Below are 72,089 nucleotides of genomic sequence, written 5' to 3'. Positions count from 1 at the left end.
TTTACAGTTCTCCTAATTTATTGATGGCTAACCTCCGGCACTCCAGCTGTGGTAAAACTACGAGTCCCAGCATGCTCCATTCATTTCTATGGAGTTCTGAGAACAGACATGCAAGTGTATTGGGAGTCGTAGTTTTACCACAGCTGGCGTGCTGGAGGTTAGCCATCATAGTCCTAATCTGTCTGCCTGTCTCTGCTGCAGTCTTGGCTACTGTCTGCCTTATTCCTGCAACCATCTCTGCGCTGCTTGCAAGCTCTCCTAGTGTCTCCAGTTCTGTATTGCCATTATCTGCAGTTCCAGTATTACAGACTGTCCAGACTGCTTCTACAATTGTGCTGCGGTTTCCCTGCATCTCAGACATACAGTCAAGTTTCATATAGTTAAACTCACATAATCAGTATGTTACTGCTCAGACAGGGCCAGCCAGAGGACGAGCGTGTTCGCTGGCCCTGTCAATCAACATGAGGAGGGGGCGTCATTATGAAAGGAGGATGCGGCTGCTACCAGCAAGAAGCCGCCCTACTTGCTGGTAGAGAGGTAATTTACATATTATAAAAGTCCGTTTTTTTAAGAAACTACAGAACGAAAATTAGTAAGAGCATTATATATTGATATATCGCAGTATAAGGAATTTAAGTAGCCCAAAAAAAATAATGACTTTAGTGGGGTGACAGAAGCCCTTTAAAGGCTTAATACCAGGGGAGTACCCGAATAACAACCTTAGGGTTTAGCCCAAAGCCAAACTAGTCAGTTGGCACAGTAGGTCCACACTCATTGATCTGTGACAGTAGTGTAGTGTATATCACCGGCCTACAGTTATTTCCATCCAGGAGGCTCTGCTTCTACTGCAAAAAAAATCACAATCACAACAGAAATATTCTACAATATTAGTCCTGGTACTTATAGTGTACTTGATGGTATTTTCTGCTTCAAAGTTGCACTCTTTGTAGTCCATACTTGGAGGTATGATTACTTCCAAGTCTGAATATATTCCTATTATCCCACCTATTCCACAGGCTGCTTTTAATTAAGTGATACATATAGTTGAGTTTGCTCTTCTTCTCATTGGATGCTTAAATCCACACAAAGGTAACAATTAGCAACACAGTATATGTGCAGGTCCTGTTCTCCTGAATGTAGATGCCCACTGGCATAGAGATAGGTATTAAATAGAGTGTGTTTCTGCGTGGACTGAGGTCACCTTGTCAGGGTAGGTGGGTTCAGATAGTTTTTTTTTTTTTTTTTGCACTGGACTCTGCCCAAGTGACATTTTTTTAAACATATTGCAAAGATTCTTTAAAAAGTCTCTGTTGATCACAGACTAATGTACCTGACCTGATGTGCTTTCTTGTGTCACAGTCACTATATATTGTAGTGAACTCTGTCCAATTACGCATTTAAAAAAATAATAAACTGTTGCAGTTTCTTAAAATAATTAGAGATTAGTTTACCACCTGACATATTTTCCTGAATCTGTCCTATTTTTCTTTTTTTTTTTCTAAAAGTGTCTAAAGTTTCTTAAAATAATTGTAGATTAGCATACATGACCTTATGTATTTTCCTGTGCCACAGTCACCGTGTATTGTATTGGACTCCAACTGTGCATTTTGTTTCTAAAAAACTGTTGAACATTTTATAACAAAGATCCCATTTATCTCAGACTAGTGTACTGATATATTGTAGTGGACTCTACCCAGCAATACAGTGTGACTTCTGACTGTTTAAAGGGCTTTGTCAGCAGATTTGTAGGCCACATCCGGTAGGCGAGAGATTATTATTGAGGAGGAAGTGGACGACATTGTTGACTGGATGGCATGCTCATTATCTAAGACACAGCAAGATGATGTTGATGTTAGCTTTCAGTCTGATATCATGCCTTTAAGCCAGGGTTCAGTGCATTCCTCATGCTCTTTTTTGCAGCCCAAGAAAAGCCTTTAATTTCAATAATTTCTGTCTTCACTGGCCACTCCTGTTGGGGTGCCTTCTTTTCTCCTAAGAAGAGACAACACCTCAGGTGATATGGAAGATATTTAAGTCTTCCTGTTGATGAGTTGTGTGAAAATAGTCAGTGTTCATGCTACCAAAATGAAGAGGTTCAGGCGGAGCAAGAAAAGAAAAGTGGCAGGGATGCTGAAAACTATAACGGTAATTGTGTGCTGAACATGACCTCGGAACCGGATCAGGGTGATGAGGAGGTAGAGAAGGTGGTGGAAGCAATAAAGAAAAAACAACGAAGGGAAAATCTGCTTCTATTATGGTAAGCTCAGGAGCAGGAGATGCCACTGATGCTCTTGGTGCAGGCTCAAAAGCTGTCAGACCTTGGGCAAGCTTACCTAGGGTAATGAAAGTGGTTTAGACAAAAATGTTGTGAGCATTGCTAGTGGTGGCTCTGTATGGGTATCTCCACAGTGTGCAAGCTCTGTTTTACTTTTTATTTAATAACTATTAACCCCCTTAGGGACTAGAACCTGGGATCTTTTTATCCCTTGTGCTATTCACCCTAATAGAGAACTATTAGGGTGAATAGGATTCTGATATTGTCCCTGCTGAGCTGTGTATTATGGTCAGCGCAGCAGGGAGCTTACCATGGCAGGCCTGGAAGGCTTTAGAAGCATCCAGGCTGCCATGGTAACCGATTGGAGCCCAGCGATTTCACTGTGGGGACTCCGATCAGAAGGCAGAGGGAGCTGCATCCCTCTGCCTCACCTCACAGATGCCGCAATCAGTGTTGAACACAGCATCCTAGGGGTTAAATGATGGGGTTCGGCACAATCGCCATTCACCGTCATTGCAGCCGGGTGCCTGTTGTATGATGGGACGGCAAAAGATGCGGACAGCATCCGTTGTCTGCATCCGTACTTCAGTTGCGTGGCCTCCACAATTGCGGACAAGAATAGGCATTTCTATCACAGGGCTGGCCGTTCCGTTCTGCAAAATGCGCAATGCACACGACCGTATATGTGTTTTGCAGATCCACAATTTCCAGACGGCCACAAAACAGATACAAAAACACGAGTGGACAGTACTCCTTAGTTACAATGCAGCGGGTGCTCGTCTCCAGGGGGGTGGTAAAATGCCCCCCAAAAACAACTTGTAAATGTCAAAAAATGAGAAAAAATAAAAAATGGAGACAGCACGTCCAAAGAAATGGAATTTATTCCAGATGCAACGTTTCAGCTTAGTGATAGCCTTTGTCAAGCATCTTGATGCTTGACAAAGGCTATCACTAAGCCGAAATGTTGCATCTGGAATAAATTCCATTTCTTTGGACGTGCTGTCTCCCTTTTTTATTTTTTTTTCTCATTTTTTGACAAAACAGATACAGTCATCTGAATGGCCAACAGAAGCTCGCAGGTCCTGCATTCTTAGCCTCACTCACATACACTCAGTTTTACACCAGGTTTCCATAACAACCAAGCCGTTATTCTGAACTGTTATAGAGGCACTGTGGATGTCATGATTTTGGGCACTGTAAATTTTACTGATATGGGGCACTGTGGATGTCACTGTTACCACTACTGTTATGGGTCACTGTGGATGTCACCGTTATGGGAGGACTGTGGAAGTCATTTATGGCACACTGTGGATGTCACTGTTATGGGTCACTATGGATGTCACTGTTATGGGTCACTGTGGATGTCATTGTTAAGGGGCACTGTGGATGCCACTGTAATGGAAGCACTGTGGATGTCACTATTATGGTATACTGTGGATAACACTATTGTGGAAGCACTGTGGATTTCACTGTTATGGGAGCCCTGTAGATGTCACTGTTATTGAGCACTGTGGATGTCACTATTATGGGAGCAGAAGTGCACCACCAATGAGGCGTGGTGAGGCGATTGCCTCAGGCAGCACCAGGTAGGGGCAAGAGGGGGGCAGCGGAAGGGGGATTATCTGTTTCTGCAGTATAGTATTGGGAATCACAGTGGGCACAGTATGTGGCGCTGTATTACCCTGTATGTTTTGTAGAGCTGTATGTAATGTTTTTCAAGTATATCTTTAACAGTAGGGCTGGAGGGAGGGGGTTAGGTTAAGAAACTGGCATTGGGGGGTTGGGGCGCTGTTTCAGTTATCGGCTCAGGTAGCAGAAAGGCTAGGTGCACCCCTCTATGGGAGCACTGTGGATGTCACTGTTATGGGGTCACTGTTATGGCTCACTGTGGATGTCCCTGTTATAGAGTTTTTGTGTATATCATTGTTAAGGGGCATTGTGTAGGTCACTGTTATGGGAGCACTGTGGATGTCACTATTCTGGAGCACTATGGATGTCACTATATTTGGTAACTGTGGATGTCACAGTGGCACTGTGGATGTCACTGTTATGGGGTTTATCTGTATGTCATTGTTAAGGGGCACTGTGGGTGTCACTGTTATGGAAGCACTGTGGATGTCAATATTATGGGGTTTCTGTGGATTTCACTACTATGAGAGCACTGTGGATGCCACTGTTATGGGGTCACTGTGGATTTCACTGTTATGGGAGCACTGTGGATGTCTCTGTTCTGGGGCACTGTGGATGTCTATGTTATGGGGTTTCTGTGTATGTCATTGTTAAGGGGTAGTGTTGAGTGCGAATATTCGAATCGCGAATTTTAATCGCGAATATCACCACTTTCGAGAATTCGCGAATATTTAGAATATAGTGCTATATATTCATATTCGCGAATAGTGTTGAATATTCTAATCGCGAATTTATCGCGAATATTTTACATCGCCGATTTTCGCAATCAAGTAAACAATGACTGGAGATCACAAATTATCGAATTGGGTTGCTGTGGATATCATTGTTAAGGGGGTGCTGTGGAAGTCACTGTAATTGTGTCGCTGTTGTCATTGGGTTGTTGTGGATGTCACTGTAATGAGAACACTGTGGAAGTCTTTTAACCACACACACAAACAACATATTAAATAGAATGGTGTGAAGCGGGTAATTCTGCTAATTATCTAGCTATCTGCTAAAAAAAAGTACCCAGCGCTGCCCGAGTATGAAGGGTTGGTCTGTTTATATGTTTATTGGATTTGTTCTAAGGGTGCCCAGGAGGCCAATCCATGCCCTGTTTTTTTTTATGGAAAAATTGCTTGTAGCCCTATATACCCAGCAGTTATACACTGTTTTTTTTTAACTGTCCCCTACACCAGTGACCTCTGCACTACCCCGCCCCCTTAACTATGACCTTCACAGTACCCCACCTCCTTAACAGTGACATTCACAGCGCTCCGCTCCCTTAACAGTGATTTCCACAGCATCCCGCCCCTTAGCAGTGAACTCCAGTGTCCCCCCTTAACAGTGACCTCCATAGTGCCCCACCCCCCTAAAAGTGACCTCCACAGCACCACACCTTCTTACTAAGTGACCTCCATATCACCACCCCTTCTTAAATGTGACCTCCAGAGTGCCCTGCCACCCTTAACAGTCACCTCTACAGCAATCCGCCCCCTTAACAGTGACCTCTAACAGTGAAGAAAAATGGGTAAGTTGTTATGAAAACCTGGTGTAAAACTGTGTCTATGTCAAGACTGAGGGACCTACAAGCTTCTATTGGCTAATAAGGGTCATGTGACCGTGTGTATGTCAGGATATGAGTGAAGGACCTGCAAGCTTCTGTCAGCTATTATAGGTCATGTGATGTTCCATATGTGAATTTTTGGGGGAATATCTCAAGACTAAAGATGAGCGAATTTCATGTTATGAAATTCGTTCACACTTCGTTTGGTGGTAAAAGCAGAATTGCCTCTAAAGGCATTCCGTTATGCATTCCGTCATAGAATTGCATCATGGTCTGTGGTAACGGAATCCATAACGCATTTCTGCTTTTACCACCAAAGGAAGCGTGAACGAATTTCAAAATATTAAATTCACTCATCTCTACTCAAGACCTTTATGAAAACCTGACAACGTACCTATGGGCCAAATTTGGTGTCCAATGGTTCAGGCGTTTGAATGCCTATAGAGGACAGAAAGACAGAAATTCATATTATATATATATATATATATATATATATATATATATATATACACACACCAAATCTATCACTACTTTTCAAAAATTCCATAATTTTGGACAGGTTGTTCAAAACAAGCCATTTCCGCTTCTGATACTACTGTATGTGTATCAATACCGGCAGGCATCTTTCCCAAGAAGGGATCATTTTTGGACTTTTAACTTTAAAAAACATAAAAAATCTGACCGTATAGTGTTTTTAAACTGGCAGTTTGTTACCACCGGCTACCATCTGTTTACCCATAGCCACATATGTTTCTGTCACTTTGACTTACTGATTTGGATGACTATTTATTTGAATTACTAATGCTGTTTTGGCATTAAAGGGCTTGAAATGATACAGCTCTAGGAGACCTCGTACATGACTTTTCAGTGCAATCTGAGCACTTTCAATTCAAATTTATTTAGACATGAATCACATCCACTGACTGTTTTGTTTGTATCAGACCTGAAATGAATTTGCTCATTTCTACTCAGGAGTCATCTTGGAAATTCTCCTGTTCTGAGAAGTAACACTACTTGCTGGACTAGCGTCTTAGAATACTGGATTGTTTCTAGTATCAAGTTTCTCCCCAGATCTGTTTCTACAAATACCTAATTGTGTATGGACCTTAATGTGCTATTTGCTGTCCTTCAATATTTCCATCCTGAGTCCATTGGCCTTCAGACCAGGTCAAGTATTGGTAGAGACATGTCAATTTTCATCTCTAATGGGGTTTGCAGATTCAGGAACATTTGCCACAAGCATACTAAGTGCATTTACATCTCAGTAAACATTTCTAGCCCTTAGTGAAATATATCTTTTTATAACCACGTCTTACAAGATATCTTGGGTTTGTAGAATTTAGTTACTAGGCAGGGGGAGCTCTTAGCAGATTTCAATTGGTTATCTCCACAGACACCTCTTGGTACAGAAGAAAGCTCACCCTCATCTGTGACTGACGTTTCCTTCTGCAAATCCCTGTCCTGTGTGCTTGCTTCATTCATGATTCTGATGATGGATGAGCTCTTTGAAAAAGATTTCCTTGTAACTGTTTATGCAGGATTAATACTGCAAATTCCTTTATTACGCTAATAATGAAAAAAGGATGCTACCAGTAACAGTAGGGTATAGCTACTGCAAACTGCTATCTGCCAAGCTTCAGGAGGACATGCAGATTTTTCATATGCAATAAGAGATTAGATGTTGGGGGTTAAAGGGCTACTGTGCTGCTATTTTAAGAAAGAGCTCCAAGGTGCTGATGCTCCACATGGGGGTGATCTACCAATTGTCAGCATACAGCAGGTTAATCTGCCCATGCACACGTCACAGTTGATCTGGGGGGAGGGTGTCTGCTTTTGTAATGTATTTTGCACAGTTAGCAGCTGCAGGACTCCTTGGTACAGAGACATACACATACACACACACAGCCACACTGTGCTGCTGCCTCTCCTATCCTCACACGCTCCTGCAGATGGCTGTGCGGTGAGTGCTGTGTGTGAACGTGTGCAAAGGGCACGAGGGGACATTGGTCATTTTTGTGTGTGTGGTGTGTGGATTTATGCATGCATTCATTCGTTTTATTAGGTAGATAGATAGATAGACAGACATTGTATCTGCAAGGTAGATATTATAATCTATTCTAAAACTTATATATTATGTATGTGATTTGGAGATTTGCATAGAAGGCAGTACATGTTCCATAAACATTATATATAACATGTCCTATAGTCTCCATTATATGTAGAGCATGCACATCTTCTGTACTACAGAGGCTTATCTGTCAATAAGGTCATTCATTCTGTTACATATCCTCATTACAAGCTTCTGTACAAAGACCTAGCCACATCTGTATGTGTAATATGAGAGATGTGCATTGAACATGGTTGCCCAGTAGGGCAGAGAAGATGGTTCAAAGTAGATTTGTAGACTGTGCAATCTACAATGCTGTACGTTTGTATGCCTTTTCTTAAAATGATGTATAGATAGAATACCAGATGAAAAATGTATTTCTATTTTTGATGTCATTATATTACATAGGAGTTAAGCCAAGGACCCAGAGCTTATGCAGTCCTCTCCATCTTTATCCCTCAGCCTTTTTTTTTTTCTTTCTTTTTTCTTTTCCTCTGCCTTTTCCCTCCATTTTTCTCTCCTTCACGTCTCCTGCCGCACTGTGCTTCAACCCCTCCTTACAGTCTTCGCTCCCTCTAGTGATGCTGGATAATGGATTAGCACTATGTAAGGCACAGCTGATTCAATGGGAGAGGCAGTAGAGAGGAAGGTTGGGAGTTGTCTGCAGCTCGGTACTGTGCTACATAGCATCCACAAAGTGGAATAACCCTCTAATGCTAGCTAAGCATGGACTGGCACTGCAGTGCTGGAATACATGAGATGATCAGTTCTTCTAAGTGTTCATGAAATTAAACAAAATGACGGCTGTGAAACAAGTTTTATAATAACTGAAGATAATACCTGGAAGTGTCAGTCATTACCTTACTGCTTAGGGTTTTAAGTGAAAATTTCATCACATGGAGGCGATCACCTTATTCTCCACCTTATTCTCCACTAATATTTAATATAGTTGACCATAAGATGTAATGCCACCTTTTTTAGGAATATCACATAGTTAAACATTGAAAAAGGACTGAGCAAATAGGGTGATGTTCTGATTTCAGATTTCACCAACACAATAGCGGTACATTCAGAGCAGTTGATTCCACCACTGTATGGCCTTCCTGCTAAAGCCACCAGTATAAAGCTACCCAAAAATACCAGTATCACACATATTGTGTAGTCACTAAGACATAGAACCCGTTATCTACACTGGTACCCCTGTTATCTATATTCTATCTATCTATCTATCTATCTATCTATCTATCTATCTATCTATCTATCATTCTATTGTAATATAATATAAGAAAATAGAAAATGATGCTGTAATTCCTACCCTGCACCAATCTTCAGCCCTTGTAGTAAAGAGTAGGTATTTGGAAAAAAATACCAGTTCACTCATATGCCTGGCCTCCTAATAAATGAATAGATGTCATGACCTAACTCCAGAGTGGTAACACTTTACCCTAACGAATTGCAGAGGTGAGTTTCAATGTGCAGACAGATTGTTAAAGCGTACCCATTCACAAAAAGTATTTACACATAGGAAGACTCAGCATCTACAGCATGCTGAAAAGCAGGTCCGCAGGTTGCACTTTTATGTTGTTTTTCCTTAAAGGGAGGTGACGTATAGATGAAAGCTTTATAGTTCTTCTGTCTTGGATCCAGTCCCAATTTTGGTAGAAAACATCTAGACCCCCCCCCCCCCTTCCCCCATGGTTCTGCTGACATCTCCATAGACCCCTATGGTGTAAAACCAGCGCTATGATAATTTATACTATAAAAGAAAGCCTATTAGCATGATGGCAAGGAAGTTTTTGTCATCTTATGCTCAATTAACTTAGTTAAGGGTGTGGGCAGTTTTTTTTCTTCATGAAAAATAAACCTTTGCAAATGTATGACTATACATCTTCCATACATCAGCCATTGAGATGTATTGTATATAACGTATACTGTAGCATACAGAGCATTTGGCTACTCTTTGTAATACTGTCAAGAAACAGTGTCCAGATGTCTACTTGTCAAACATGGACCTAAAGAACAATTTTATGGCATGTGTTTGGCCCACAGGGACCTGTTGATACGTCACAGAAGACTTTTGGATACACTGTTTTGCTATCCAAACATACACAGCTGACGTGGTCCATAAATGTGGTATGAAAGAGACCCTATATGGGCCTGTCGTAGGATTAAAGAGGACCTAAAAACTGGTCCTTTCTTATATCAACTGCTTTGTGAAAAAAAAATACCAGACATTCACCTAGGAGAGCTAAATATTAGTTGACCATTTTGATTGCTGTCTCTTGCACCTTGGATCTAGCATAATGTCAGGCCACATTCACATTAACGTTAGTTAATTATATTGTTCTGCTCCATTACAGAAGCAGAACAATGAAAATAATGGAAGTTCAGGGTTTTGCACATAATTGAAACCAACTGAGCCAAAAGGAAACCATTGACTATACTGGGGCCTGCTCAGTTTCTGTTCAGATGTCCGCTTTTTTTTGTGGAAAAAAGTTTTGTTTGCTCATTCTGGTGGAATCTGTAATGGAGGCCCTAAATGAAGCTTCCAAAACAGATGCGAACATGCCCTAATAGGTACTGAACTATCCAGTTTTTATTTCAAGTCCTTAAAGGGCACCTATCAGAAGATTCAACACTCCCCCATCAGGCTATGTGTTCAGAGAAAATATATTTTAAAAAGGAGCCAGAAATGGGGAGAAGAGTCACCTGGGTGGCTCCAACCTATCCCCCTCCCAACTAGATTAATAGGTATCTTCTTATACACCCTATGTTTTGTCCATAGTAGTGTCCTGTGCCAATGACTGTGGTTTTGTGGAGAGATGTTACTATGACATTTCAACATGCCAGGATCTAAACACTTGGGCAGTAGTACCAAAGCAGAAATTCAAATGGAAGCATACTACCGATCGTTGTAATTAGCAAGTGAGTTTTCCTATTGTCAGTAAATCCCTTGCCATATACAGTGCCTTGCATAATTATTTAGCCCTTTTGACTTTTTTTGTATTTTGGTACCTCACAACCTGGAATTAACATGGATAGTTTGAGGATTTGCATCATTTAGTTTACAGAACATGCCCACAACTTTGAACATGTTTTTTTTATTTATTGTGAAGCAAACAACAAATAAGTCAAAATAACAGAAAAAGTCATCTTAACATCTTAACACTGGGATTTTTGCCCATTCCTCCTTGCACAACTGCTCTAGCTCCTTCAAGTTGGATGGTCTGCGCTTGTGAACAGCAATCTTTAAGTCTGACCACAGATTCTCTATTGGATTTATATCTGGGCTTTGACTAGGCCATTCCAACACATTTAAATGTTTCCCCTTAAACCACTCAAGTGTTGCTTTAGCAGTGTGTTTGGGTTATTGTCCTGCTGGAAGGTGAACCTCTGTCCTAGCCTCAGATCGCGCACAGAGTGGTACAGGTTTTGCTCAAGAATATCCCTGTATTTAGCACCATCCATCTTTCCCTCAACTCTGACCAGTCTCCTAGTCCCATCCCCATAGCATGATGCTGCCACCAGCATGTCTCACTGTGCGGATGGTGTTCTTTGGGTGATGTGATGTGTTGGGTTTGTGCCAAACATAGCGTTTTCTTTAATGGCTGAAAAGTTCAATTTTAATCTCATAAGACCAGAGCATCTTCCTCCATACATTTTGGGAGTCTCCCACATGCCTTTTCACAAACTCATAAAGTGCCTTTTTGTTTTTAACTGAAAGTAATGGCTTTCTTCTGGCCACTCTGCCATAAAGCCCAATTCTATGGAGCGTATGGCTTATTGTCGTCCTATGTACAGATACTCCAGTCTCTGCTGTGGAACTCTGCAGCTCCTCCAGGGTTACCTTAGGTCTCTGTGCTGCCTCTCTGATTAATGCCCTCCTTGGCCGGTCCATGAGTTTTGGTGGGTGGCCGTCTCTTGGCAGGTTTGCTGTTGTGCCATGTTCTTTCCATTTGGTTATGATAGATTTGATGGTGCTTCTGGGGATCATCAAAGATTTGGATTTTTTTTTATAACCTAACCCTGACTTGTACTTTTGGACAACATTGTCCCTTACTTGTTTGGAGAGTTCCTTGGTCTTCATGGCAGTGTTTGGTTAGTGATGCCTCTTGCTTAGGTGTTGCAGCATCTGGGGCCTTTCAAAAAAGGTGTGTATATGTAATGATAGGTCATGTGACATTTAGATTGCACACAGGTGGACATCATTTCACTAATTATATAACTTCTGAAGGTAATTGGTTGCACCATAGCTTTTTATGGGCTTCCTAACAAAGGGGCTGAATACATACGCACATGCCAATTTTCAGTTTTCTATTTCTAAACAATAGTTTTATTTATATATTTTTCTTATTTCACTTCACCAACTTAGACTATTGTGTTCTGATCCATCACATAAAATTCAGATTAACAAAACATTGAATTTAACCCTTTTAACCCCTGGAGTTGTTTTTTTTGCGTTTTCGTTTTGCGCTCCCTGCCTTCCCAGAGCCATAACTTTTTTATTTGTCTGTTCACATAGCCATATGAGGGGTTGTTTTTTGCGGGACAAGTTGTTCTTTCCAACGCCACCATTTAATATTGCATATGATGTAGTAGGAAGCGGAAACAAACGTTCGATGTGCGATAAAACTGACCAGTTACTTTTATTCTACAGGTCAGTTTTGCTGTTTTCCATATGGGTATATATTTTTATATTTTTATACTATGGATGTTTTCGCACATTGCGACACCCATGATGTGTATTTTTTTATTTTTTATAGTTTTTTTATTTTTATTTTGGGAAAAGGGGGGCGATTTGAATTTGAAGTTTTTTTTATAAATTTTTTAAAATTTTTTTTTTTTTACACTTTTTTTATAGTTCCCATAGGGAACTACTGTATAACATGCAATCATCTGATTGCTATTAGTATAGACTCCAATGCACTAGCATTTGATGATTTTACTAGCTTCCTATGGAGCCCTATTACAGGCCAGGGCTCCATAGGAAATACTATGTAGCAGCCTCCTGTCATTCACAAAGACAGGGGCTGCTGCACACATGCTCCGGATCCTCCGATCGCCACATGGGGGAGCCAAAGCATAAAGCGCGCGCTTTCGGTTTTCAGCGCGCTCAGATGCCGAGGTCAGGATTGACCACGGCATCTGAGGGGTTAAATGTCCATGATCGGCATTACTGCCGGTTGCGGACGTGAGCCGCAGGTGTCTGCTATAAGAAGCAGACGGCCACCTGCGGCTATGGCACCCGCTCCGCTCAGGAGCTGGCGCCATCTTTAAAGACCCTGCCAGCGTCTTACTATTATGGTGCTGGGGGTGAAGGGGTTAAGGCTGTAATGTGCCAAAATACGAAAAAAGTCATGGGGAGTGAATACTTTTGCAAGGCACTGTACAGTCGGGGCCAAAAGTTTTGAGAATGACACAAATATTAGTTTTCACAAAGTTTGCTGCTAAACTGCTTTTAGATCTTTGTTTCAGTTGTTTCTGTGATGTAGTGAAATATAATTACACGCACTTCATACGTTTCAAAGGCTTTTATCGACAATTACATGACATTTATGCAAAGAGTCAGTATTTGCAGTGTTGGCCCTTCTTTTTCAGGACCTCTGCAATTCGACTGGGCATGCTCTCAATCAACTTCTGGGCCAATTCCTGACTGATAGCAACCCATTTTTTCATAATCACTTCTTGGAGTTTGTCAGAATTAGTGGGTTTTTGTTTGTCCACCCGCCTCTTGAGGATTGACCACAAGTTCTCAATGGGATTAAGATCTGGGGAGTTTCCAGGCCATGGACCCAAAATGTCAACGTTTTGGTTCCCGAGCCTCTTAGTTATCACTTTTACCTTATGGCACGGTGCTCCATCGTGCTGGAAAATGCATTGTTCTTCACCAAACTGTTGTTGGATTGTTGGAGGGTGTTTTTTATTACCATTCTTTATTCATGGCTGTGTTTTTGGGCAAAATTGTGAGTGAGCCCACTCCCTTGGATGAGAAGCAACCCCACACATGAATGGTCTCAGGATGCTTTACTGTTGGCATGACACAGGACTGATGGTAGCGCTCACCTTTTCTTCTCCGGACAAGCCTTTTTCCAGATGCCCCAAACAATCGGAAAGAGGCTTCATCGGAGAATATGACTTTGCCCCAGTCCTCAGCAGTCCATTCACCATACTTTCTGCAGAAGATCAATCTGTCCCTGATGTTTTTTTTGGAGAGAAGTGGCTTCTTTGCTGCCCTTGACACCAGGCCATCTTCCAAAAGTCTTCGCCTCACTGTGCGTGCAGATGCGCTCACACCTGCCTGCTGCCATTCCTGAGCAAGCTCTGCACCGGTGGCACTCCGATCCCGCAGCTGAATCCTCTTTAGGAGACGATCTTGGCGCTTGCTGGACTTTCTTGGACGCCCTGAAGCCTTCTTAAATAGAATTGAACCTCTTTCCTTGTAGTTCTTGATGATCCTATAAATTGTTGATTGAGGTGAAATCTTAGTAGCCACAATATCCTTGCCTGTGAAGCCATTTTTATGCAACGCAATGATGGCTGCACGCGTTTCTTTGCAGGTCACCATGGTTAACAATGGAAGAACAATGATTTCAAGCATCACCCTCCTTTTAACATGTCAAGTCTGCCATTTTAACCCAATCAGCCTGACATAATGATCTCCAGCCTTGTGCTCGTCAACATTCTCACCTGAGTTAACAAGACGATTACTGAAATGATCTCAGCAGGTCCTTTAATGACAGCAATGAAATGCAGTGGAAAGGTTTTTTTGGGATTAAGTTAATTTTCATGGCAAAGAAGGACTATGCAATTCATCTGATCACTCTTCATAACATTCTGGAGTATATGCAAATTGCTATTATAAAAACTTAAGCAGCAACTTTTCCAATTTCCATTATTTATGTAATTCTCAAAACTTTTGGCCACGACTGTACATGCTCTTATTTTTTATAAAGCCGTATTGCTAACGTAGCATGCTTCACTCATATTCCAGCAATGTTGTTCCATTGAGCCTGAAAATGGTGTATTTGATAAAAAAAAAAAATTCTAAACCTCATCTAATAAAGCCATAAAGTAACCATGTACCTATTTGGTAATTTTGGGGGTCTCATTTATTTCAGTGTTGACAATATCAAGAATCCTATTCTTCAAATATATATACACCCTTGAACACCATTTTTCAGTTTAAAATTAATTGACATCACAACTTGAGTAACCTTTTAAAATACATTACAAGATGCTAAGTTACAGTCTGTGGCTCACAATGGATAGTTGTAGCTGAAAACAGTCAACCAGCTTAATACCAGGCATATCTTTAAAAGTTTACTAGAGCACTGGCAGAATTATATTTCCTATATCAGGTGACTACACAATGCCCGGTGTAAAGACTACACTTCCCAGAATGCAAATTACCAGAATAAGGTCTCCATATGATGGCTAAGAATGTGGACTGAGTTCTGCTCTGAAGCCTGCAAATTATGAATGCAGCTTTGGTGTATAACACCGGCTCAGTACAAGATAAGTAATGATTGTACATAGTGACTAAACTACTTATGTAGTAATGTAAAATATGCATTAAAAAGTTTTATTACATGTAACACTATCTTTTGTGAAGTGTCTTTTACAGCATCTAAAGCCAAGAACATAGCTTATAGAAACCTAAAACAGGTCAACAATAGCAAACCTGGTATTGAAAAACTATAAACAACTGAAACAGTGTAAGGACAGGGCCGCCATAACAGCAACATGATGTACGATGTTAACATGCAGCAGGGCTCCTTAGCCCCATTACTAAACAGACCCCGTCATAAGACCTCAGTATGTTTAACAGGCAGGACGGTCAGTGTATATATGTTAACATAACTGTTTATGGCAAGTCTCTTCTAATTCTTCTGGTCTTATGTGATCTGAAGTGAAGACCAGTTTGGAAATCACATTCTCTACTGCCCAAGGAGAATAGATTGGTGGTGGGTATGTACATCCATCCATTCACTTCTACGAGTACAGTGCTTGCAGTAGTTAGGCCTCTTGCACACGACCGTATGGCTTTTTCAGTATTTTGCGGTCCGCAAAAAACGGATCCACAAAAAATATGAATGACGTCCGTGTGCATTCATTTTTTTGCAAAACGGAACAGCTGGCCCCTGATAGAACAGTACTATCCTTGTCTGTTATGCGGACAATAAGGCTCCATTCACACGTTCGCAATTCTGTTCCGCATTTTGCGGAACGTAATTGCGGACCTATTCATTTCTATGGGGCCGCACTATGTGTCTGCAATTCCGTTCCCGAAAAAAATAGAACGTTCCCGTTCCCGAAAAAAATAGAACATGTCCTATTCTTGTCCGCAATAGCGGACAAGATTAGGCATTTTCTATTAAGTGTCAGCGATGTGCGGTCCGCAAAATGCGGAACGCACATTGCGGATCCGCGGATCTGCAAAACACACATTTCGGATCCGCGGATCTGCAAAACACGCACAGACGTGTGAATGGAGCCTTATAGGACATGTTGTATCTTTGAACTGAACGGAAAAACTGAAATACGGAAACGGTAGGCATTTTTTTGCGGATCCATTGAAATTATTGGTTCCGTATATGGACCGTATACGGAACGCAAAAAAACGGAACGTAAGCGGGAAAAAAAAAACATTTGTGTGCAAGAGGCCTTACATAGAAGTGAATAGCGTGGTGGAGATACATGCACAGCGTTCGGACCACCAGTGATCAAACACTTATGCCCTATCCTGTGGTAAGTGTCTATCGTGGCACAACTAAGTTTGCATAGGGTGGGCAGGGGCGTTGCTAGGGTCTGAAGACATCCGGGGCACGAGCCCACGTGAAGCCATGCCCCCACCCCATGAAGCCACGCCCTCATTGCCACCAGAGGGGGGGGGCCTTAACAGTAGTTATTAACCCCTTTCAGCAGTCCCCCCTTCAGTGAATAGGGGACTGCTGAATGGGGTTAATAACTATAGTGAAGGGCCTAGCCGTCTGGGCAGCCCCACAGATTATCATAACAGTGCCATCCACAGATCTCCCTCCCCGCCGCTCACAGGAGTATACATTTATAAACTGTAATCCGTATCCTGCAGTAACTTTAACTTTAAATCAGCGCTCATCTCTTTACTACCTTACACTCAGCTCCAGACAGTAACAGGCAGTGCGGGCGGCAGCGCTCACTCACTGACGTCATGGGCCTGCACCGCCTAGTGGGAGGAGCAGGCGCGTGACGTCAGTGAGTGAGCGCCACCCACACTGCCTGTTACCGGAGCTGAGTGTAAGATAGTAAAGAGATGAGCGCTGATTTAAAGTTACTACAGGATACGAATTACAGTTTATAAATGTATACTTCTGTGCGCAGCGGGGCCGGTGTAGAGTAGCACAGCCAGAGCGGAGAGCGCTGTAACTTCTATTGCGGCCAGAGCGGCACCCCCGCCGGCCCTGCATTCGGGGCACTGGACAAAACATGTTTTGACCTAACGACGCCCCTGGGTAATGTGGGCATCATTTCTTAATATACTCGGTTCACCACAAGAGCGTATATTCTAGAAATGCAAATATTTAATGAGTCTATCTCATTAAATGGGTTGTTTTATCTCAATAGGGAAGACCCCATAAAGAACAAATGTTTAGCTTGGGGAAGCAGAGATGTTACAGGTAAAATGTAGTGTTACATAGTGCCCATCTCATAGACAGGGTCCCGAGCGTCCCTAATAGGGCATATGGATGAAGGTTGCCTTGAATAGACAACCCCTTTAAAGCAGAGCTTCACTTCCTGTTACCAAGAAGTGTACGTCTCGGCATATGTCTGTGTTATGGTAAGATTTTAGACGCAAGACAGTCTATTACACCGAAAGATAAAAATACAGCATTTATGGAATTGCAAAAGAACAACTTTCCGTGAAATGGTCTTATTTCCTCTTTAGTACGTGTCCTTTCATTTAGAAGAGTACATAATGAGTATAAATGAGAGAAATGCAATTCATGTCTTGAAATAAGAAAGGGAGAAGACACTGTGAGCTGCCTGTGTAAAAAAGGGAAGTGAAAGTCATGAATAAAGAAGGCATTGGTACTGCTTAGGCCACTTCCACTGTGCTCTTACAGTCCTGTGATGTGCAAAGCAGGAACGTCTGTCTACAGAGCAGAGCAAGGGACCCCTAGTGTCCTCTGCAGTCCACCATCCATGCATGGAGTGCAATAGCACTGAATAATGCAGTGATTTCACAGTCTAGCACGCCATCTTTTCACTTATACAGTATACAAGTCGGGAGTCTAAAATGCATTGTATACCAATATACCATAGCCTCAAATACGAGTTATGGACTGATGAAAAAATCCCCCAATGTTCCTTAAAGTAAGCCACTGAGGATTTCATAACAGTTGGTGCCAGCCTGAAATACCCCCCAAAGAGCTTGCCAAAGAGATGCCACAGATGTCCAACCAAGTGTCAGTTTTAGAAACCTTTCATGCACTGGCCAACAGTGCCTGCTATAGAGATAAGCCCATACAATGCCACAGATGCCTCCTGAGTGGCATGACAACGATAGTGTCTACTGCTTACAGTGCTGCATATGCCCCAACAGATTGAATGCTATAGAGATACCCCTATCCAATACAACAGGTGCCAACTAAGTGGCATGATAACTATGGTATCTACTGCGTACAGGGCTATGCATACCCCTACAAAATGTCTGTTATAGAGATAGCGATGCTCCCATACAATACCTCAGATGCCACCTGAGTGGCATGACAACAATAGTATCTACTGCCTACAGTGCTACACATGCCCCTACAGAGTGTCTGCTATAGCGATACCCCCTTACAATACCACAGATCCCACCTGAGTGGCATGACAACAATAGTATCTACTGCTTAAAATGCTGCACATTCCCCTACAGAGTGAATGCTATAGAGATACCCCTATCCAATACCACAGGTGCCAACTGAGTGGCATGATAACTATGGTATCTACTGCTTACAGTGCTATGCATACCCCTACAAAGTGTCTGCTATAGAGATACCCCCATGCGATATCTCAGATGCCACCTGAGCGCCATGACAACAATAGTATCTACTGCTTAAAGTGCTGCACATTCCCCTACAGAGTGAATGCTATAGAGATACCCCTATCCAATACCACAGGTGCCAACTGAGTGGCATGATAACTATGGTATCTACTGCTTACAGTGCTATGCATACCCCTACAAAGTGTCTGCTATAGAGATACCCCCATGCGATATCTCAGATGCCACCTGAGCGGCATGACAACGATAGTATCTACTGCTTACAGTGCTATGCATACCCCTACAAAGTGTCTGCTATAGAGATACCCCAATGCGATATCTCAGAGATACCCCCATATAATACCACCAGATGCTATCTGAATAGCATGACAATAGTATCTACTGCTTACAGTGCTGCACCCCCTACAAAGTACATGCTATAGAGTTGCTGTCATGAAAGATCCTACATATAGATGTTTCCATTCCAGCCCTCAGAGCCCACACTGTGCTTAACCAGGCTGAACCTCAGTCTTTACTAGCATACACTGGTAAAATTCTGTACTGTCATGCCAAGGTCATGGCATCCTAAGGGATGGGTACATACTGTACATTTCTTTACTTTTTATGGCATTTATCAAGAAAAAGGCTGGGAAATCACTAATACCTGGAGTGAAGTGGTACTTTAATTATAAGAATATTCCAATAAAATCAATAACCATAAACAGCAACTAAAAACACAATAAATGCATACAATAGATTATCTATTGTATGCATTTATTGTGTTTTTAGTTACTGTTCATGGTTATTGATTTTATTGGAATATTCTTATAATTAAAGTACCACTTCACTCCAGGCATTAGTGAGTGCCCAGCCTTTTCCTTGATATATAGCTCATTTTTGTAGATTGGTCGAATCTGTCGGCTGTGAGCACCCATCCGGGAGACCTGACGCAGTAGTGCTACCTGTATCTATTTTTTCAATCAATCTTTTTATGGCATTTGTCTACATTCTTGACTGTTAATATGATTATTTGAAGTGGTTCTGATTATCACACTCCAATATTATATTTCACGCAGCATCTATTGAACCAAGCACATAGTCATAATGCTTTTTATCCCCTACCATGTTTCCTGACCTTAAATGCTTTTAACTTTCAGATCTTTGTGCTAATGAAGTGACTCCGGGTATCTGCTCTCCAGCTGCTGGTCATAGAGCTGTAATAGGTGAGCAAATAACATTAGATAGAAATCGCAGCTTTTATTAGAAAGTAAGAACCATAGGACACCCAATGAACACTAGCACACATCTAAGGCCTCATGCACACGACCGTATGTATTTTGCGGTCCGCAAAAAATACGGATGACGTCTGTGTGCATTCCGTATTTTGCCGAACGGAACAGCTGGCCCTTAATAGAGCAGTACTATCCTTGTCCGTAATGCAGACAATAATAGGACATGTTCTATTTTTTTGGGGAACGGAAATACGGACATACAGAAACGGAAGGCACATGGAGTACCTTCCGTTTTTTGCGGACCCATTGAAATGAATGGTTCCACATAAGGTCCAGGAAAAAAAACGGAATGGACACAGAAAGAAAATACGTTCATGTGCATGAGGCCTAAGGCTGGGATTCCAGTTTAGTTTTTTTTTTATTAAGCAGATTTAAAAAAGAGGAGAAGAGTCAGTCTCTCCTTTATATTTGTCCTCCTGTATGACGTTGGCTTCAAAAACTGCATAAAAAAAGCTGAAGGTGGAACCCTATGATAGATATAGATGTCAGGTTAGGATCACCATACCATGACTCCATTGTGTCAATGTTACTTTAGAATATACTCATACTTGAACAAGTAGGTCCAAAGGTAAATGGTAACATCCTTTTCCTTATATGAAAGTATTTATGTCATAAATCAGAGTTGGTCCTTCCCTCTTTAATTCAGTTGAATGAGTCTTGTTAATTCTGTTGAACCAATGACTGAAATTAATAGCCATTGAAAGAGAAGACATCACGAGATACTTATCAGCATATAGCATTTAGTGCGCTGAGTATATCTCACACAGGAAGTGTGAAAAATACAAACTGACTCCCAGCTTCCTCCTGCTACTCAGAAAAAGACAAAAACAGAAGTGGTAACACAAAAAGCTGCATTTCCGTGAAGAAAGTATGAGAGAAACCTACACCTAAATCATCATGTAAGCTTGATGGATCTATCGTTACATTATATTTCTAGAAGCTAGGAGATGGACGGTGCAGGACCTGCATACACCTTAGAACTGACTGAGAAGAATGGAGTTCTATATGCGTGTGAATTCAACTATTTCTGATCTTTCCTAGGTCGACGGGTCATGGGAAATCTCATTAAGGTTCTGGGCAAAGACTTAGAAAATTGTCCACACTTCTTCTTGGATTTTGAAAGTAAGTTGAGTGAGAGATTGTGCTGAGAGAACTACCGTAGTGGGATATTTGTGAGTGATATGGTGTAAGATTGGGAGGAGGATGACTGATGATCAACATGTCTATCTTCTGTAACTTTCTGTCTCACATAGTATAATTACAGTTATGTAGGGGTATAGTGTACTTTTATATTTTGTCCCAAATTCCAATTACATCTGACACTTGGCTTGTTACCACAGTCAATAATGGAACTGTGCTTCAAGCTTTAGTCAAACCAGGGTATTACCATTTCCATTTTGTCTTTGATATTAAATAACTTTAAGAGATATTCTCTAAAAACCACAAAAACATAATTTTTATTTACGGTAGTTCCACAACTGAGATTACAATGCCTGCAGTTGGTTTTAATCCCATATTTTATGTCAATTTCTGTGTAACGGCGCCTTCACATGCGACAGATTTTTACAGAAATTTGCAGAAATATCTTCGACTGAAAATCAGTTCCATTCATCTGAATGGGGCCTGCCAAATACCATGTGCTTGCCACAAACATCCCCCATACAGATGAATAGAGCTGATCTTCAATCGCTGAAATTTCTGTAAAAAAAAATCTGCCATGTGTAGAGGCACCCTTCATATCCAAAACTGGTTACTCTTGGAAATTTGTAGTTAATATCCACTCCGCTGTCAAGAGGTGTGACTTGCTCCTGTCCCCTGAGCCACCACAGCGTGCGGTTCTCTGGTGACAGGAAACCAGCAGAATTTGAAATTTAGCTTTATACATAAATGGAAAAAAACATACCAAGAGCAACATAAAACAAGCCACAAATAGCATTTACAAACTTTCTCCACATATGATGTAGATTGTGGAGTGGTCACAAGCCTTTTCATAAAAGCAGTTAACCCTTTTAAGGCCAGGGGGGCAACTTCAAAGCAGACCGAATAATTAGCATAGTATTCCATTACAAAGAGAGTGGGTGAATGACAGTCATATCGAACAATGGTGCAGATGTATTTACACAGTAGGATATGGGAGAGTATTTACGGTAACTTACTTTTATGATAACCATCATATTGAAAGGTAATAGGTGCAGCTATAGGTGCAGGGCCAAGGACAATATTATTATGAATTGTAAAAAGGAAGTGTGAACAGTTACTGAAAAAGGGGAACCACAAATTGACAAGGAAATGGGAATTTAACAGCAAATGAGTTCACATTGTAGTAAGGGGCACTGCGATGAGCAACAAGAAGGACAGTCAAGGAGATATCAGCATGAGTTTTTTTGTGTTTTAAACAATTGATTTAATATTCGACAAAGCCCCCTTACTGCAACCGTTGCATAGGGACTGCATTGTAATCACTTTGTGCATAATTATTCTTGGATATTTTGTTATCAATTATATGTATATTTTATTTAAAGGGATTTGATGTTACTTTAACATTGATGGCCTTTCCTCACTTGAATGCGACTGGGCTGCAGGGAAATGCATTACCTATGTGTGCGGTGCTGTGTATAGGCAAACAGTGTGGGGCTCATTCATTTAGCTGACCAACTAGGGTGCTGGGAGTCAGAACCCCACACTGATTGCTTATCTTAAGGATGGGTAATCAACATTAAAAGCCTGGAATACTCCTTTAACTATTGCCCGAGTTAAAGTATTAATTTTATAGAAATGTAATATGTGATAATGAGCGGTATCAACAAGGTCATAAAACTTGCTCTGAGTTACCACAGTGACCATTTTGGGGTGTTATTCATGAATAAATAACTTTGAGAATCTGGGTACAAAATAAGGTATATGTGAGCAAACCTATAGGGGTATTCCAGGGGTATATTTTTTTAATTTAATGAGTTTAGAATGGAGTAAAATAATAAACAGTCATTTACTCACCTTACCTGCTATTCAGCCGATACAATAGTCACTGATCCTCTTGACTTCCAGGTCAGGCTCAGACTCGACATGCTGGAAATACCTTGGATTGCCTACTTAGCTAATCACTCGCTGATGTGGGTCACTGCTGCAGCCAATGATTTGCTAAATGGCAGTCCAAGTCATTTCCAACATGTCAAGCCTGAGAGCAGGAAGTGGAGAGCAGCAGATACCAAAGAGGCAGCCGAACAGCAGTGGGGGGAATTGGTATAGGTGAGTACTGACTATTATTGCACCCCACTCTGGTCCTATTTTTAGTTAAAATGATGTCGCCCAAATACAGTTTTAACAAATATGCATTGTGAAGGAGGGGGAGTTTCTCATAATTTATATTGATATGTTATTTTTTTATACATTGGACTACACAAATTATATCTTCTGTATGTTGTTTGTTGGTTGTACGTATAGCACAAAAGACTGCAGTAATTGAGGGTTGCACCTTTTCTTCCTTTGACCCTGAAAACTCTAGTGTGTTTGAATCTGTATGAAATGCCTTTTGGGCTCATTTTTGCTGTTACATTATCCAGACCACCAGTTGCAGATAAATGTAACTGTATGCTTATGCTTTAATGCTTATATGAATGCTTTTTTTAGTCTACACAAGTATGCCAACTGAGGTCATTGCTGTGTGTACAAGAAGCTTGTATTCCAAAGAAATGTAAGCTGTGTACACGGTTGTAAATATTAGGGAATATATATCAAGAATGGCATCTCGTACTTAAGTCATTATGGACCACTTTGAGAAATCATACGTATGAAAGATCACTCCCCTATTATTAAAACAAGGAAAAGATGTAAAACTGGTTCCAGAGCAATATAAATATGTTGTTTGGTACAGTAGGTATACAGTCAGGTCCATAAATATTGGGACATCGACACAATTGTAACATTTGTGGCTCTATACACCACCACAATGTATTTGAAATGAAACGAACAAGATGTGCTTTGACTGCAGACTGTCAGCTTTAATTTGAGGGTATTCACATCCAAATCAGGTGAACGGTGTAGGAGTTACAACAGTTTGCATATGTGCCTCCCACTCATTAAGGAACCAAAAGTAATGGGACAATTGGCTTCTCAGCTGTTTCATGGCCAGGTGTGTGTTATTCCCTCATTATCCCAATTACAATGAGCAGGTAAAAGGTCCAGAGTTCATTTCAAGTGTGCTATTTGCATTTGGAATCTGTTGCTGTCAACTCTCAAGATCAGATCCAAAGAGCTGTCACTATCAGTGAAGCAAGCCATCATTAGGCTGAAAAAACAAAACAAACCCATCAGAGAGATAGCAAAAACATTAGGCGTGGCCAAAACAACTGTTTGGAACATTCTTAAAAAGAAGAAACACACCGGTGAGCTCAGCAACACCAAAAGACCCGCAAGACCACGGAAAACAACTGTGGTGGACGACCAAAGAATTCTTTCCCTGGTGAAGAAAACACCCTTCACAACCGTTGGCCAGATCAAGAACACTCTCCAGGAGGTAGGTGTATGTGTGTCAAAGTCAACAATCAAGAGAAGACTTCACCAGAGTGAATACAGAGAGTTCACCACAAGATGTAAACCATTTGTAAGCCTCAAAAACAGGAAGGCCAGATTAGAGTTTGCCAAACGACATCTAAAAAAGCCTTCACAGTTCTGAAACAACATCCTATGGACAGATGAGATTAACTTGTACCAGAGTGATGGGAAGAGAAGAGTATGGAGAAGGAAAGGAACTGCTCATGATCCTAAGCATACCACCTCATCAGTGAAGCATGGTGGTGGTAGTGTCATGGCGTGGGCATGTATGGCTGCCAATGTTACTGGTTCTCTTGTATTTATTGATGATGTGACTGCTGACAAAAGCAGCAGGATGAATTCTGAAGTGTTTCAGGCAATATTATCTGCTCATATTCAGCCAAATGCTTCAGAACTCATTGGACGGCACATCACAGTGCAGATGGACAAAGACCCAAAGCATACTGCAAAAGCAACCAAAAAGTTTTTTAAGGGAAAGAAGTGGAATGTTATGCAATGGCCAAGTCAATCACCTGACCTGAATCCGATTGAGCATGCATTTCACTTGCTGAAGACAAAACTAAAGGGAAAATGCCCCAAGAACAAGCAGGAACTGAAGACAGTTGCGGTAGAGGCCTGGCAGAGCATTACCAGGGATCAAACCCAGCGTCTGGTGATGTCTATGCGTTCCAGACTTCAGGCCGTAATTGACTGCAAAGGATTTGCAACCAAGTATTAAAAAAGTGAAAGTTTGATTTATGATTATTATTCTGTTCCATTACTTTTGGCCCCTTAACAAGTGGGAGGCACATATGCAAATTGTTGTAATTCCTACATCGTTCACCTGATTTGGATGTAAATACCCTCAAATTAAAGCTGATAGTCTGCAGTTAAAGCACATCTTGTTAGTTTCATTTCAAATCCATTGTGGTGGTGTATTGAGCCAAAAAGGTTAGAATTGTGTTGATGTCCCAATATTTATGGACCTGACTGTATTTCCCCATAGGGTAAAGCTAGGTTCACACTATATTTTTAATGTTTTTTTGTGAAAATTTAGCATTGAAAAAGGTGGCAAAAACACAAAAATGATGCAAGTTCCTATTTTCTATCCTATTTAAAGACCTTGTCCCACCATGGAATATCTTATTCATTGTATAGATAATGAACCTTGTTTGCCATTTACATGCTGTTAAAAAACCTTCTAGTGATATGGAATTTATTTTCACACTTTGGTGCCACCTGGTGTTCAAAAGTTATAGCAATGTGCACCTCCACCTGAGATGAGTGCTGGTGGACACACATACGTGGTCATTCTTACCACTGCCACTGCTCTACATAGTGACACTTTGTTCATTGAAGAGCATCCAATAGAAGTAGCTTTCTGTCCTGCTTGTCATGGTAGTATAGCTGCAAGGATTCCTAAAGAGAAGTAAGAAGAGGGGCTATATTGGGAACTGCCAGAGGTGGAAGGAGACTGGTTCTGCTCAGAGTTTGCCCCAAGCAGCACAGATTAGCAACAACAGAACCAGTAGTAGTAGTTTTTTCAAGTAAGTACCGGTAGTTGTTTTTTTTTTTATAAAGCAAGAAATACTGTAAATGACTACTTTTGGCACCTAATATATATTTTGGCATAGTATATAATGGCTATACTTTTATTGTTCTAAAGCCTGTGTACCTGTGAAGTGATGCACTGAAAAGGAATCTGTCACTAGTTTTTTGCCGCTGTAACTAATGGCTGCATAGCCTGGTGACAGACCCCCTTAGCAAAATGCAGAGTCATTTTCTTTAACTAACCCAACCATTCTTCCCAAATCTTGTACAATAGATCCAGGGCAAGAGTACCAGCAACTGGGCTTGTACAGTCTCCTGCACTGCTTAGTGGACTGGGAACTTAAAGTGGCCCTGGAAAAAAAAAAAAAAAAGTGGCCCCATGTTGTAGTTGGATCCCAATTGACATAACGCAGGGCCAACATAAGTAGGTAGGGCCAGCCATACTGTAGTGCAGCACAAAGTACTGCCCCAGCAGAACTAAATACACAGTGCTGCAGCATTCAACTCTATCCCCGTCCTGAGGATGGCAATACAGTTGAATTCAGGAAGGCACTTTCTTCTGCCAGCCAAGCGCATAAGTACCAGATGCTTCTAGCATCAATTAATGCTGAGGGCATCAGATCGTTATGCACCTGACTAAAGTGGCAACACTATTGTAAGGGGGGCACTGAGGGGGCAGCACTACTGTAAGTGAGCAATAAAGGCATTCTACTGTGTGGGGACACTAATGAAGTACTCTACTGTTAAGGGGCAGCAAGGGAGCATTCTACTGTATGGGGACACTAAGGGAGCATAATTGTGGGGGTATTCTTACTGTTAGGCAGTAAGGGGGCATTACTACTGTGTGGAGCACTAAGGCTCCATTCACACGTCCACAATTTCGTTCCGCATTTTGCGGAACGGAATTGCGGACCCATTCATTCCTATGGGGCAGCACAATGTTTTCCGTGTTTTGTGGATCCGCAGCTCCGTGGATCCGCAAAACACGTTGTGGACGTGTGAATGGAGCCTTATGGGGCATAACTACTAAGCAGAAGCACTAAGGGGTCAAAACTACTGTGAGTGCACTAAGGAAGCATCACTACTATGTGAATACACTAACGTGGCGTAACTACTTTTTGGGGGCACTACTTGTCTCTCCTAGGATTTTCAAAAGTTGGGAGATATCTTTTCAATACTGCACTGCTTTTTTCACCTCCTTGCATTGTGCCCTAGATGGGTGCCTACACTTCGAGGCCCTTTTCCAATGTCTGTTTTTAATAGGAAAATCTGAAAGTGACTTAGAAAAAAAAAATCATCAGAATGTAATATAGTGGGTGATCAGAGGCTTTGAGGGTTCTTATCATGACATAAATATAAGATCTGGCATCTATATTATCTGATGCTACAATAAACATGTCTTAGGCTGCTTTCACATCCACACTATCTATTTCCGTTTCTCTGCTCCATTATAAGAGCAGAAGAATAAAAATAACGGAAGTGCTGGATTTGGCACTTAATTCAGGAGCCTAACAGATCCCATTGACTATAATAGGATCCGTTGGGTTTCTGTTCGGGAGAACGTTTTTAAAGCAATGATGCATGCAGGACTTTTCTCTCCCCTATTTTTGACTAACTCTGTGATGGAAGCCCCGAACAGAGCCTCCAATGTAGATGTGAATGCAGCCTCAGTTCACCAAAATATGCATTGTTTTTCAATAGTGGATGAGATACGTACCTACCAGACAACTGTGATGCTGCTCGTCAAGAGGAAGTACAAATAATCAGACATGTTAACAGTTCTGTGTAGTTCAAGGTCAGCTCCTTTCAGTAGGGCCCCTGTCTATTCATTACCTTACATCTACAGTGCCAACCCTATATGTGCTATCCTTTAAACCGTATGGAGCAGGATGCATCAAGCTTAGGGTGGCTTCAAAAGATAGAGTTAGGGTGGCTTCAAAAGAGTTATCGCAACACTAGTTTAGAGTCAGGTCGAATTTCACGGATAAGTGGTAACAAATAAGTGGTAACAAATGTGGTGGCTGCTTAGATCCACAAGGTTCTGAAGAAATACAGTAATATACATGTTTGGCAGAACTGAATATATATGGGCATCTAGGCAAAACTTTTAGTAGAACATCCAGTTGGTAGACCTTTGAGGTAATAACAATATCACACTACACTACTTACGTTGCGTAGTCAGATTTACAATGGTCTTAATTCTCACAGACTGTACAATACACTTGTTAAATTGTTAAATTGTCAAGACTAAACGTGAGATTGCAGCTCACTTCCTTAATAGCAGTGACCACGAAAACAGAGGAGCTCATTTCATTGATTGCAAAATTCTTCCTAAAGTGAGCAATGAGAATATGAAAAAGTTAAAGGTTTCACCCTTGTAATCCAATCATAGGATCAGGGCTGCTAACCGTCCGTAAACAGGATTACACATTCAGGCTGTTTGTGTGGATTAATGAAAAATGAGGAAATGCATTCGGTGCTTTGAAAATCAAAATAACAAATTGAAATAATATAAATGAAAGGGGCTTCCAGTAGGTAAATGTGTAGCAATAAATTGGATGAGTGTCAGCTATTTAATCCATGTGGTTTAACAGCCGGGTTACTTTGGGCTCCACTCCAGCATGTTGATGCAGACAGAAGTGACCACACACAATCTAATAGATGCGATTAGCTTCATTTTGCAGCTATATATTCCTGTACGCCTTACAAGCGTTTTTCTTGACTTTAAGAGGTACATTTACAACTAGGCATTCAGTGGGTGTTTAGCCCAAATAGTTAGCTTGAAGAGCTACATCCGCAGTGTGCATTGAAATTTGTCCTTAAAAATTATAACTATGCATCAATAAATTAGATACAGAATGTAACTACCATAGAGGAAGACCATGCTACTGATAGGAAGCCAATGGTGGGAGACAGCTGAGCACGGAGTTGCTCCTGCTGCTTCCCTTCACATAGTCATTCAGGGTAAATTATACTGTAATTTGTATTTTTCCTGCAACCACCACTAGCTACATACAGATTTATACAGATTACATGGACTGCAAGTGTAACTGTTGTTTCAGGTGACTTTTTAGAAAAAGCTGGAAAAACACTACATATGGCCATCATATGACTTGTATCCTGCATTTTTAGCAGTTTTCTCACTTTTATCTAATTCTCACGTTACCCTGAGTTAGTGAATGGGGACTAGCTGCTATGATGGCTGCCCATAGACTACACATAAGACAGGAGATTCTAGCTCTCTATAGCACATTCTCATAAGCATCAGTGGTAATGGAGGACATTACAAAGCAGAACTAAGCAGTTTGCACGTGAATCCAGCAAAGAAATTACACAGTAAAAAATGAACTAGTCAGCAGCCTGGTCTATGTGTCTCTCTGCCTCTGCCTATCTCCAGTAGTCCTTTCCTTCTTCTCCTGCCTTCCCCCCTCCTCCATAGACTTCAATTTGCTGCAGATGCAACCTGATCCATTGATAAGATGCTACGGGTACTTTCACACTAACCGTGCCACTGCTCCGTCCCCATTGACTATAATGGGGACGGGGGCGGAGCTCCGGCGCAGCACGGCAGTGCACTGCGAAAGGCCGCCGGACTAAAAAGTCGGACATGCAGTACTTTTAGTCCGGTGGCCTTTCGCGGTGCACTGCCGTGCTGCGCCGGAGCTCCGCCCCCGTCCCCATTATAGTCAATGGGGACGGAGCGGCGGTCCGGCATCACGGCGAAATAGCGTCAGGACGGATCCGACAGGGTGAACAGCCTTTTGGATCCGTCCTGCCGCTAGTGTGAAAGTAGCCTAACTCACCTTCACTAAAGACAAATTTGAAGAGGACCAGTCACCACAAAATGCAATGCAATCTGAAAGTAACGTGCTGTAGTGCAGGAGAAGATGATTGATATATATTTTTGTGGGAAAGCTTTCAGTACAGGAGAAGGTGTTATCAGTAGATAGCAGTGTGTGTGTGTACATACATAGAGCCCTCGCTCCTGTACAGATAGCTGTTCACGGGAAGTGGAAAAAGCATAGATATAAATGTATAAATTACAGGTTTTACGGAATGTTCCCCCCCAAAAAAAATATATATATTAATCTGCTCAGCTTCGCCCGCTCTGACATGGGTGGGAGCAGAAGAGAAGCCTAACTCCTCTTTCAGATGGACAATTGGAAACTTGGCAGTGTTCTGGTCAGAGATATGGACAAGTTCTAAAACAGACTACACACAAATAGAGTCCATGTGTGGTCCATTTTTTTTTTTATCAGACCCACTAATTTGTCAATCACTCATGTGAAGATACCTATTCACTATTCACTTATTCACTCAGACTGAGGGCTGTTTGTTCTAAACCCCAACAGCAGCTGGATGAAAATATCACCTGTCTGAAACTAGTCTAAGTAGAGAAAGAATACGTTTTCTCTGATAACATATATTACAATGTTTCTTTTGTTCGTCGTCTGTACTACAGAGTCTCAAGAGGAGAACCAACTAAGTAGCTGAAATATGTATCTGCACAACCTGCTACAGTTTTTCACTCCGGAGATCCGGCAGGCTGTTCCGCATACAATGGTTTTCTTGTGGCCCATTTTCAACATATTTGCTGGAATACGGCGGGATCTCCGCTGGTCCCCATTATAATTAATGGGACCAGATGCAGACTTAAAAGCTTCCGGCAATGCCGGAATGCAGAGCGATCCGGCAGGCTGTTCCCTACTGGAACAGCCTGCCGTATAGCTAGTGCTAGTGTGAAACTAGCCTAAAGGTCTATTCCCATCTTATTCATGGCTGAGGTTGGAATACCCATCATATGTGGCAGCCAGAGGTGGTTGGGGTTATGTAAATAGCTGAGTAGGCTGCTCTATCCGGTTTCCTTAATTCCCACAGCAGTGAAAGGGAATTATAGAGACAGTGCAACACAGCAAGCTACACCGTTTCAGTAACTTTGGAGCTTTAGAAGCAGCATAGCTCCCTCTACTATGCTTTTTCCATAACCCGTAACCCCGACCACCTCAGGCTGCCAGATACAATGGGTATTATGATCTCTGCCTGACTAAGAAGGGAATACCCATTTAAATTAGAACTATAGAGCAGAATTGTTCATCTTGACATAGTGTCCAAGAATGAGATGATCCAAAAGCATTATTTGATTTATCTTTAGCAATGAGAATCATCATCCTGCTGGCAGGTCCAAAGTTGCAACAACATAGTCATCTGAGTTCTTTTAAACATTGATATCATATCTCTACAATAACTGCTGATCACTAGAATGAGGGTGCTAAGCTGCAATACCAGACACGGCATGGTACTGGGTCTGGTAATACTCCAAAGGGACCATCACATGCCAAATAAAAAAACAAAAAAACTTGTTCTTATAATTTGTGAGGGGGGTCCTTACTTTGGACCCTCACCAATCAAAAACATTGACCCTGGCAATATGTTATCAATGTTGAAATATACTGAATCCATTTGTATGAATAAGCTCCTCTGCATATTACGTTATTTCTTAGCAGTGCTTCTATTTTTCACCATGTAGAGTGCAATATGTATAGTTACTGCTCTGCCTTAAAAACATGATTTGCAGTCTGGAAATTTACCAGATTTTCATCTGCCAATGGAAGGAAATTCTTTTACACTAAACTTGTCTTAATTGTTTACTCTAAAAGCTGTAACTCTTTCCCGAGTTGCTAAGATCATCATTATTGATAGTCTACTTTATAAGAAGGAGAAGTAGCTAATAGTCTTGCATCAGCTTTAAAGAGGTATTAAGCAGTAGTGAAATAAAGTGCTATTTTAGGATGCAGTTAGCAGTCAAGGAAGATGACAACATTCAGTCTTTCTCCCCAAAACAGAGAAGAAGTAGAAAACCACCATTAGCATAGGCTGACAACATGAATAAAAAAAATTGGCTGACTTGGGAATTGGAGGTTATAGCAAGAGTCTGATAAGTCTATCACATACAGGTGAAACTCGAAAAATTTGAATATCATGCAAAGTTCATTTATTTCAGTAATGCAACTTAAAAGGAGAAACTAACATATGAGAGACTCATTACATGCAAAGCGAGATATTTCAAGCCTTTATTTGTTATAATTTGGATGATTATGGCTTGCAGCTTATGAAACCCCAAAGTCACAATCTCAGGTACCTTTTGCTGAGGGGGTATGGATTAATTAGCTGACTAGAGTGTGACCCTTTGAGCCTAGAATATTGAACCTTTTCCCAAAATTCTAATTTTAAGCTGCATTAATGCAATTTTTTTTAATTAGCATTACTGAAATAAATGGACTTTTGCACAATATTCAAATTTTTCGAGTTTCACCTGTATATGCATTATTCACACTTTGAAGGCAGCTTTTACTGCAGTTCTTCCTAAATTGACTGCACCGTATGAATAAACCCATAGATTGTGTACAGATTGGCTGCATTTTAGCTGCTGACTAATGTTTTAAATCATGCTGGGATTTCCTGCGCTACATCACTCAGTGTCTGGGCACAGAGCTGTGGCCGCTGCAGGAAAGAGTGAATTACTGGTAAACTGGAAAGTAAATGTTTATATTCCTGGTATACATTGTTAGATTGAATTCTTGCACAATATATTATACTCATAATCTATTGTTCTTATCTTTGCTCGACAAAGTGCTTCTTGTCACTTTTGTATAACTCTTGTTTAACAGAATGGTTGATTTTCTGTACAAGATTATCCTTGTAAACATGCTAAAATGCAAAAAAGAAAATTGCATTCGGATGACATTACATTAAGCAATCCCTATGTCCCATGTTTTCAATTCCTGGCTTTCTCACACATGGCTAAGGCTGGCCATACATACGAAAACATATCTTAAAAGAATTGTCCAGTCTTGCAGGTTATAGACACCTTTGGGGGCACTCTGTATTATTGCATTCTACCAATTTTGAGCGAAGAATCGTTTTTTCAATTGGTCTTTATTTAAACATTTGAATGGTCTTTATTTAAAAAACAGTTTTTTTTCTCTACAGCTTTACTATTCTTAATGCATCTGCAGATTCCCAGCGAATCTGTCTTAGAGCATTTTGTAGGACTTGGTCTGTAGCCCTTATCTATACTTTAATAACAGCTGATAAACACTCATTATAGCTATATTCTTTATCAAATTTTTACCAAAGACCAACTGAAAAAATATATGAGCTAATATAAAAATATGAGCCCAAAATGAGTAGAATGCAATGATAAAAAAAAAATTGCCCCAAAGGTATGCATAGCCTTTAATGTGCAGCTGTCAGCAGATTTGTACCTATAATACTGGCTGACCTGTTGCATGTGCACCTGACAGCTGAAGACATCTGTGTTGGTCCGATGTTCATATGTGCCCGCATTGCTGAGAAAAATGATTTTTTAATAGATGCAAATGAGCCTCTAGGAGCAACAATGGCGTTGTCATTACACCTAGAGGCTCTCTGTACTTTGATTGAAATAGACCAGGTGTGATGATGTTTTCACTGCCTGCACATGTCAATTAAAGTGCAGAAGGCGCAGCAGTTGCAGAGGGAGTGAGCCTCTAGGTGTAACAGCATTGCCCCGTTCAGTGTCAGACTGGGGTGCCAAGGGCCCACCAGTAGAAGTGACTCTAGGGGCCCACCCTATAGTTTTTTATGCAAATATTGACACTTAAGGGGGTTTTTCAATTTGCATCAACATCCTTGAAAATAATCCTTTATATAGGAAGCTGTAGTGTAATAGCGTGCATGACCACTGGCAGAGAGAACAGAGTATTGGTGCTGGATCAAATAGTGATCAGGATGATAAAAAAAAATATATATATTTTTTTTAACAGCATCCCTGTAGTTTGGCCTCAAAAATTTGAACTTAGGCACCCCCTTTAAGCTCAGTACTTAGATACCATTACAATTCCAAGCTCTGTACTTAGATAAGGTAACAGAACAAAGCTCTGTGCATAGATACAGTAACAGAACCAAGCTGTGTGAACAGATACAGTAACAGAACCAAGCTCTGTGCATAGATACAGTAACAGAACCAAGCTCTGTGCATAGAGACGGTAACAGAACCAAGCTTTGTGCATAGATACAGTAACAGAACCAAGCTCTGTGTATAGATACGATAACAGAACCAAGCTCTGTGCATAGAGACGGTAACAGAACCAAGCTCTGTGTATAGATACGATAACAGAACCAAGCTCTGTGCATAGATACGATAACAGAACCAAGCTCTGTGCATAGAGACGGTAACAGAACCAAGCTCTGTGTATAGATACGATAACAGAACCAAGCTTTGTGCATAGATACAGTAACAGAACCAAGCTGTGTGTATAGATACAGTAACAGAACCAAGCTGTGTGCATAGATACAGTAACAGAACCAAGCTTTGTGTATAGATACGATAACAGAACCAAGCTTTGTGCATAGATACAGTAACAGAACCAAGCTGTGTGTATAGATACAGTAACAGAACCAAGCTCTGTGCATAGATACGATAACAGAACCAAGCTGTGTGCATAGATACAGTAACAGAACCAAGCTTTGTGTATAGATACGATAACAGAACCAAGCTTTGTGCATAGATACGATAACAGAACCAAGCTCTGTGCATAGATACAGTAATAGAACCAAGCTCTGGGCATAGATACGATAAAAGAACCCAGCTGTATGCATAGCGACGGTAACAGAACCAAGCTCTGTGCAAAGAGACCGTAACAGAACAGAGCTTTGTCCATAGAGACGGTAACAGAACCAAGCTCTGTGTATAGATACGATAACAGAACCAAGCTTTGTGCATAGATACAGTAACAGAACCAAGCTTTGTGCATAGATATAGTAACAGAACCAAGCTCTGTGCATAGAGACGGTAACAGAACCAAGCTTTGTGCATAGATACAGTAATAGAACCAAGCTCTGTGCATAGATACGATAACAGAACCAAGCTCTGTGTATAGATACGATAACAGAACCAAGCTTTGTGCATAGATACAGTAACAGAACCAAGCTTTGTGTATAGATACGATAACAGAACCAAGCTTTGTGCATAGATATAGTAACAGAACCAAGCTCTGTGCATAGATACAGTAACAGAACCAAGCTCTGTGCATAGATACGATAACAGAACCAAGCTCTGTGCATAGATACAGTAACAGAACCAAGCTCTGTGCATAGATACAGTAACAGAATCAAGCTTTGTGTATAGATACGATAACAGAACCAAGCTCTGTGCATAGATACAGTAACAGAACCAAGCTCTGTGCATAGATACAGTAACAGAACCAAGCTCTGTGCATAGATACGATAACAGAACCAAGCTCTGTGCATAGATACAGTAACAGAACCAAGCTCTGTGTATAGATACGATAACAGAACCAAGCTTTGTGCATAGATACAGTAACAGAACCAAGCTTTGTGTATAGATACGATAACAGAACCAAGCTTTGTGCATAGATATAGTAACAGAACCAAGCTCTGTGCATAGATACGATAACAGAACCAAGCTCTGTGCATAGATACAGTAACAGAACCAAGCTCTGTGCATAGATACAGTAACAGAACCAAGCTCTGTGCATAGATACAGTAACAGAACCAAGCTCTGTGTATAGATACGATAACAGAACCAAGCTTTGTGCATAGATACAGTAACAGAACCAAGCTTTGTGTATAGATACGATAACAGAACCAAGCTTTGTGCATAGATATAGTAACAGAACCAAGCTCTGTGCATAGATACGATAACAGAACCAAGCTCTGTGCATAGATACAGTAACAGAACCAAGCTCTGTGCATAGATACAGTAACAGAACCAAGCTTTGTGCATAGATACAGTAACAGAACCAAGCTGTGTGTATAGATACAGTAACAGAACCAAGCTGCGTACATAGATACAGTAACAGAACCAAGCTGCGTACATAGATACAGTAACAGAACCAAGCTGTGTGTATAGATACAGTAACAGAACCAAGCTTTGTGGATAGATACAGTAACAGAACCAAGCTGCGTACATAGATACAGTAACAGAACCAAGCTGCGTACATAGATACAGTAACAGAACCAAGCTGTGTGTATAGATACAGTAACAGAACAAAGCTCTGTGCATAGATACAGTAACAGAACCAAGCTGTGTGTATAGATACAGTAACAGAACCAAGCTCTGTGCATAGATACAGTAACAGAACCAAGCTCTGTGCATAGATACGATAACAGAACCAAGCTCTGTGCATAGATACAGTAACAGAACCAAGCTGCGTACATAGATACAGTAACAGAACCAAGCTTTGTGGATAGATACAGTAACAGAACCAAGCTGCGTGCATAGATACAGTAACAGAACCAAGCTGCGTACATAGATACAGTAACAGAACCAAGCTGCGTACATAGATACAGTAACAGAACTCTGTTACATGCAGACTTATACACATGCCAGCACGCTTTTACACGCATACTTCTACATATGCTGCCACTCTTTTACAGGCACACTTCTACACATGCCGACGTTCTTTTACACGCACACTTCTACACATGCCGTCACTCTTTTACAAACATACGTCTAAACATGCTGGCACTCTTTCATACACACACTTTCATACATGCAGGCACCCTTTCATACACACACTGTGACTGTCATACATGCCGGCCCTCTTACATACACACACTGTCATACATGCAGGCACTCTTACATACACACACACTGTAATACATGCATGCACTCTTACATACACACACTTTCATACATGCAGGCACTCTTACATACGCACACTGTAATACATGCAGGCACTCTTACATACACACACACTGTAATACATGCATGCACTCTTACATACACACACTTTCATACATGCAGGCACTCTTACATACACACACTTTCATACATGCAGGCACCCTTTCATACACACACTGTGACTGTCATACATGCAGGCACTCTTACATACACACACTGTCATACATGCAGGCACTCTTACATACACACACACTGTAATACATGCATGCACTCTTACATACACACACTTTCATACATGCAGGCACTCTTACATACATACACTGTAATACATGCAGGCACTCTTACATACACACACACACACACACACTGTAATACATGCATGCACTCTTACATACACACTTTCATACATGCAGGCACTCTTACATACACACACTGTAATACATGCATGCACTCTTACATACACACTTTCATACATGCAGGCACTCTTACATACACACACTGTCATACATGCATGCACTCTTACATACACACACTTTCATACATGCAGGCACTCTTACATACACACACTGTAATACATGCATGCACTCTTACATACACATACTGTCATACATGCATGCACTCTTACATACACACACTTTCATACATGCAGGCACTCTTACACACACACACACACTGTAATACATGCATGCACTCTTACATACACACACTGTCATACATGCAGGCACTCTTACATACACACACTGTCATGCATGCACTCTTACATACACACACTGTCATACATGCAGGCCCTCTTTTAGACCAATTACAATATATGTAGATTCCTTCCTCACCTCATGGCCCTCTGTGTTGCTAGTTGTGTCCCCATGTCCTGAGCCAGGCTTCTTCCCCTCTCAGCAGCAGGGCTGGGCTCCAGACATCACACAGGCAGCAGTCCTTCTAGCAAAGCTGCCTCATTGGAGGAGAGGCTGTCCGTGCTATTGACTGGCAGGTTTTAGTCCAATCAGCACTCCTGGTCAGAGTAAGGCTGTTTCTACATGATCTAATTTACATAGAATCGCTGCAAAATGCTGTGTTTTTTGCTGCAATTTTATGAAAATCAGATCATGTGGAAACAGTCTTACTGACCAGGAGTGCTGATTACACAAAAACTTGTCAGTTCCCATGAATCCGCACTAGTATGGAGCCCTCCTACTCATTTAGGATGAATCGCAGGCATCCGACTGTGTACAGGGGCGGAGCTTATCGCAGACAGCTTCAAAGCAAGGAATCTCACTTGCTGGTTTGGGGGCCCACCGAGGATTTCCCTGGCTCCCCGATGGGCCAGTCCGAGCCTGCCCCGTTGCTCCTAGAGACTAATTTGCATATATTAAAACTTTTTCTCAGCAATATGAGAATGTATGAACATGGAATCAACATAGATGTTTTTAGCTCCCAAGAGCACATGTAATAAATCTGCTGACAGATGCCCTTTAATCTCTGTATAAAAAGTAATATATGCATGCAATTTTCTAATTAACTTTGTTTCTTAGTACATTTTGAAGATCTCTATTTGCTGCCAGGCAATGGGAACACTCTTGCTTATAACCAGAGGCTGACAACTTTTGAAAAATTAGTATCTCTTGTAGTTGATGGCTTGCTACATGTATTTATAGTTAATTCCGTAATCTTCTTTAAAGGGAACCAGTCATCAACTAACGGCAGAATAAAGTAGAGACAGGTGAGTTGATTTCAGCGGTCTGTCATTTATAAGTTAAAAATAAGTGGTTGTCGAGAACCAATATCGCAATCAATGCAGCCTGGGCCTGGAAAAGAGTCACGGCCTGAGAAGAGTCCTGGTTATTCATGAATTCCTGCTCTCCCTGCTGATGATTGATCTTCTACCTAGTTTTCTCCCTTTCTCTAGGGGAGAACTGCCAATCATCAGCAGATAGGTGAGAGAGCAGGAGAGTATGAATAACCATGACTCTTCTCAAGTAGATTTGACTCTTTTCAAGGCCTGGGCTGCAATGATTATGATGCTGGTTCTCGGCAACCACTGACTTTTAGCTCATGAGTGACACACCGCTGAAATCAGCATTTCTGACACTAATTTATGATGCCCTCAGTGAGGTCAGCATAAAGTTGACAGGTTCCCTTTAAGCTAAACAACCCTAATATACAGTATACAGATCATAATATACAGAATCTCCTACAGTTGTACACAGTCTGTCTGACTGTGGTTTGGAAGAGTCCAAACTCTTTGGAGATAGTTTTGTAACATTTTCCAGCCTAATAGGCATCAATCACTCTTCTTCTGAGGTCCTCATAAATCATACACTTCAGATCAGACTTTGATAGATCCCTGTTTTTTTTTTTAATTAAGCAGGTCTCCCACTCACATCTGATTGTCCTCCCATTGACTGAAAACACCTGACTCTAATATCACCTTCAAATTATCTGCTAATCCTAAATGTTCAATACTTTTGCCACTCACAGACGTGTGATATTAGATCATTTTCCTCAACAAATAAATGATCAAGTCTAATATCTTTTACGCATTTCTCTGATTTTGCGATTTTTATCTACTTTTAGGACTTGTGTAAAAATATGATGTCGTTTTAGGTCAAATTAATGCAGAAAAATAGAAAATTCTGAGGGGCTGTCAAGCACCTACACTGATACATTTTAGCAGACCCTCAAGTAGTCTCGGACTGGACTCGGGCCCACCAGAAAAAGTAATTCTGATGGACAAACCTCCATATACTGTATACCAGAACAGGCAAATTATTAACTCTACACTCACCTAAAGAATTATTAGGAACACCTGTTCTATTTCTCATTAATGCAATAATCTAGTCAACCAATCACATGGCAGTTGCTTCAATGCATTTAGGGGGGTGGTCCTGGTCAAGACAATCTCCTGAACTCCAAACTGAATGTCAGAATGGGAAAGAAAGGTGATTTAAGCAATTTTAAGCGTGGCATGGTTGTTGGTGCCAGACGGGCCGGTCTGAGTATTTCACAATCTGCTCAGTTACTGGGATTTTCACGCACAACCATTTCTAGGGTTTACAAAGAATGGTGTGAAAAGGAAAAAACATCCAGTATGCAGCAGTCCTGTGGGCAAAAATGCCTTGTGGATGCTAGAGGTCAGAGGAGAATGGGCCGACTGATTCAAGCTGATAGAAGAGCAACGTTGACTGAAATAACCACTCGTTACAACCGAGGTATGCAGCAAAGCATTTGTGAAGCCACAACACGCACAACCTTGAGGCGGATGGGCTACAACAGCAGAAGACCCCACTGGGTACCACTCATCTCCACTACAAATAGGAAAAAGAGGCTACAATTTGCACGAGCTCACCAAAATTGGACTGTTGAAGACTGAAAAAATGTTGCCTGGTCTGATGAGTCTTGATTTCTGTTGAGACATTCAAATGGTAGAGTCCGAATTTGGCGTAAACAGAATGAGAACATGTACCCATCCTCTGATGGCTACTTCCAGCAGGATAATGCACCATGTCACAAAGCTCGAATCATTTCAAATTGGTTTCTTGAACATGACAATGAGTTCACTGTACTAAAATGGCCCCACAGTCACCAGATCTCAACCCAATAGAGCATCTTTGGGATGTGGTGGAACGGGAGCTTCGTGCCCTGGATGTGCATCCCTCAAATCTCCATCAACTGCAAGATGCTATCCTATCAATATGGGCCAACATCTCTAAAGAATGCTATCAGCACCTTGTTGAATCAATGCCACGTAGAATTAAGGCAGTTCTGAAGGCAAAAGGGGGTCCAACACCATATTAGTATGGTGTTCCTAATAATTCTTTAGGTGAGTGTATATGTTATGGTCTTTCACTGGATCTGTGGGCTCTGTCACTATGCAATAAGATGGGCCAGTTAGACCCTTCCCTCAAGACAGGAGATAGCTTTGTGGTACTGTTATGTAATTTCATACTAATATTATTACATTAAAAGTTAAAGAAAAAACTTAAAGGGGTATTCAATTCTTTTTTTCTTTATATAAAAGGAAATCGTACAATTTTCTAATATACAGTAAATGTATTCATAATTCTGCATCCAATCATATTTTATATCAGGCAGTTAACCTCTTTATGCAATAGTGTTGAGCAAATCGAGCTTCAGATCCAAGATCCAAAGTCGATTCGCTCAAAACTTCGCTGAATGCTGTACAGAGAGTCGTCTCCGTACAGCATTCAAATGTATGGGCTCTGGCTAAGGAAATTCGTTATCACCGAAGTCTCGCAGGACTTCGGTGAACAGTGGCGGATTGGCCATAGACCTTACTGGGAAATTTTCCAGTGGGCTGATGCCCAGGGGAACACCTGAGCCCTCCTCACAGCCGTCAGTGGGAGTTTTTGGGGATGTATTTTGTGCTTCTGGGGGCAGTATTTTGTGATGGACTGTGGTATTTGGCTCTGTTGGGGTGGTATAATGTGCTGCAATATGGTATTACTGGCCCTGCCTACTTGAGTTGGCCCTGCCTTCCATCAATTTGGACTTGACTACAAAATGTGGCCACTTTTAGTATTTTTTCCGGGGCCATAAATTCCCAGTCCGTCCCTGTCTATTAATAACTTCAGACTTCGATTTTAGAACTTGAAAACGATTTTTAAAGCTTGGATTCGAAGTCGGCTTCAGTACCGAGGTAACAGCCAGTACCGAAGCCGACTTCCGATTCCTGATTTAAAATGGTTTTCAAGTTTAAAAATCGAATGCCGAAGTTACTTCAGTGACTTCAGTGATAACTAATTTCACCTCGTCGAAGGCCATACATTTTAGTTATTAAAACCAGAAGACCTCTTTAATGTGCTCAGTTGTAGAAATATAATTAGAGGGGTTTTCCAAGTGTCATCAGTTTCTGATCAGTGGGAATCGGACACCCGAGACCCCCACCGATCAGCTGTTTCAGAAGGCATGGACGCTCACAGTAGCACCACGACTTCTCTCTGCTTGCCAAGCACAGCGCCTTACATTGTATAGCGGCTGTGCTTGGTATTGTAGCCCAGCCCAAGCCATGTGACCGATGAACGAGCACCGTTGCCTTCTCAAATAGCTGATTGGATTGGGTCCAGGGTGTCAGACCCCCACCCATCAGATACTAATCCAGAAGATAGGTCATCAGTAAAAAAAAAAAACACACCTGGAAAACTCCTTTAATAAATATATATTAACAGATAAGATATCTAATAGGTAAGAAGGCTGCTCAAAGATAATTATACTTAGATACTTATTAAACATAATAAATATTATGTAAAATCTTTGTAGCTGTAGTGTTCTTTGGGTTTGGACAGTTGGGGCATTTGCTTTATGCATTCTAGATTACAATCGTAAAGCATTTGTCCAGCGGGTAAAAATTATGTGTAAAGGCCACAGAGCAGAATAAAAATATGAAAGAAGTCATACTCATCCTCACCGACTGTCCTATGCTTACCATATCACCGCTGGTTTCTGCTTTCTGTTTCAGTCTTGACATGGTGGAGATGACTGCTAAGCCAATCACTCACTGAGACAAGTCACTGCTGCAACTAGTGATTGCCTGAGCAGGCTTCTTTTATTTGCGCTGATAATTGTCCTAAAAATTTAAATTCCCTGGACAACCCCAATAAGCACTACTCATGCTGAAACAAATAGCCCCAATTTCCATATCCTGGGAAACTCATTTAAGGTATGTCCATGCGGGACGTATTTTGGTGCAGTGAATCCTTGAAGAATCTGCATCAAAATTCACATAAATTACATGCAGATTTTGATGCAGAATTTTCTTCAGATTTACCATGGATTTTAACCTTTGCATTGCAAGGTTGGAAATCCACAGAAGAGTTGACATGCTGCAGTTTCATAATGCGCACCACAATTAGCGCTGCAGATTTTTTCAATTAAAATCTCATCTTCTTTGCTCGTACTGTATTAGACTGTAGATTACAGTATGCCAACCCACAATATCAAATCTGCAGCATATCCATCCTGTGTGGACATACCCTTAAGGACACTCATTCCCCTGCTTATCACTTTGTTACCCTCCATCATACCCTCCTTTTTGTCTTTTTTTTTCCAGGTATCAGATGGGGAACCTTCTAAAAGTCTTGTCTTATAACGACCTAGAACAGTGTCCCACTTTTTTCCTTGACTTTGAACGTGAGATCATTTTATTTTTCCATGTTTTATTTATTTTGTGTTCATTTTATTTTTATGTTGGTTTTTATTTAATGTCATCAAGAAGCACTGCATTTTATATTGTGATGAATATGATTAATTTCTTAAAGGGAATCTGTCACCAGAAAATGCACTGTTAAAGCAGTCACAATGCATTGTAGGACTAGCTCAACTGAATGCAATGATAGCTTTCACTTTGTGATCTGTTGCTTCATTCTTGGAAAAAATGGTGCTACTTTTCATCCATCTGTGCATTCTTGATCCTCCTGCTTCCTTTGCTAGTTCCTCCATTTTCTTCTTAATTGACAGGGCTAGACAACAAGGACATATAGGAGCTTGGCCCTGTCAATCAAGAAGGAGAGGCAGGGGCTGGCAGAGAAAGCACAAGGAGCATGGGTGCACAGTATGGCATAGATGCATCTTTGGTGTACTTAACTGCTAATTCAGTTGAGCTAGCCCTACAAGGCATTGTGCTTGCTTTAACTGTGAGTTTTTGGTGACAAGTTCCCTAAGGTTTCATCATTTCCACACTGTCCCATGTTACAAGATAACATGGGTAACAAAGACCTAAAGTAGTGTCAGTCACACATGGCACTCCTGTACATTCTCATTTTTAACATCACTACTACTTTTTTTCTTGAGATTAAAGCTCAGTTCATAATACTTTCGCAGATAATCAGAAAATGAGGTTCATAAAAAAAAAACTTGAAAGTAAAATGCAAAAAATAAGAATTTCCTGTAACTGCAGAATTATGGCCTCTTTGCATACTGTACCTATAATAATAACAGGTCAGGGATCGATATATCTTACCTATTTCTTGCAAGCTTATACACATAAAATGGGACTTTTCTAAAAAGTGTATGGGCTACTTGCTGGGCATCAAGTTGAGGTTGTAGTAGAAAAACAAAGGTGGAAGTCTGGCACTGTTAAAATTTCTTCATCTATTTTATTCTTCAGCCTGAAACACATATTGGTCTCATGGCATGCATGATGGTGCTAAAATAATAAAAAATTGTGTGTCCCGTTGGTTGGGAGAACTGGAATGACAGCAGAGGTGAACTTCTGCACGGACAGATGATCTGATTAGCAGAATGGCATGTAGTGAGTCATTCTGTACTGCAAGAGAAGTCTAGGGCAGCAAATCATCAGAAGGTGTTTGCACAACTTTGGGCTACGAGGCAAATGTCCATCTATACGTGTTCAATTAACCTCACACCACCATTCTCAAAGGCTATCATGTTTCAGAATAAGATGGCAATGGGGGCTGGAATGGCGGTCTATTCTGTTAAGTGATGAGTTCTGCTTTTGTCTTGGATGCAATGATAGCAAGAGATATGTGGGCAATGCCATGAAGATATCCTCACAAGGGAACATCACCACGTTCCTACTCCCGGGATTATAGTGTGGGTGGCATACTATATAGTTATTGGGCCCCTCTAGTCTTCATTTAAGGTACACTAACAGTTCTCTGTTTCATTGATTTGGTTATGGAACCAGTGACATGACCATTTCTCCAAAGTGTATTAGGAGCCGTTTTTTAACAGGACAATGCCAAGCCACATGTTGCTGGTACTACTGTGAGCAGCCTTTGTGGCCTAAACGTGCTGCCATGGCATGCAGCATCTCTGGACTTGTCTCCCATTGAGCACATCTAAGAATAGACATCATTAATCTGCAATTGCAAAAGGACCTGCCAGCAGCAAATCTGGATAATTTGCATGCCCAAGTGCATTCAGCATGGCACGACATTCCTCAGATAACCATTAAAAACCTCATTTATAGCACACCAAGATCATTTAGGGCGCCAATTCACTAAAACTCAGCTCCTATTCACTTTGATGGGAGCTGAGGTGCAGTACCCCGGCATGGCCACTACACAGTGTATGCAGCTGTCTGCCTCCAGGTCTGTACATAATATAGCTTCCAGCAACACAGCAGCCTGAAAAAGCTGATCATTGGGGGTACCTGCTGTCGGATTCCCACCTATCTGATTTTGATGACCTATAGGGAGGATAGGTCATTAACATCTGTAGCCTAGAGAACCCCTTAATAATTGTTAGGTCTATGGCCAGCTTTATAAATGAAATGAGTATTCCCATCTTAGAAGATTATAGTGTTTATTATTGTTAGAATATGCAATAATATCATGATTAGTGGGGAAGTCCAGTCCCTGTGACACTGCTGATCCCAAAAATGGATGGTTTGAGTTGCCTTCTGCCTGTCACTTAATTCAAGTGAATGAGGCTGTTTTCCAAGGCTGTTATACTGATGATCTGACACCTGGGACCACCGCCGATCAGCTGTTTAAGAAGGACCTGGTGCTCACAGTAGTACCTCTGCCTTCTCGCAGGTTTCCCTAGGCCATGTGACGTCACATTCATCTGTCACATGGCCTAGGCCAGGGATGGGCAAACTGTGGCTCTCCAGCTGTTGTAAAACCTACCACTCCCAGTATGCCCGGTCAGCCTACAGCTATCAGCCTACAGCAGGGCATGATGGGATTTGTAGCTTTACAACAGCTGCAGAGCTGCAGTTTGCCCATCCCTGGCCTAGGCACAGCTTAGATCCACTGAAGTGAACGGGGCTGAGCTGTGATACCAAGCACAGCCATTGTACAATGTACAGTACTGTGCTTGGTGTGCTGAGAGAAGGCTGCAGTGCTACTGCGAGCTCCTGTGCCTTCTCAAACAGGTGATTGATGGTGGTCCCGAGTGTCGGAACCCCAACGATCAGGTACTGATGACCTATCCAGAGGATAGGTCATCAGTAGTAAAGTCTCAAAAAACCCTTTCAAAGTTCCTTGTATAGTGGGTGGAGGGGAATGCCGCTGTACAGGAAAAAGCTGTGAAGGCTCTTAAATAGCTTTGCAGCTCCTTCCTTTTTTGATTCCTCTTACACAGTCTGATGCCAGACCAATAATGTGTGCCAATCGGCAATATTCAATCAGTGGGCAGAAAAGAAAACTAGCGCACATGACACAATAAATCAATGCTGCGAACTCCCTTGCTGGCGCACATATTGTTAAATATGTCAGGCCACAGAGGTCCTTGTCACAGGTTCTCCCCATGCCTGCCAGATATATATATATATATATATATATATATATATATATATTTTTTTTTTTTTTTTTTAAGTGGCTAAGGTGGCATAAAGTGTCAAGTCTGCACATTATAAGATTTTATATAATTTAATGGAGAATTTGCAACTAAAATAACAAAAGTGGTAACCTTTTCAATAAGCAGCATTATAGACATTTAGGTTAGGTTCACACCAAGTCTGTGATGCACATTGGGCATTTATGCCAGTGACACCTCCCATATTTAAATCAGTAACATGCCTATGGACTCCATTAGCCAAATATATGCCAAAAGAGTATTTCATTGGCATGTTTGTCTGGTCTACACAGAAATATGTACACCACATAGCATACTTTATTATGTTTTGTATTAAAAGTCAGTGGCAGACATATCCAACTTGTCTGGGACACAGGCTCAGTAGACTTCTTCAAATGGTGCTGCGAATATAATCACAGAGCATGGTGTGAACCTAGCCTTACAGATACACCATAGCTTCCCAGTGCTCCATACCGTAATAGAATTTAGGATCTACTTTGGCACTTAAGGGGTCTTCTTAAAGGGGTTATGTAATAGTAGAACTACTCCCCCACAATGCCTGGGTCCCTCCTGTATACGATTCTTACCCAGTTCCCAACAGTCCAAACAATAAATGTATTAGTCCAGCTCATCCAGTTCTTCTGTGCACGGATGGAGCCAAGTCCAGCTCTTCACATAGGCATAACAAGAAAAAGTTCCAGCACGGAGTAGATCATACGTTACTGCATCTTTTTTCCAGTATTCACATGACAGGTAAAACATAGTGAGCTTCACCTCCCTCCACCTCCCATCAGATCAACATGTTTCGAACCTCCTGGTTCTTAATCATGATCACTCTGTTTGTCCCATATGTGCGGCTCTTATGAGCCTCCTCCAATGAAACAACGGGGGCGAGGACAAACAAAAAACGCACTTTCTAAAATGGGTAAACTACACCCAACATACACGTGACATCAACCCTGAAATCAATTAAAAACTCTAAAAAGCTATGGTGGAACACATGTGCACACCTGGTATGGTATACTAAACATGAAGCTCAATCCAGAATATCTCCGTCGTAACTCTCTCAAACGCAAAGGTACGTAGGCCATCAGTATTACGATTGTGTTTGTGGATGAAATGGTTGGCTGCACTAGATATGCCTGTTGCCCGCGGGATTTTCTATATAATTAAGGTGTTCACACAATCTCGTTTTAAATTGTCTACTCGTGCTCCCTACGTACATTAAATCACATGGAATGCATTTAATGGCGTAAATTACACCCGTTGTATTACAATTAATATAATTGCGTATGAGAAACGTATTAGTATGTAGAGAATTATCAAATTCAGTGGTTTGAACTGCATATTTGCAAGTCTTGCAAGGATGACCCCCGCATTTGGTGAAACCCTTAAATCCCAACCAAGTATTTTCATTTTTTATCGTAATACGTTTGAACAATGATGGAGATAAAGAATTGGCCAAAGTTTTAGTCCTCCTCGCAACAATTCGACATCCATTTTATTATTATACAGTATTATACACAGTGGCGTAACTATAGGGGTCGCAGTTGCGACCGGGCCACTAAGCCAGGGGGCCCATAGGGCTCCCCTTGCAAGTCCTAATGATCGCGGTCTCCGCAGCCCCACACGCAAGTGATTTAAAATTTTTTAATCTTACTTTAATAATGGCCAGTCAGGTCGTGCCTGACCGGAAGCACAGCACTGCGCTCTCACAGTTAATTACATCCCACCCCACCCCCGGCACCGCCTGCACCAATCCGGCGCTGCTTTCTTGCTGTGATCTCACTGGATCACTTGGGCCCGCGGCGCACGCTGGATGACGGGAGTGGAGCAGTCTCCTCAGAGAAGGTGTGTAAATGTGCACACACCGCTGGCTTCATAACTCACAGAGGGGCACCTGGCAGCGTGGCACAGTGGTAATACACAGGGGACTGGCATGGCAGCAAATCCTTCATAGGGGCCCAGCCTGGGGAACAAAATCATGACATATATAGAGGCAAAGTGAAAAAAAATGAAATATATACAGAGCGGGCAAAAATTTTTATATATACACAGGGGACAAATGTAATATATACAGAGGGGGCAAAATGGATTTATATAAAGGCAAGGGCGTAACGATCGCAGTCGCAGAGGGTATATATATACATTTTGCCCCCTCTGTATATATTATATTTGTCTCCTGTGTATATATTAAATTTTTTGCCCGCTCTGTATATATTTCATGATTTTGCCCCCGAGGCCGGGCCTCTATGAAGGATTTGATGCCATGCCAGTCCCCTGTGTATGACTGGTGGGGGGTCGGGCCCGGTGGGGGGGCAATTCAAAGTTTGCCCCGGGGCCCATAGAACTCTAGTTACGCCTCTGATTATACAGTACCTCAACATCATAGAGTATCGGAAGGCATTTCCGAACCACCCGCTGGATTTCAGGAAACTGCCGACTGTATGTGAGGACTAGAGTTGGTTTGTCTATTTTATCCTCTTGGGGTATTTTTGTTTTTATTTAGACTTTTGTTGTTATTAGTACAGTTGTCATTACTAATATCAGGTTTGGCAGTGTTAGTTTTAAATAGCAGATCTTTTCTGCATTTATTGCACGCTATATTGAGAGCTCTGTAGAGCATCCAATCAGTGTAGCCTCTTCCTTTTGAGGCTTTTCCAAACCATTTGAGATTCCTGTGTAAAAGCAACGTCCGTACTGCAGTTTCTGCGTGCGCAACTCGAGTAAATTCACTGTTGTTCTGTTATTCTGGGCAGGAATTATTGTAAGGGATTCTTTGCCCCTCTCTCCGCCCCCCCTGTTTTTAATTGTATTGGTATTTAGTGTGATGGAAATGAGGACCTTGTGCACACTATGCAGTTTTTGAATCAACATGGAATCAGTCCGATTATCCCGGGAATTTGATCGGAGATGTTCTGGATTGAGCTTCATGTTTAGTATACCATACTAGGTGTGCACATGTGTTCCACCATAGCTTTTTATAGTTTTTCATTGTTTCCAGGGTTGATGTCACGTGTATGTTGGGTGTAGTTTGCCCATTTTAGAAAGTGCGTTTCTTTGTTTGTCATCAACCCCGTTGTTTAATTGGAGACGGAGGCTCATAAGAGCTGCACATATGGGACAAACAGAGTGATCATGATTAAGAACCAGGAGGTTCGAAACATGTTGATCTGATGGGAGGTGGAGGGAGGTGAAGCTCACTATGTTTTACCTGTCATGTGAATACTGGAAAAAAGATGCAGTAATAATGTATGATCTACTCCGTGCTGGAACTTTTTCTTGTTATGCCAGTTCCCAACACTCACATCCTTCCAGATTGCTGCACAGCCACCGCTGCATTTCCCCATCGCACGGATCAAAACATCCGGTGACGGCGGGAGCAGCCGATGGTGATCAGCCTGCCTAGCTTCGTGGGTGACACTAGAAAGGCCGGTCACCATCGGGGCCTGCTATTGACTGCTTTTCCCCCTGATGCCAGATGTTTTGATCCACGCAACAGGGATATGCAGTGGCGGCCATGCAGCGAGGGACGCGGGTAACGGGGACTGGGTAAGTATCTTCTATAGGAGAGGCCCGGACATTGTGGGGGTATTTCTACTATTGGATAACCCCTTTAACTTGGTCTCCTGCAATCACATGAAGAGTAGTTTCAATGTCTATAGAAACTGTTCAGAATGATAATATAGTATATATAGATTTTTCTATTGTGATTTTCCTATGTTAAATATTCACCTTTGTGCTGTCTATACCTAAACCCATAGGGCCCTGTGAAATTTTTGGGCCAATTATCTGGAGAAAGCGTTCCCTATAATTAGCCCATAAAATGGTGCCACTGATAAACGAGACATTACTTGTTTGTTGGCGGATTTGCATCTGTCATCAGGGTGTGTAATTAGGGGTGTGCTAACTTAATGAGGGAGGAATAACTGTAATAACTGTGGTAGCAATCATGCCTCCCATATTCACTTTGCATCGGCCTGTGTAATAGGCTGGTGCTAACAAGCGCCAATGGATGTATTGTCCATCGCCACTCATCCTGCCCGAGCACTGGACGGTGTAATAGGGCCCTTCCGATGGCCATAAACCCTTCAACATTTACTTTTCTACAGTTTCTGTACTGATAACAGTATGCAATGTCTTACTATGTTTGGTGCCTGCAGATGCTCAGCCTACGGAGGCAGAGACTGTAGTGTGGAATCAAGTCAACTCTGTCCTGGAAGAGGCCCAGGGTATCTTGGCTGAACTTCAATCATACCGGGGAGCTGGGCAGGAAATACGACAGGTGAGCGTTCGAGCCCCCTTATGACTATCACTCTTCTGCATAGGTGCATGGCTGGAAGTAGCGCTATGGTGGCAGTTGTTATGTTTTATCAAGAATACCCTTGTGCTTTGTACATGGCATGTCAGGAATTACTAAATGATGGTGCTTGCTGCTAATTACAGTTTATTTGGTGCATAATTACAAATAGGACTAGAAGGGTTGTCAGCTCCTTCCTTGCACTTTGAAAGATAAAGCAAAGGCTTTGAATACATCAGAATACAATTTGTTCAAAACCTGACACATTTTACCTACCTAATAAAAATTATAGTACAGCTTATTTATTAAACTAGTGCAAAAGAAAAGAGTTGACATTTGTAATCCAGTTCTATGATCATGCACCAAAGCAGACCTGACATTGGGTTCTGGCCTGAGCGGTACCCTATGTTAGCACCACCCTCTTAAATGGTATACTGTCATACAGTGCGCAAATAACCATACCATACAGAACCTAATCATAAGCGCCATATAGTACGATGCCTAAGAAATCAAATTCATTCCTTTGCCAAATAACACTGTCGCTTAAAGGGAATCTGTCATCAGCAAAATCAATTTTAAACTGGACAGAATGTCTGACAGGGCGGCTTCTCCATATTATAATCAGATACTTTTATGTGCTTAATCTAATGCTGCAATCCAGAAAAAATAAATAAATTACATTAGCATATTACATATGCTAATTAGCTGTTAAGTGCACTGGGCCCAAGCTGCTCGGTGCACTACAACTCTGTCAATTTCCTCTCCCAGCCGCTTCTACTAGATTGATAGGCTGATGCACAATGGGGGCTTCCCCACCAGACATTCAGTTTAAAATAGATTTTTCTCCCCTGTCTCTCCTAGGTTAACGATTTAATCTGTTTCACTTAAGAGTTACATATTAGTAGCCCTTTGTTCAAAACGCCATCACTGAGTATCTCAGGATTGTGTCCTAAGTTCCTTTTGCCTTCCCTTTCAGTAGTCAAGGTTCTTCATATCGTACTGTATGTATCTAATATTGCTGAACCTCTCCTTTAGCATTTATTTGATGGCATTTGTTTTCTCTGGTCTTCATGGTTGCGTCCCAGAGAAATATGGTGGTCTCTGAATCCATCTGTGCACTTTATTTTATGTTTTACATGGTCTTGGAAATGGAATTGGAGATATACTTTTCATACAATGTCTTGGTTGCTATGTATGATTGTTGTGTTCTTTTTCTATTCAATAAAAATAGATTCAACACTAAAATAGATTTTTCTGATGATGGATTACCAGAGTACAGTGCAGCAAAAAATAAATAAAAATACTACCTAGAAGCAGTGCCTCACAATACCACTGTATGGTGCTCAACTAATACCAACATAGTGTAAGGAAATACCAGTGCATTACAGCCAGTGGCTAGATAATACTGTAATGCTGTTATGAAGTGAATGGAAGCAGCAGCACTGCAGTGATCAACTCTGTCCACTACACAATGGACAAGCTGTGTAGTTCCAGCGCTAGCTACTCTTAAACTGCACAGATCGCACACCCCTAAGGACAATTATTGGGGCCAAACATTCGTATGGATGGCTGCTCTCAATAACTGGCCAGTGTAAAGATGCCTCCAAGCACACGGAGAACAAGCAAACGTTCTTTTGTGGGGTGATTGCATCTTTCATGTGGCAAATAAAATCATTGCTTCTGCAGCAATTTGTCCTGTGTAAACTGGGACGTGCTTCCCACAAACAATCAATATGTATGGGAATGAACAACCACAGTCGCGGTCATTCATCTGTATACAGAGGGGTTCATTTATGCAAGTAAATGCAGCTCTATTATGGCTCAATGATCAGGAATCAGGTTCATTCACAGTCATTTCCCAGTGCATCAGCCAATCTAAAACGACCGGAATACCATCCCTGCATGGCCCCCACTGCATATATGAGCCATAAGGTTGAGTTAACAATGCATTCTAGTCCCAGGATCAAGTTTATGCTTCATAAACTTAGCCTGATTCATTAGTATATATGGTATTGCAATTAGAAGGATAAAGTATGAAGACCTCACTCTTGTAATCTTCCTGTGCTAGGCCATCCAGAACCCATCAGATGTCCACCTACAGGAGGAAGCATGGAGAGCCGTCTGTCCTCTTGTAGCTAAACTAAAGCGCTTCTATGAATTTTCTCTACGACTTGGTATGTTGGTAATTGAACTATTTATTCAAACCCCCAAAAAGACAAATTTGCAAATAGTCTTCATAAAAAATATCTTTCCATTTTGTGTCTACAGCTTCTATGTAGACCTTTATGTCTCCATGGCTACAGATTACAGTCATACATCTTTCCATCGTTTCCCTGATTCTAGGAACCCTGCAGGATGTATGTATCAAGAAGTATGGGAAAGGGAGTGTAGCTGTAGGATCAGACTACACAGGGTTTGTTTGTAATGTGTTACCGTGGAGACACATAGTTCTGTATAGGAGCTGTATGCATAAAATTGACAGATATTGTTTAAAGATTATTGACTGTAAAGTTGCTTGTTTTCTATTTTAGATGTGCTGGAACAATAAAAATATGTCACGCTTCGGTGTGGGAGGGAAACACCACACCGAGCATAGGAGGGAAGGGGGGAACAGGGAATCAGGCCTGAGAACTAGGGAAGGAAAATGGACACCTCCTAGTGAAAATCCTAACCAAAATCCTGACTGACTACCAGTATGAACAGACCCCAAAGGTAGGTGAGTTCATACGCAGGAATACCTAGAGTCCTATCAAGCCCTATAGGACCCTGGTACTAATGGCAGGGACGAGACTACCTGTTCCTCCAAAAGGAAGGACGAACAGGAGTCTCCTTAAGGCCTAATACAAACAATAGGGAAATGCAACACACAGAACCCAAACAAAATAAAAAAGGGAAAGGAAAGACTTAACTTCAAAGGAGCAATGAAAGCACCAGGAACTCAGCCGAGATCCAAATCACAATCTATCCAAAGGTCCAAACAGAAGCTATAAATCGCACAGCATTGTGGGAGAAGCAACTTAAATAGAGAAGGATACATGACCCTAATAGCCACACCTGGGGAAAGAAGGTGTGGCAAGCACCAGAATCAACACAGACGTCATTTGATCCAAACGGAAAACATGTCAGATCAAACCACGTGTTGCCGGTCTCATCGATCTTCTGCCACCTGTCGCGGGAACGTCCGTGACAAAATATGGTTGCAAAAAAGTGCTAATAGCTTTTAAATATATTAAAAGCGGAACAAACAGTGACAAAGTATAAATTTGCAGGGAATCTATACAATATACATTGTCTCTGGATCTATGGAATATATAATCATGTGTGAGCAATTGAAACCTATCACTGGATAATAAACATACATACACCCCAATCTGCAATTAGCATTATACACTCAATGCAGTATTACAATGTTGTAACTCACCAACATTGCAAAATGTAAACATTTTCTCAAAGATATCGTACTGGCATGTTTTTTCCTACAGAAAATGCACTGCACAGCCTCCTGGAAGCTCTTACATCACCCCCATATGCTCCAACACAGCACCTGGAAAGAGAGCAGGCCCTGGCCAAACAGTTTGCTGAAATCCTGCACTTCACCCTCAGCTTCGACGAGCTCAAGGTATGAGGAAACCAGCCATTTTTTTTATTAATTTTATTTACCTATATAAGGTTTACTAATATTATATAGTTCTACTCCATTACAGTGAAGTGTCAGATGCCCTATCTGATTGACAGCTCCCCCTGTCTCAGTGTGTGTACACAGAAGGTTGTCAATCACTGTTTGTGGGCGGGGTAATCAGGACTCTCACTGTCTCTCCTAGGAGTCCTGTCAAGATCTACTCAGCTTTTTACTCAGAATCCTGCTCCAAATCATATACTGTAAATATATATACCAGAGAGCTCGGCTTCTCCCCCACTATCTGCTCTAGGCAGAAGAAATTTACAGACACGTTTGGTTTAAGGAATTAATTTAAAAAATTTGCTGTCCATGTGGTTAGTACATATTCAAATGCAACAAGTTGTGATAAAGTAAAGATGAGTCTCAGCTTAGGAGTTGGCCATTTTGCTACTGTCTCAGTACTCTCATAGATCTACTTTGTATTCCGGTATGTGATTACCAAGAAATAGTTTTGACACTTTGGCCATATTTTAGAAGAAAATGGTATCTGTAAGTGTGATGTAATTAACTTAGGGCTCATTCACATGACCGTTTCCGTTTTTGCGTGTCCACAAAATACAGATACCGGCCACGTGCCTTCCACATTTTGCCTATTCTGGTCCGCAAATATGGGCAAGAATAGGACATGTTCTATCTCTTTTGCGGGGCCCATAGAAAGGACATATGAATGCGGACAGCACATGGTGCGCTGCCCGTTTCTTTTGCGGTCTCATCAAAATGAATGGGTCCGCATACATACTTGTAATCTCAATGAAATACCAATATTGAAGCATCTTTTCATAAAACCACTGTGCTGTTTTCCCATGATATGTAGGAAGAAATTGACAATTGGGTGTTAGCATTGTCAGTGAGGTGTATGCCTACAGAGTTTGACACTGTCCAGTCAGGTCTGGCACATCTTACTGACAAGGCAAATGCTAACACCCAGTTCTGAATGTATTCATACATTTTCAGGAGGATTAACAGAAGAAGGGCACTATGTACAGTTCTGAAATGTTGTTCCAGATTTGTTATTTTATGGGGAAAGCAAGTCTTTACAAAAAAATAAAAAATACTTTTGAATTGAGGCTCATTTTCATACAATTCTTTTCTATACAGATTCATTTTCAATTAATAATATTTAATCAATTCTATTATTAATAATAATATTTTTATCAGTGTTAACCATTATTAACCATATTTCTTTTCTAATCGTTTCTTCATACAATATGTGATATACAGTGGTCCCTCAAGTTACAATATTAATTTGTTCCACGACATTTATTGTATGTTGAAACCATTGTGAGTTGAGTAATCGGTTCCAAAGCCCCAAAATGTCATCCAAGATAAGAGAAAATTAAGATTTCTGAAAAATAAGCAGATAACAAAGACAGATAAAACAAGTCCTTACCTATACCAGTCAGGAATAGCTGCTATTTTACCAGAGAAGTGGCCTGCATTGGTTGGCTATGAGTCTGCGGCATTGTATGTTGAGTCTGGTTTCATCTTACGATGGGTTAGAAATGACCATTGTATGTTGAAAATATTGTATCTTGAGGGATCACTGTATTGTTTAGTAGCCTGACATGTAATGTACATGTTCTTTCTCCTTAGATGACAAATCCTGCAATACAAAATGACTTTAGCTACTATAGAAGGACTGTGAGTCGCAACCGGCTGAACAATTTCCAGGTAATGTCTACATGATTTATGATCAATTCAACTCAAGTAATTCATTAGTTCTAAGGAGAGTTTTATGTGTCTCAGGTGGATGCTGACTGCGATGTTAACAATGAAATGGCCAATCGCATGTCCCTGTTTTACGCGGATGCCACTCCTATGCTGAAAACTCTGAGCAATGCGACCACTAAGTTTGTCTCTGAGGTGAGCAAGGTAGTATAAAGCAACGGCTGGTGATATTGAATTGTGGAATTGAATTTGGGAACTGTAGCACTTAAACCTCTTCACTTCTTTGAGAAGATCAATCCTTTTTCCAGACCAGATTTTCAGTTCCATACTGGACATTTTCTCTGAAAATACCGCCACCCTAGAAGACCACTTTCAATGCAAAAACTGTAGTGGTCTCACTGTATTTAGAAATAAAAGAGCATATTGTGGTAGATATAGAGGTTTACCAAGTCTGAATGATGGCTGCAATATCTCCATTGTGGGGATTGTGTGATGCCCCGGACACATAAACTGATGACTACATACTAATTGTAATTTTCTGTAGAACAAGTCTTTGCCAATTGAGGACACAACAGACTGCCTGAGCACAATGGCCTGTGTGTGCAGAGTCATGCTGGAAACGCCGTAAGTACTCACACATATGTCACTCCTAATCATTCTACGTTCTCACCCTGTCATTGTAATCCAAGCCTGATTAACCCCTGGATTAGAGAAGACTAACAAACTTGACAGTGGCTTTACCTGGGATATAGAGCCCCTAAGGTGATAAAATATTCAAATATTCCCGTAAAGAGTTTTTTTGGGAGTTTGGTATTGATGGCCTATCCTCAGGATAGATCATCAATACCTGATAACTGGGTTTCTGACACCCAGCACCCCCGCCAATTAGCTGTTTGAAGAGGCCACTGTGCTCACCAAAGTGCTGCAGCCTCTTCAAACAGCTGTTCTGAAGGATGTGCTGGGAGTCAGATCCCCACTTATCAGATATTGATGAGCTATCCTGAGGATAGGTCATCAATATTAAAGGGGTTGTCCGGCTATACACTGTATATATTGATGACCTGTCCTCAGGACCTCCGCCAGCTGTCTGAAGAGGAGACAGCACTCCATGCGAGCGCCGCTTCCTGTTCATTACATTGCACTTCATCTTGCAAGCACAGTGTAATACAAGTACTCGCTCCATTCAAGTGAATGGAGTGAGTGCTTGTAATTACATTATGCCAACGGTCCACAAGAGATGACATACAGTGTAAAGATAAGCACCACCTCCTCGTCAAATAGCTGATCAGCTGGGGTCCTGGGTGTTGGCAGGGCCGGATTAAGAGCATCATGGGCCTGGTGCAGAAGATTTTAATGGGCCTTTTTATAGAAAATGAAAACGCAACGCAGAGCAACTTTTTATAGCACAAATAAAGTGTGAATTTACGCAAAATTACACATGTGAAAATACGCATGCATAAAGTTTGAAGTGTGAACGGGTCTACGTAATCCCATTCAAGTCTATTGGACTAAAGTTCATGCGTAATTTTGAAGCAGATTTACGCACGGGTTTGCGTGTGAAAAATCTGCTGTGTGAACTTAGCCTAAGTGTACATCTCTGGCCACAGTTTAAATATACAGCCATCTATATTATATATAGCCACCCCCCAAGGAGTTAACTAGCGCTGCTGGATATGTCATTCAGGAGCATGAAAAAGCTATTCACGTCTAGCTTTTCCGTGCTCCTGAATGGCATATGTGTTTATAAAAGCTAATCTATTATAAGCAGATCTGCCATTGAGGAGCTTGGAAAAGATAGGTAGGCAAGAAATAGTCACCCAGCTTTTCCATGCTCCTGAATGGCATATCTGCTTATATGCATACATGTTTATAATAGCCAAGCTATTATATGCAGATCTGCCATTCAGGAGCATGGAAAAGCTAGGTGAGAAACAGTCACCTAGCTTTTCCATGCTCCTGAATGGCAGATCTGCCTTTAGGTATATCTGTTTGTAATACCTGATCTATTATAAGCAGATATACCACTCAGGAGCATTGAAGAGCTAGGTGACTATTTCTCACTTAGCTTTTCCATGCTCCTGAATGGCATATCTGTTTATAATAGATCAGGCTCAGCTATTATAAAGATATATATGCCTATAAGCAGATATGCAATTCAGGAGCATGGAAAAGCTAGGTGAAAAAAATCATCACCCAGCTTTTCCATGCTCCTGAATGACATGTATAAATTATACAGTATACAGTATAATAGGTGAGGTGAGCCAATGCTGATTTACTTACCGCCTAGGAGTTGTTTTCTGGGCAGTACACTGAAGGCTGCTGAACGCGACTCACCGCTGGCAGCACCCCTGACTCCACGCAGGAAGAATTTTGAACTTCCAGCGCGCAGCAGCCGTCACGGTCTTTCACTTTACGGCATGGCCTAGGCCCCAGGGGAGGAGTCTGACGTGACAACGCAGCGCGGCGTGCACGGCTGACCTGTCACCTGATCTGTCAGCTGTCACTGTCCTGGTGAGTTCTGTAAAGGGCCGGCCTGGGAGATTTGCGCGCCGGCCCTGTCATCATCTGACAGTCGGCACGGTTCGGTCCTACTAAAGGGTTGCGGGGCGGCCGCCAGGCAACCTCAGCGAGGCGGCCTATGCGGGCCTAGCTCCGGTTGGCCTATGCAGGCCTAGCTCCGGTTGGCCTATGCGGGCAGGGCCGGGCTGGGGATAAAAACCAGCCCTGGAAAAAGTTGCACACCAGCCCCACAGCATTGTGTCCTTATTTACTTGTTTATAAAAGGCGAAAGCATTCATTTTAAAACACGTGTTTAAACACGAATATGAATTTTGCCCCACGATAGCTCTTTTGTAGAACCCCCATGGTGGGGGGGGGAGCATGTAGCAGAGCTAGTATAGCATGTAGCAGAGCTGTGTGTAGCATGTAGCAGAGCTAGTATAGCATGTAGCAGAGCTGTGTGTAGCATGTAGCAGAGCTGTGTGTAGCATGTAGCAGAGCTGTGTGTAGCATGTAGCAGAGCTAGTATAGCATGTAGCAGAGCTAGTATAGCATGTAGCAGAGCTGTGTGTAGCATGTAGCAGAGCTGTGTGTAGCATGTAGCAGAGCTGTGTGTAGCATGTAGCAGAGCTGTGTGTAGCATGTAGCAGAGCTGTGTGTAGCATGTAGCAGAGTTAGTATAGCATGTAGCAGAGCTGTGTGTAGCATGTAGCAGAGCTAGTATAGCATGTAGCAGAGCTAGTATAGCATGTAGCAGAGCTGTGTGTAGCATGTAGCAGAGCTAGTATAGCATGTAGCAGAGCTGTGTGTGTACAGGGTGCATGCAGCAGTGTAGCAGAGCAGGAAGCCTGGTAGGGACTCGGTGACACGATTCTTTTAACTAAAACTCTCAGACAATTATCTGAGTCCCTGCAATAACTATAGCCACTACATCACAGTCTGCTCCACGGCATTCACTGCAGCAGAGCTGTGTTTGCCAGGAGCGAGTCCCTCCTAACCTTCGGTTCACTTGAGAGCCGACTCAGGAAGTGAACCGAAGATTCGATGAGCTGAGCATGCGCTTTGATCTTCGGTTCACTTGCTTCTGCCGGCTCAGGAAGTGAACTGAAGATCCGATTCATGAATCGGTTCTTTTGAGTGAACTGATTCAAATGAACCGATTCATGAAAAAGATCCGAACTTCCCATCTCTAAGAGCAGTGACGCAGCCGCGGTGACAGAGTGGGAAGGGGGGGCGGGGCGTGGTGTAGTGACAGCGTGGGGAAGAAGAAATTACAGAGCTGGAGGGGTGGAGCAATGAAAGGTTCTGGGGGAGGAGCAGTGACAGAGCCGTTACAGAGCCGGGGGCATTGATAGAACTCTCACCTCTGCCAGCATCCCTCAGTGGACCCCCTTTCTGCATGTGTTGTCAAACTGGGAAGGTGAGGGGGTCCTTTCCATGCCACATCAGCAGCTAGTTTGCCTAAACCACCTAGAGGCACGGGTAGTAATGTGCTAAGATTAGCAAGAGTGTGCACTAAACTAATTGCTGTAATCACATTAAGGCCTCGTTCACACCAGGCAGTGCGTTCCGGCCTGATTCTGTCCAGAATGCCCTGCACCGCGGCCGGCTAACTGTATTGTGGGGCAGGAGGGGGCGTAGTGGTCTGTTGAAGTGATTGGCACCATAACCATGCCCAACGGCTGCAATGCGATCGGCTGCACAGGATCGCAAGGCACATTATGCCTGCGGTCCAGTCCAAACAAAATGCTGCAAGCAGCCTTGTGACCGGACCTTAGGCATAATTGTGCCTTGCGATCCCGTGCATCCGATCGCCTGTGGCTACGGTGCCATTCACTTCAATGGATTGTCACGCCCCCTCCTGCCCCACAACATAGTGAGCCGACCGCCATGTAGGCATTCTGGACAGAATCATCTGGTGTGAACGAGGACTAAACTTAGAGTCATTTCACACCACAAAGGCTGGAACGCAAGCCAGCCACCCATCCCTGCATAAGGAAGCATGGCGGTGCATTGAAATAAGGTTTTGATTTAAAATAATTTTTTGTATCAGGACAAGTAGGTTGTCATGAGGGACAAGTAGATCGAGCCCCTGCTTTAGTCCTTCGACAAGTAGGTTTTTTTTTAATTTCCACACCCCTGCACTGTTATGGGGGATCTGCGGATGGCACTGTTATACAGGATCTGTGGATGGCACGGTTATGAAGGATCTGTGGTTGGCACTGTTATGGGGGATCTGTGGATCACGCTGTTATGGAGGGGATCTATGGATGACACTGTTATGGGGATCTGTGGATGGCACTGTTATGGGGGATCTGTGGATGGCATTGTTATGGGGATCTGTGGTTGGCACTGTTATGGGGGACCTATGGATGATGCACTGTTATAGGGGATGTGTGCTATGACTGTACTCTGTACTCAGCCTCCGAGTCCTACCTGATACACAGCCCTGAACAGCCGGATGACAGCTCTGCACAAGCAGCAGCTAGCAGGCTAAAGGACCTTCCGTGATGTCATGATCATGTGATCAGTCACATGTGTGGGAGGAGTCAGGCTCCGGGCAATGTCCGTGCTGGAGCCTGCTGTTGGGGGCGGGGCCGGGGATGGCTCCTCTCTCTGTCAGTCCCTCTGTGTAATATACTGCACCAGCCAAGGAGCCTCCTCACTGTCGGCACGGCCGCGCAGCAGTCAAGGCTACCGGCCTAACGGCCGTGCCAGTCCGGCCCTGTATGCGGGCTGCTGGGCCTATTTTCATGCAGGGGCCTGGAGCTGCAGCTCCATCCGCCCCTACGTTAATCCGGCCCTGGGTGTTGGACCCCCACCGATCAGATATTGATGACCTATCCTGAGGATAGGTCATCAATATACTGTATATGGGCGAAAAACCCCTGTAAACTGCCAGAAAACCCCTTTAATAATACACTGCTCAAAAAAATAAAGTGAACACAAAAATAACACATCCTAGATCTGAATTAATTAAATATTCTTCTGAAATACTTTGTTCTTTACATAGTTGAATGTGCTGACAACAAATTTACACAAAAATAAAAAAAATGGAAATCAAATTTTTCAACCCATGGAGGTCTGGATTTGGAGTCACACTCAAAATTTAGGTGGAAAAACACACTACAGGCTGATCCAACTTTGATGTAATGTCCTTAAAACAAGTCAAAATGAGGCTCAGTAGTGTGTGTGGCCTCCACGTGCCTGTATGACCTCCCTACAACGCCTGTGCATGCTCCTGATGAGGTGGCGGACGGTCTCCTGAGGGATCTCCTCCCAGACCTGGACTAAAGCATCTGCCAACTCCTGAACAGTCTGTGGTGCAACGTGACTTTGGTGGATAGAGCGAGACATGATGTCCCAGATGTGCTCAATTGGATTCAGATCTGGGGAACGGGCGGGCCAGTCCATAGCATCAATGCCTTCGTCTTGCAGAAACTGCTGACACACTCCAGCCACATGAGGTCTAGCATTGTCTTGCATTAGGAGGAACCCAGGGCCAACCGCACCAGCATATGGTCTCACAAGGGGTCTGAGGATCTTATCTCGGTACCTAATGGCAGTCAGGCTACCTCTGGCAAGCACATGGAGGGCTGTGCGGCCCTCCAAAGAAATACCACCCCACACCATTACTGACCCAATGCCAAACCGGTCATGCTGGAGGATGTTGCAGGCAGCAGAACGTTCTCCACGGCGTCTCAAGACTCTGTCACATGTGCTCAGTGTGAACCTGCTTTCATCTGTGAAGAGCACAGGGCGCCAGTGGCGAATTTGCCAATCTTGGTGTTCTCTGTTAAATGCCAAACGTCCTGCACGGTGTTGGGCTGTAAGCACAACCCCCACCTGTGGACGTCGGGCCCTCATATCACCCTCATGGAGTCTGTTTCTGACCGTTTGAGCAGACACATGCACATTTGTGGCCTGCTGGAGGTCATTTTGCAGGGCTCTGGCAGTGCTCCTCCTGTTCCTCCTTGCACAAAGGCGGAAGTAGCCGTCCTGCTGCTGGGTTGTTGCCCTCCTACGGCCTCCTCCACGTCTCCTGATGTACTGGCCTGTCTCCTAGTAGCGCCTCAATGCTCTGGACACTACGCTGACAGACACAGCAAACCTTCTTGCCACAGCTCGCATTGATGTGCCATCCTGGATAAGCTGCACTACCTGAGCCACCGGTGTGGGTTGTAGACTCCGTCTCATGCTACCACTAGAGTGAAAGCACCGCCAGCATTCAAAAGTGACCAAAACATCAGCCAGGAAGCATAGGAACTGAGAAGTGGTCTGAGGTCACCACCTGTAGAACCACTCCTTTATTGGGGGTGTCTTGCTAATTGCCTATAATTTCCACCTGTTGTCTATCCCATTTGCACAACAGCATGTGAAATTGATTGTCACTCAGTGTTGCTTCCTAAGTGGACAGTTTGATTTCACAGAAGTGTGATTGACTTGGAGTTACGTTGTGTTGTTTAAGTGTTCCCTTTATTTTTTTGAGCAGTGTATTAATTCAATAATATTATAAGCATCCATCACAGCAAAGTATCATGAATTTTCTTACAGTTATACAAATAGATAGTCAAAAGATCTTTAGTAGGATTATGGGTTTTGTGTTCTGCTTTATGTTTAGATAGCATAATTATTGTATAAGAAAATGTTCTACAACTTTATGATATACTTTGGGAGAGATTTACTAAACTGGTGTGAAGTAGAACAGGTTTAGTTGCCCATAGCAACCAATCAGATTCCACCTTTCGTTTTTCACAGCTCCTTTGGAAAATGAAAGGTGGAATCTGATTGGTTGCTATGGGCAACTAAGCCAGTTCTACTTTACACCAGTTTGATAAATCTCCCCCTTTGTATTTTCATTTCTCGCCATTTTCGAAATGTATACTTGCTTTAATGAAATAAGAATTTTCTTTACATCTAGTGTGAAAACCCACACAGTCTGGACTCCAGACTAATACATTCTACACTGATTCATTGTAACGAACAGAACAGGAGAGATGTGTTTGCTGCTGCCTCTGCTGCCAGAGGATTGCCTAGACCTGAATAGATTTTCAGCCTATGGGTATAAACAAGAATGATTTCCTCCCTTGACAGCAAACAGAGGTCTTAAAAATGTTGAGGAATTTAAAGGGAACCTGTCACCTCAAAATTGCATCTACACCCGCCAGCAGTACCTTATAGTAGCCCGCAGCCTGTTAATAATCATGTTTCATCCTGTTGTCCGATGCTGCGTAAGTTCAAAAAACGCAGTTTTATTCTCCATCAGCCCTATAGTGCCGGCCAGCTTGAAGTCAAGGGGGCAGCGGCCTCCTTGCTTCAAGTCAAGGTAACCACGGCCCCTAACCGTCCCCTCTTGCCTGAGTGACAGCATGGAGCGTGCGCATTGTGCCGCTGAAACCCGGCTAACAGCGGCAGCAGGAGATGGGATAGCGCATTACTACAGAGCGCACCGCGCATGCGCGAGACTTGGGGAATCGCGCCCACACTCCATGCTGTCACTCTCAGGCAAGAAGGGACGGTTAGGGGGTGTGGTTACCTTGACTTGAAGCAAGGAGGCCGCTGCCCCCTTGACTTCAAGCTGGCCGGCACTATAGCACTGATGGAGAATAAAACCGCGTTTTTTTAACTTATGCAGCATCGGACAACAGGATGAAACATATGATTATTAACAGGCTGCGGGCTACTATGAGGTACTGCTGGCGGGTGTAGATGCATTTTTGAGGTGACAGGTTCCCTTTAAATGTAAGCTAGCAAAGCAACAGAAATCTTACGCTGCATTACTGGATTTCTGTTGAGGATCTGCATTAAATTTGCATGAGGATTAGCCCCATCGTCATTCAATGGCGCCAATTAGAGGTGAGCAAATCAGTTTGTACAAATCAATTTGTCTCATTAACAAGAGTTCTTCACCTGTGAGGGGCTGTCCCCGCTGCTGGATAAGCTCCCCCCCTGCCGGTGGATTAATAATTGTGCGCCTGAGCAGTTGCTTTGAGATGCTCTGCTTCTGGAGCAGCGACTGTTCATGCACCACTACCCAGAAGTGTAGCACTAGGGTCAATCCTCTGAGCTCCTGTCCTGAATAAGTGGCATACCATGGCAGAGACTATTTTACTGCACTGATAAAAAAAATTGATGCATCTGAACAGGGTTATGGAAACCTCATCAACATGCTTCAGATGTGGATGGTCAGCAGATATCATGTCGAGTTACCTCTATTAGCCAGAGCTCATAGCCACTGCGAAGGCTGCTTCCCACACATGATCATGTAATACAGGGATTAGCAACCCCCAGCATGCCTGCTGTTCTAAAACTACAACTCCCAGAATACTCCTTTCACTTCTATGGAAGTTACAAGAACAGCAGAGCAAGTGTGAATGGTGGGAGTTGTAGTTTCACAGTAGCTGGAGTGCCGAAGATTGCTGATCCCTGATGAAATGCTACATATCTGCTGCATCAGGGTTTCAGATGGGAAATCACCAGCAGGACTGCATCTAGTGCATGACATTTTATCTGTTTAATTCTTGCATTTCATGGATTTTCAAATTTCACTAAAATATTTAACCCTGTAGAGATTTAGACTTGAAATGACACATAACACACTGGTAATCATCATTTTCTTTCTTATTTCCCTGCACTGTAGAGGATACCGCAGCCGCTTTACCAGTACAGAAACACTTCTGTTCTGTATGCGCGTGATGGTTGGTGTTATCATTCTGTATGATCATGTGCATCCCGTTGGAGCATTTGCTAAAACCTCCAAAATTGATGTAAGTATGTGAAATTCATTTAGTGGGTTTATAAAGATGGTAAATTTATATTCCCTTCCCTAAACTATTATAGATAGGCTGTACCTACCATATAAAGTAGGGCCTCCTAGACAAGGCTTTATTGCAGATCAATAAGTCGTAATAGGACTACTGTGGATGTGCTTGGTACCCTTACTCTGCCGCTGTATACCCTTGCTTTCATACAGAGGCATATGGAGGTATTTTTCCTAGCATGCTTCAGCAGCAGGTTGCATTTATTGAGCATTACTTCCTTATAAACACTGCTTCTAGTGGAAAATAGCTCTTTACATGTGTCACCCAGTGCATGGAGTCCTGTACAGCCACCATGCCATGTGCATGCAACCATGGCACACATGAGATTTGGACTTGGTGGCACTGTCCTGCCCACTGCTCACATACTTGTTAGGCTACAGCATACTTTACAACGTTTAGGTTGGTAAAATCGGGGAACTCGGTCCCTGGGAACGCCCAGACTCCGCCTGGAAACTCCCACTTATGGCCAGGGACAGACCAAATTTGCCAGGATTGTCTCGAAAATCAGGGACAGTCCCAAATTTGGGACAGTTGGCAACTATGGTACAGGTTTCTAAATGCAGTTTTGGAAGCCAAAATCAGGAGTGGATCATAAAAGGAGAGAAGCTATAAAAGACAAATATGACTTCTCCTCTTTTTTGAATTTACTCCTGGTTTTGGCTTGCAAAACTGCATACAGAAACCTGACAGCGTGGCCGTACCTTTACAGCATTGTCATGCCCAGCTTAGCAGGCATAGAAATGTTATCTAACCGTATTTCCCTTTATCGCTGTGTCCATCCATTATAAATGTTTGTGTCTGTGAAAACTGGTAGGACTAGAGTAAGGCACACTTCACATACATCCAGTGATCCGGATCAGTTTCCCTCCACTGTGATGCATAAAATGCTGGAGGAAAACTGAAGCCAGAACTGATCCCATACTTTTCTATGAGGACGGTCACACACACACACGCATCAGTTCTAATAACAAACAGCGCCAGACGGAAAAACGTTTTTCCATCTAGAGATACCTAACAGTTGTGTCTGGCTCCACAGAAAAATAAGACTGTCCATACATAACTGATATATATGCACCCAGCCTAAATGTTTTAATCATTTATGTTGGAGAATTTATGAAAACACTAGTTTATTATACTGCCACTGTAACCAGTGAAAAAGCATCTAAAGTGATCTGATGAATGGACTGGACTGTGTGATACTGGTGTCTTTCTGAAGATGCTGCATACAGTGCTTACTGATCACTCTCATATGACCGGAAAGGAGTCGCCTCCTACTGGTTTCTGTTTACAGATAGAGCTCTTATCATCACAACGTTTTTTTTTTTTTTCTTAACTTGAGAAACGGTTGGATTTGCAAATGTTATACTCTACAAAACTTAGAGGATTTTTCAGAATTTCAATCGTATGTCCTCAGAAACCTAGTGCCCCTGTATTATGCTGCAGATTTCACAATTACAAATCAATCATGGTCCTCACTGTTAGGCCTCTTTCACACGACAGTATGTCTTTTTCAGTGTTTTGCGGTCCGTTTTAAACGGATCCGTTGTTCCGTTTTTTGTTTCCGTTGTGTTTCCGTTCCGTTTTTCCGTATGGCATATACAGTGTACAGTAATTTCATAGAAAAAATTGGGCTGGGCATAACATTTTCAATAGATGGTTCCGCAAAAAGCGGAACGGATACGGAAGACATACGGATGAATTTCCGTATGCATTCCGTTTTTTTGCGGACCCATAGACTTTAATGGAGCAACGGAACGTGATTTGCGGCCAAATATAGGACATGTTCTATCTTTAAACGGAACGGAAAAACGGAAATACGGAAACGGAATGCATACGGAACACATTCCGTTTTTTTTGCGGAACCATTGAAATGAATGGTTCCGTATACGGACCGCAAAAAACGGCCCGCAAAACGGAAAAAAAAAACGGCCGTGTGAAAGAGGCCTTAGGAACAGTTCAGTGAAAGCTTATGTTTTATTCTTTCTTTTCTACATGTTTTTTAAATGATTAAGGTAAAGTTCTGTTCCTGGTGTACTGTGAGGCTGACAGCAAACATTTTCTAGCAAAGAAAATGTGGAAGAATAACATCTCCACTATAGTCAATCAAAAATTTGAAAGTGAGTTTGTCACCAGAAAATTCACTGTTAAACCAGGCATGATATCTTGTACGGCTAAAGCTACTTTCACACTAGCGTTTTAGTTTTCCGGTATTGAGATCCGACATAGGGGCTAAATACTGGAAAAATATGCTTCAGTTTTGTCCTCATTCATTGTCAATGGAGACAAAACTGAAGTGAACAGAACGGAATGCTCCAAAATGCATTCCGTTCCGTTTAGTTGCGTTCCCAGACCGGAGAGCAAACCGCAACATTCTGTAATTTGATTTCCGTCCTGGGATGCGGAGCAAGATGGATCCAGCATGACCCCCAATGCAAGTCGATAGGTATGGATCCGATTTCTCTGCCACAATAGAAAACAGATCCGTCCTTCATTGACTTTCAATGGAGTTCATGACGGATCTGTCTTTGCAATGTTAAAGATAATACAATCAGATCTGTTCATAACGGATGCAGTATTATCAGTAATGGAAGTGTTTTTGCTGAACCTTGCTGGATCCAGTAAAAACGCTAGTGTGAAAGTAGCTTAATTCAACTGAATGTTATAACTTTCACAGCGATCAATTGATTCACGCTGGAGAAAAAAGTACTTTTGATCCATATGCAAATAAGCAATTACGTGCACTCAGGGCAGGCTTAAGCCACACTGTGCACCCTTCCTCCTCCTGCTTCCCCTGCCAGACACTCCCCCTCCATGATTGATGGGACAAGTTTCCTGCGTAGTCATCTCGCCTGGCCCTGTCAATCAAGAAGATGAGGAATGGGTTGGCAGAAGGAGCAGGGTACACAGAGTGGCTTGTTGACAAAGCCATATATAAGGTTCAATTTGCCAGGTTTCCCTCCATTGGTATTCAAACCCATTGTTTTTGTTTTTTTTAAAACCTATGGAACAGTGACCTGTAAATATTCTTGTGCAACTTAGTTATGCTGCTAAAGGGCGTCTGTCAGCAGATTTGTACCTATGAAACTGGCTGACCCGTTCCATGTGCACTTGGCAGCTGAAGGCGTCTGTGTTGGTCCCATGTTCATATGAAGTTTTAATATATGCAAATGAGCCTCTAGGAGCAACGGGGCATTGCCTGTACACCTAGAGGCTCTGCTCTCTCTGCAACTGCCGCGCCTTCTGCCCTATGATTGACAGGGCCAGGCAGTGGAAACATGATGACGCCTGGCCCTGACTTCTCCTAAAGTCAAAGTGCTGAGGGTGCAGCAGTTACAGAGATAGTAGAGCCTCTAGGTGCAAGGGCAATGCCCCTGTTGCTCCTAGAAGCTAATTTGCATATATTAAAACTTAATTTTTGACATATGAACATGGGACCAACACAGATGCCTTCAGCTGTCAAGAGCACATGTAACAGCTCACTTTCATAGGTACAAATCTGCTGACAGGTGCGCTTTAATATCAATGTCAAATCTGTGTATCCATATGTCTTGTTTGTAGATGAAAGGCTGCATCAAGGTGCTAAAAGATCAGCCGTCAACAAGCACAGAAGGTCTACTGAATGCTCTGCGGTATGTATAGTGTTTTTTACAATAGGAGATTGGATAGGGACAATGGAGGGCATATATTATAACAACTATTGTGTTCTATGTCTTAGATATACAACCCGTCACCTCCACGATGACACCACATCTAAACAGATCAGAGCTCTTCTCCAATGAGCCATTGCATGTCTACCCCATGCACCAACACTGTGTGAGAGAGAGAAGATGGGTTCTGATCAAGTGGATGCCTTGACCCTGCATCTAATCTTAATTCTGCTGGAACAGGGTGACATACCATGTAGTGAGGTTGTGAACATCAATGATCCTTGTGCGGGGCCTGTACCAGCGCTTCACTGTGGTCTGTGTTCATGACTTTCCTGCAGAGTACTAGAGTCATCCATGTCCCTACTGGTCTAATGTCGATTACTGTTCTGTAAAGACATCTGCAAATATTTCTGTACAATAGCTTTACAGTGTACAATCCCCATGCATTGCTGTGTATGTGAAAGGGCTATATATAGATTTTATAGGACAGTAACTGTCAGTGTTCTATAAGAAGGAACCCCAACTTTATCTTTGTACTACTCTGCAGATACTGTACCCTATAGTCCTCCATACAGCACAGAGTTATGTGGTTATTCCGTGTTGCCCTTTAGAGTCCTGTGTATTGATACAGCTTTGAGTGTCAAGACAACGTTCTGGAACAGATCCGTCAACAGCATCATAGCGTTGCTGACAGGTACGGTAACAATGAGCAGACACAGATATAAGATGTGCAAGTGCTGGGCACACTTTATTATAAATAGCGCTGTATATATACCTACAAGCACACTGTGTCCAGAGCTTTTCATGTTATACGCAATATGCCGGTGACAGGGCCATGTCTATCTATAAACCTGGATCAGAGTTTCAACCAAAAACACAAAAATATGCACAAATGTCCGTCATCAGGTAGAATAGTGGATTATGTCATCCCGCAGCCTGATATACATATATATGTGCGTGTGTGTGTGTGTGTGTAGACACTGTATATATCAAAGTAATGTATTTAGTGTTACACGTGCCAAGATATAACCCGAACAAGTACAATGAATACATGCACATGGACACTCTACAAGGACTCCAGACTCTGTGTATCATGAGACATTCGAGCTTCTTGTCTCTCCAGTGATGACTCTTAAAATCCGATTCAATAAAATGTCCTGTTCTGGTTGGTTGGTGGCGTCTGCTGAAATCCTCTGCTCACTTTCAGTGAGTGCATTAAACCAAGCACCAGCAGGGGGCGGCATGGTCCAAAGATAGGAAGCTATACGTCGCTTTATACTTTTGTGAATGAACAATGCTTACATATACTATTACTGACCCATCTACATCTGCAGTAATCCAGCAAGACCTCAGTCCACCCTGAGCAACAAAATAAAGTATTCATTTAGACTAAACATGCATTAAAGGATCCCTGGTACACTGGCTTGGACAATTCTTCCTCACGTTATAAGTATACAATTCTTTAGCAATCCAGGAAGCTTGCAGCCCATTTTTTTAACACAATACCACACCCTCCACAATATATTATTATAGAACGCTACTATTATATATCATTATTTAGCAATAATCCACAAACCACTCCTCAAATTTATTTCTCACAGGAAGTCCAGAGGGTAAAGAACAAAAAACATCGAGTAACTAGTGTGAAACCGCAAAACAAAGTGATAAAAAGAGATATAAGGGGTCACTCCAGCACCCTGGAACTTAAAATAAAGTCAACTTTCCATAGTCTTTCATAGAGCCTGTTTTTTGTTTTTCTTTCCAAATTTCATTCATTTGACAGTAGTTATGTAGATAAACCTTAGAGCTCATTTACACAACAAGGTCATAGTTTCAGTTCACTCCCTCCATTTTTTGTTCCCATTCTGCACAGGAAAAAAAAAAAACTATACACAATGGATTTGGAAAGTCTTCAGACCCTTTACATTTTTTCACATTTTAGACTTGATCTAAAACTTTTTTTTTTATTCTGTTTTCTCCATCATTCTGCACTTAATACCCCATAATGATAGAGTGAAAACAGAACATTTGCTAATTTATTGAAAAGGAAAAACTAAAACATTCCAGTGACATAAGTATTCAGGCCCTTTAGTCAGTACTTAGTTGAATCACCTTTGGCAGCGATTACAGCCTCCAGTGTTCTTGGGTATGATGCCACAGGGTTTGCATACCTGGATTTGGGGATTTTCTGCTATTCTTCTCTGCAGATCCTCTCATGCTCTGTCAGGTTGGATGAGGACCATCGGTAGACAGCCACTTTCATCTTCGGCACAGTCTGGGGTCCAGAGCACTCTGGATCAGGTTTTCATTAATAATATCTCTGTGCTTTGCTCCATTCAGATTTCCCTCAACCCTGACAAGTCTCCTTGTCCTAGTCGTTGAAAAACACCCCCATAGCATGATGATGCCAATTTTTGTTTCAGAGAATCTTGTATCTCACAGCCTAAGAATCCTTGCTTTTTTGAAAAGTTTCATGTGTCTTTTACAGAGGAGAGACTTCTTTCTGGCCACCCTGCCAAAAAGCCCAGATTGGGGGAATGATGCAGTGACGGTTGACATTCTGGAAGTTTCTCCCATCTGCACCCAGAATCTTTGGAGCACAGCCAATGTAACTATTGGGGTCTTAGTAACTGTTATCACCAAAGCCCTTTTCCCCCTATTATTTAGTTTGGTGGGGCTGCCAGCTAAAGGAAGAGCCCTAGTTGTTCCAAACTTCTTCCATTTAAGAATTACAGAGGCCACTGTGCTCTTGGGAACTTTCAGTGCAGTAGAAAGTTTTGTACCCTTCTCCAGATCTGTGCCTCCACACAATGCTGTATGTGAGCTCTACAGGCAGTTCTTTCTCATGGCTTAGTTTTCGCTCTGATATGCATTGTCAGCTGTAAGACCTTATACAGACAGGGGGTTTGTTGTCCAAGCAACTGAATTTACCACAGGTGGACTCCAAGCTAGGTGTAGAAACATCTCAAAGATGCTAAATTTCCAGTGTCATAGCAAAGGGTCTGAATACCGAATACTTATGTCCATGTGAAAAATTAGTATTTCATTTTTAATAAATCTGCAAAAATTATAAATGTGTGTTTTCACTTTTACGTTACGAGGTATTGAGTGCAGATTGATCGGGGAAAACTTGAAATTTTTCGAATTTTAGCACAAGGCCGCAAAATAACAAAATGTTAAAAAAGTGAAAGGGTCTAAAGACTTTTCCGAATGCATTGTATATTTACTGTACATTAATTATCTCATTACAATGGTCATCAGAAGTTAAAAATAAGGATCTGGTGGACCCATTTCATGTCTGCTTTAGCAACTACTTGCATTCTCTACAAAATAACAATTTTGGAGCATTATTCTTATGACTGTTTGTTGTGCCATTCTTTTATCATTCCTACTTAAAGTTTTTAAATGCATTGCAAGGCAGTCTCAATATTCGTCCATCTGGGCATAACCAGTTGTGGGTATGTCCCTGTACAGTCTGACACTGACAGCACTGATAAGATATTGTCAGATGGTGCATATA

At 42.0% G+C, this 72,089-nt stretch overlaps 1 protein-coding gene across 3 annotated transcripts; it reads left to right on the top strand.

Annotated features, from left to right (window-relative positions):
- The first annotated feature begins 19,776 nt into the window (after nt 1-19,776).
- On the top strand, nt 19,777-69,734 carry LOC120995434 (CYFIP-related Rac1 interactor A-like). Of its 3 annotated transcripts, XM_040424649.1 has the most exons (12): nt 20,744-20,810; nt 20,953-21,033; nt 42,744-42,823; nt 50,119-50,240; nt 52,324-52,429; nt 53,738-53,874; nt 55,528-55,605; nt 55,681-55,797; nt 56,147-56,226; nt 64,742-64,868; nt 68,481-68,551; nt 68,638-69,734. In XM_040424649.1, exons 3-12 carry the CDS (start codon nt 42,751-42,753, stop codon nt 68,699-68,701), a joined length of 975 nt encoding a protein of 324 aa, XP_040280583.1. In that variant the 5' UTR covers nt 20,744-20,810; nt 20,953-21,033; nt 42,744-42,750; the 3' UTR covers nt 68,702-69,734. The 3 variants fall into 3 exon arrangements, with proteins under 3 accessions (XP_040280585.1, XP_040280584.1, XP_040280583.1); XM_040424651.1 differs by lacking the exons at nt 20,744-20,810; nt 42,744-42,823 and adding an exon at nt 19,777-19,842; XM_040424650.1 differs by lacking the exon at nt 42,744-42,823 and having other exon boundaries at nt 20,669-20,810.
- Nucleotides 69,735-72,089: the final 2,355 nt, after the last annotated feature.

Source organism: Bufo bufo, chromosome 3 (genome assembly GCF_905171765.1).
Source record: "Bufo bufo chromosome 3, aBufBuf1.1, whole genome shotgun sequence".
Lineage (NCBI taxonomy): Eukaryota > Metazoa > Chordata > Amphibia > Anura > Bufonidae > Bufo > Bufo bufo.
Note: the sequence above shows the minus strand (reverse complement) of the source record. Positions and strands in the feature narration are given on the sequence as shown.

What these genes read in the sequence shown, in the direction of transcription:
- LOC120995434 (XM_040424649.1), top strand. Translation starts at nt 42,751, where the DNA reads ATGGGGAACCTTCTAAAAGTCTTGTCTTATAACGACCTAGAACAGTGT. An exon ending in TTTTTTCCTTGACTTTGAAC is followed by an intron (nt 42,824 to 50,118) that starts GTGAGATCATTT and finishes TGGTGCCTGCAG; the next exon opens with ATGCTCAGCCTACGGAGGCA. An exon ending in CTGGGCAGGAAATACGACAG is followed by an intron (nt 50,241 to 52,323) that starts GTGAGCGTTCGA and finishes TTCCTGTGCTAG; the next exon opens with GCCATCCAGAACCCATCAGA.